This window comes from Oncorhynchus clarkii, chromosome 17 (genome assembly GCF_045791955.1).
Source record: "Oncorhynchus clarkii lewisi isolate Uvic-CL-2024 chromosome 17, UVic_Ocla_1.0, whole genome shotgun sequence".
Lineage (NCBI taxonomy): Eukaryota > Metazoa > Chordata > Actinopteri > Salmoniformes > Salmonidae > Oncorhynchus > Oncorhynchus clarkii.
Window position 1 is genome coordinate 41,541,490 of NC_092163.1, and position 72,089 is coordinate 41,613,578.

The 72,089-nt window shown below is 40.3% G+C and overlaps 1 protein-coding gene across 3 annotated transcripts; it reads left to right on the forward strand.

Moving 5' to 3' along the window:
- The first annotated feature begins 14,696 nt into the window (after nucleotides 1-14,696).
- On the forward strand, nucleotides 14,697-57,004 carry LOC139370865 (uncharacterized). 3 transcript variants are annotated; one of them, XM_071110688.1, is made up of 10 exons: nucleotides 14,697-15,015; nucleotides 24,794-24,907; nucleotides 25,253-25,315; nucleotides 45,882-46,052; nucleotides 47,186-47,375; nucleotides 47,831-48,742; nucleotides 51,307-51,503; nucleotides 53,261-53,307; nucleotides 53,776-53,838; nucleotides 55,052-57,004. In XM_071110688.1, the coding sequence occupies exons 1-9, from the start codon at nucleotides 14,983-14,985 to the stop codon at nucleotides 53,828-53,830; spliced, it is 1,782 nt and encodes a 593-aa protein (XP_070966789.1). In that variant the 5' UTR covers nucleotides 14,697-14,982; the 3' UTR covers nucleotides 53,831-53,838; nucleotides 55,052-57,004. The 3 variants fall into 3 exon arrangements, with proteins under 3 accessions (XP_070966789.1, XP_070966790.1, XP_070966787.1); XM_071110686.1 differs by having other exon boundaries at nucleotides 14,731-15,107; XM_071110689.1 differs by lacking the exons at nucleotides 24,794-24,907; nucleotides 25,253-25,315 and having other exon boundaries at nucleotides 14,719-15,015.
- Nucleotides 57,005-72,089: the final 15,085 nt, after the last annotated feature.

Genomic DNA, 72,089 nt, shown 5'->3' on the forward strand with positions numbered 1-72,089 from the left:
GCCATGGCATATGGTTTACACTGTTTTTATGCTCATCAAACCATTCAGTGACCATTCATGCCCTGTGGATTGGGGCATTGTCATCCTATGGGGGCATAGCCATGACAGCCCAAATAAATAGCCCAATCCTTAAATTATGATCCAAACTATGGTGATATGTCAGTACATATGTACAGTGGGGCAAAAAAGTATTTAGTCAGCCACCAATTGTGCAAGATCTCCCACTTAAAAAGATGAGAGAGGCCTGTAATTTTCATCATAGGTACATTTCAACTATGACAGACAAAATGAGAAAAAAATCCAGAAAATAACATTGTAGGATTTTTTATGAATTTATTTGCAAATTATGGTGGAAAATCAGTATTTGGTCAATAACAAAAGTGTATCTCAATACTTTGTTATATACCCTTTGTTGGCAATGACAGAGGTGAAACGTTTTCTGTAAGTCTTCACAAGGTTTTCACACACTGTTGCTGGTATTTTGGCCCATTCCTGCATCCAGATCTCCTCTAGAGCAGTGATGTTTTTGGGCTGTTACTAGGCAACACTGACTTTCATCTCCCTCCAAAGATTTTCTATGGGGTTGAGATCTGGAGACTGGCTAGGCCACTCCAGGACCTTGAAATGCTTCTTACGAAGCCACTCCTTCGTTGCCCGGGCAGTGTGTTTGGGATCATTGTCATGCTGAAAGACCCAGCCACGTTTCATCTTCAATGCCCTTGCTGATGGAAGGAGGTTTTCACTCAAAATCTCATGATACATGGCCCCATTCATTCTTTCCTTTACACGGATCAGTCGTCCTGGTCCCTTTGCAGAAAAACAGCCCCAAAGAATGATGTTTCCACCCCCATGCTTCACAGTAGGTAAGAAGAAGTTACAGGTCTGTGAGAGCCAGAAATCTTGCTTGTTTGTAGGTGACCAAATACTTATTTTCCACCATAATTTGCAAATTCATTAAAAATCCTACAATGTGATTTTCTGGATTTGTTTTCTAATTTTGTCTGTCATAGTTGAAGTGTACCTATGATGAAAATTACAGGCCTCTCTCATCTTTTTAAGCGGGAGAACTTGCACAATCAGTGGCTGACTAAATACTTTTTTGCCCCACTGTACATGTATCTTCTTGCAACGTCAAGCGTAAAATATTGTATAATCATGAGCACAAATGGACAGTTTTTGTGTTATGAGAACATTTGCTGCAACCAGAACCAATTTTGGTTTGCTGGGAAGTCTTTCTCTCAGCCTTTTCCTTGATCCTCTTCTCTCCCATCCCCTTCTCTCTCTGACATGACAGTAGGAGCCCAGTCTTGGATGTTTAAGAGGAGTGAAAACTGGCAGAGACCAGTGGGCTTCCAACGGTGACAGGGAGAAATCAACACCATTCACATTCCACTGGAGAGCTGACAGGATTGGTGTTGCGCAACAGGTGAACACAATAATATCTAGCATTTATGTAGCACTTTTTAGTTTTTTTCCCTCATCAATCTACGCCCATAATGACAAAGCAAAAACAGGATTTTTGATTTTTTTTGTAAATCTATAAAAACAACAACTGAAATAACACATACAGTAAGAATTCAGACCCTTTACTTTGTACTTTGTTGAAGCACATTTGGCAGTGATTACAGCCTTGAGTCTTCCTGGGTATGATGCTACAAGCTTGGCACACCTGTATTTGGGGAGTTTCTCCAATTCTCCTCTGCATATCCTCTCAAGCTCTGTCAGATTGGATTGGGAACGTCGGTGCACAGCTATTTTCAGGATCTCCAGAGATGTACAATCGGGACTCTGGCTGGGCCACTCAAGGCCATTGAGAAACTTGTCCCGAAGCCACTCCTGCATTGTCTTGGTTGTGTGCTTATAGTTGTTGTCCTGTTGGAAGGTGAACCTTCGCCACAGTCTGAGGTCCTGAGCACTCTGGAGCAGGTTTTCATCAAGGATCTATCCATACTTTGCTCTGTTCATCTTTCCCTCAATCCTGACTAGTCTCCCAGTCTCTGCCACTGAAAAACAGCATGATCCTGCCACCACCATACTTCATCGTAAGGATGGTGGAATGTTTCCTCCAGACGTGACGCTTGTATTCATGCCAAAGGGTTCAATCTTGGTTTCATTAGACCAGAGAATATTTTACTGAGGAGTGGCTTCCGTCTGTCCACTCTACCATAAAAGCCTGATTGGTGGAGTGCTGCAGAGATGGTTGTCCATCAAGTTCTTGGTCACCTCCCTGACCAATGCCTTTCTCTGCTGGTTGCTCAGTTTGACTGGGAAGCCAGCTCTAGGAAGAGTGTTGGTGGTTCCAAACTTCTTCCATTTAAGAATGATGGAGGCCAATGTATTTTTGGAGACCTTCAATGCTGCAGACATGTTTTGGTACCCTTCCCCAGATCTGTGCCTCGACACAATCTTGTCTCAGAGCTCACAGACAATTATTTAGAACTTCGAAATGTATTGGTTTTTGCTCTGACGTTCACTGTCAACTGTGGGACGTTATATCGACAGGTGTGTGCCTTTCCAAATCATATTCAGTCAATTGAATTTACCACAGGTGGACTCCACTCAAGTTGTAGAAACAAGGATGATCAATGGATGCATCCAAGCTCAATTTAGAGTCTAATAGCAAAGGGTCTGAATACTTATGTAAATAAGGTATTTCTGTTTTTTATTTTTAAAACATTTGCCAACATTTCTTAGAACCTGTTTTCACTTTGTCATAATTGTGTTTAGATTGATGAAAAAATGAACTTAATCCATTTTAGAATAAGGCTGTAAAGTAACAAAATCTCAATACTTTCTGAATGCACTGTATATGTGAATCGTAATTATGTAGCTAACCAGCTAGTTTAACAGAAAAAAGTACCTAAAACCAAACCTATCCAAGGTAGATGTACAGGATTTGTTTCCCTATGTAAATAAGGTACTTATGTTTTTTAATTTTTAATACATTTGCTAACATTTAACATAACATGGTAACATCATTTTTTCTCTCGCTTTGTCATTTTGGGGTACTGTGTGTAGATTGATGAGGAAAATATGTTTTTAATCCGTTGTAGAATAAACTGTTACATTTTGGGGAAACAATTCTGAATGCACTGTATACAGTATGTGAATCGTAATAATGTATCTAACCAGATAGTATAACAGGAAAAAATGACCTGAAAACAATGTTATCCAAGGTAGATGTTATTCATTGGTAGCTAGCTAACAATTCTTTGCGGCTATCTAACAGTAGTAGCTCCCCAGTTAGACTTACTATGAGCTTACGACCTACGCACACTACAGTTTGTGCTGTAGGCAGGCAACCGTGCCAAAACTAACACAGTATGTATTTCTTAACATATCAAGATAAAATAAGATAAGAGATGAGGACAAGATAAAACCTAATCTACAGTGCCTTGCGAAAGTATTCGGCCCCCTTGAACTTTGCGACCTTTTGCCACATTTCAGGCTTCAAACATAAAGATATAAAAGTGTATTTTTTTGTGAAAAATCAACAACAAGTGGGACACAATCATGAAGTGGAACGACATTTATTGGATATTTCAAATTTTTTTAACAAATCAAAAACTGAAAAATTGGGCGTGCAAAATTATTCAGCCCCCTTAAGTTAATACTTTGTAGCGCCACCTTTTGCTGCGATTACAGCTGTAAGTCGCTTGGGGTATGTCTCTATCAGTTTTGCACATTGATAGACTGAAATTTTTCCCATTCCTCCTTGCAAAACAGCTCGAGCTCAGTGAGGTTGGATGGAGAGCATTTGTGAACAGCAGTTTTCAGTTCTTTCCACAGATTCTCGATTGGATTCAGGTCTGGACTTTGACTTGGTCATTCTAACACCTGGATATGTTTATTTTTGAACCATTCCATTGTAGATTTTGCTTTATGTTTTGGATCATTGTCTTGTTGGAAGACAAATCTCCGTCCCAGTCTCAGGTCTTTTGCAGACTCCATCAGGTTTTCTTCCAGAATGGTCCTGTATTTGGCTCCATCCATCTTCCCATCAATTTTAACCATCTTCCCTGTCCCTGCTGAAGAAAAGCAGGCCCAAACCATGATGCTGCCACCACCATGTTTGACAGTGGGGATGGTGTGTTCAGCTGTGTTGCTTTTACGCCAAACATAACGTTTTGCATTGTTGCAAAAAATTCAATTTTGGTTTCATCTGACCAGAGCACCTTCTTCCACATGTTTGGTGTGTCTCCCAGGTGGCTTGTGGCAAACTTTAAACAACACTTTTTATGGATATCTTTAAGAAATGGCTTTCTTCTTGCCACTCTTCCATAAAAGCCAGATTTGTGCAATATGCGACTGATTGTTGTCCTATGGACAGAGTCTCCCACCTCAGCTGTAGATCTCTGCAGTTCATCCAGAGTGATCATGGGCCTCTTGGCTGCATCTCTGATCAGTCTTCTCCTTGTATGAGCTGAAAGTTTAGAGGGACGGCCAGGTCTTGGTAGATTTGCAGTGGTCTGATACTCCTTCCATTTCAATATTATCGCTTGCACAGTGCTCCTTGGGATGTTTAAAGCTTGGGAAATCTTTTTGTATCCAAATCCGGCTTTAAACTTCTTCACAACAGTATCCCGGACCTGCCTGGTGTGTTCCTTGTTCTTCATGATGCTCTCTGCGCTTTTAACGGACCTCTGAGACTATCACAGTGCAGGTGCATTTATACGGAGACTTGATTACACACAGGTGGATTGTATTTATCATCATTAGTCATTTAGGTCAACATTGGATCATTCAGAGATCCTCACTGAACTTCTGGAGAGAGTTTGCTGCACTGAAAGTAAAGGGGCTGAATAATTTTGCACGCCCAATTTTTCAGTTTTTGATTTGTTAAAAAAGTTTGAAATATCCAATAAATGTCGTTCCACTTCATGATTGTGTCCCACTTGTTGTTGATTCTTCACAAAAAATACAGTTTTATATCTTTATGTTTGAAGCCTGAAATGTGGCAAAAGGTCGCAAAGTTCAAGGGGGCCGAATGTCAGTGTTAATCTGCTAAATTTAAATTATTTCTTAACTATGGCCTATTTTTTGCCTACCTCCTCACGCCATTTGCACACATTGTATATAGACTATTTTTTCCTATTGTGTTATTGACTGTACGTTTGTTTATTCCATGTGCAACTCTGTGTCGTTGTTTGTCGCAATGCTTTCGTTTATCTTGGCCAGGTCGCAGTTGTAAATGATAACTTGTTCTCAACTAGCCTACCTGGTTAAATAAAGGTTAAATAAATAAATAAAAAAAATTGGATGTTGTAGTCAAGCAACATACATATGAGATGTGAATAGGCAACATTTCATTCCGAAGTAGGAGTGCATTTTCTCTTGTTTCAGCTCAAATATTGGCCCCTTATTGATTTCAAGAAAATGCACTCCGTGATCAGTATCCCATACCTTGATTTGGACTCATACTCTGACCCTCCCATGCTCCAATCTGCATGCTCGTTGCACGGTAGTATGCATTTTGAGAAACACCCAATGTCTTTACTGACGGTGAACATGTAAACCATCTCACATGTAAACATTCTGTTAATATGGCAGTATTATTTTGTGCATCTGACCTGAGTAAATATGACATTCCTTTTTTGTGTTAATCTGAGAGACCACTCAGACAAGCAGCTGTAAATGTTTATGTAATGTTAATTACTTTCACAAAATAAAGCATGCACAGAATAAAACAAATTGTCTTTAAATTACAATGCTATTTTACACAGATGTAGAACACTTTGGCAAACACACACAGGAACCTGCATGAGGACAAAATGAGGTGGAACAATAGTGATACAGTTTATTTCTAATTGAACCAAACTACCTAATAATCCCCTCCATATTGCCTAACTCTCAAGCTCACATGCGCATGCACACATAATCAAACATGTTTTTTCTTGTTTACTGAGTATATTGTGTACAATTATAATTAATATACTTCAACTAATTGAACAAACCTTTTTACTTATATTTGTGGTGTGATTTTCATATTGGCCCCTTCGGGCTTCCAACCTCACCTTCACACTGTTTTTACCAGTTCATTATCGGTACTGTTTTGTTTTATACTTATTTTCTTTCACATATTCCGTCACCTCCCTATTTACAAATTACAAAAAGCACTGTCCATAAGTGACACATTGAAACAAGTATTATAAATATAACTCTGGTTGTTGCAGTCTTTTTGAAACATTTCATGGTATGTTCAGAGAAATTTCTTCAGACACAAATGCAAGTGCAGTATCCTGACCAACATTTTTCACATGTTAATATGGTTAGTGTACTTTCCCCTGCAGTTCACTATGTTTTAAAGGAATTTGTACATCCCACTCCTTCAAATAGTTTTTGTGTTATTTAGAAATAGAAATCTCTATGACCCTATGACCTCCTCCCTGCTGAGAGAGTGAGAGAAGTGAGTGCTGGAAAGCTGAGGAGTATCCGAACTGCGAAAACACTGGAACATTTCTCAATCAGTACATTCTTTGATGAATCCCCCGTTCCCTACTCCTGGGCAATCCATGAGATCTAAGCTCTTTCCCAAAGTAAGAATGTATTTCTGGTTGAAGATGTGTCGTTGAGACTTTGACCACTGACATACTCTCTGACTCTACTGACTAAGTGGTGAGTAGCTCCATGCTGTGTGGCCTGGGTGCATATTTGTCAGTCTAACTTCTTTCCACCATTCCCTTTTTCCCCCCTTTCCATTTGGGCGGCAGGGTAGCCTAGTGGTTAGAGCATTGGGCTAGGTTGCAAGTTCAAATTTGTCATTCTGCCCCTGAACAAGGCAGTTCCTAGGCTGTCATTGAAAATAAGAATTTGTTCTTAACTGACTTGCCTGCCGAGTTAAATAAAGGTAAAATAAAAATTGCCCATCATTCTTATTTTTTTTTCCTTGAAGTACTAACACAGCAAAATGGGAACATTCCCAGAACATTACCAATATTCCCATTAAGTTCTAGTTAGAGTTTATTCTAACATTAGGATGACAACAGCCCAAAAATATTAAAATAAAATAAAATTTGTTCAGAATTTTTCAACCACTCAATTTCTCATTAGGTTTCCTGGTAATGTAATAATGCAATGTACCAGTCATGTTTTTAGAGCATACAGCGGCAACAAAATGTAATAGCAATATAAATGGTTCTCAGAAATCATTATGGGAATGTTCTATTAGTGCTGATGGAGATGTAATTAAAAACACCCATAACAACACAGGGAAAATTCCCACAAAGCTCTCCTGAAGTTATATTGTGATGTTATGACATGATTATTCCATTAGTTCCCTATACATTCTTCAGAGATCATGTCTGGATTCAATTAAATTGGTTCTGAGAAAACATTACTGGAACGTTCCACTTACATGAATGGATATGTCATCCGAGACAGCTACCCAGGTACAGGATCTTAATTTGACCAATTTCTCACAGCAGGAAAATAATCCTACAGCAACATGAAATGTGAATTGCTATGTGGATTATAATTCATGGCCATTTTGTATGTGTTGATACATGTTTATTAGGGCAAATCAAGTCAGAAATGTTAAAGTGGAAATTCTGAACTTTAGAAGCATTTTTAAACCCTGAATAGAATACACGTTTTCATTTCCTGCGATGCAGGAACATTTCTCCTGCAACAGGGTGGTCAAATTAATATCCTGTATAGGCCTAACAACCAATGATGTGTATTGATAAAAACAAACAGCCCAGCAAACCGGGAACATTCCCAGAACATGATCTAACATTCCCATTGAGTTATAGTTATGGTTTGAGCTAACAATAGGATGATAACGTCCCACAAATGTTGTTTTTTTGATGACCATATTTTTTTTCTAAGAAATGAAATAAAGTTAACAAAAATGTTGTTCACAGCATTTGTAAAAACTACCACAGAACATTCTCCTAAGGTTCTCATTAGGTTGCCAGGGAATGTAGTAACACAATGTTCTGTTAATGTTCTTAAAACATACTGCCACAACAAAATGTGGGACCAATGGAAGTGGTTCTGAGGAAACATGACAGGAACGTTCTGTTGATGTTGATGGATATGTGGTTTAAAACACCCATAACAACAAGCAGGGAATATGCCTACAATGGTCACAAAGTTATAGTGTGACATTGTGACATGATGGTTTCAATAACGTTCCCTGAATATACTTCAGCAAAAAAATATTCTGCTAATGTTGATGGAGATATTACTACTAACAACTATAAGAACAAATGTACTGTAATGTAATTATATGAAGTTGTCAATCTTCATACATCATTATATTTTATCAGGGTATTGTCACGTTCTGACCTTAGTTCCTTTGTTATGTCTGTGTATTAGTTTGGTCAGGGCGTGAGTTGGGGTGGGTAGTCTATGAGGCAACATATCCCAAGGACCCCAGCTTCTGCAGCCATCGTGAGGAGGATTCAGGAGGAGGAAGTTGGTGCCCCAACCACCCGACACACAGAACCAACATCTCCAATATCGGAAGTAATTAAAGATACGGTCCCTTAAACATTTAGTTGTTTTCAGGGATTTTCTGAATGAATACAGATCTACAATATGACAAGACTGAAATGTAAATTAAAGGCACAATATGCAGATATAGCACTGCCATTGCATGGTTGCTGAAACTCTACAATGTCTGCCTCATTTCAGTTTATGTGACAAAACACATCATTGTACCATCTAAACCGCTGGGAAATATATTTTGAATAATAAAAAAATTATATACTTTTTAGCTGTTTGATGCTGATGTGAAATGAGTCAAAAACTGAAACTTTAGGACGGAAAACATAGAAATAGTGTACATGGAACGGCTCTTCCCCTTATCAGACTTGCTTTCAATGAGAATTAAAGATCTATAACTACTTTTCTATATTAATTTTGTTGGATCGCCTACAATACTATAAGTATTGTTCGTTTAAAATAACACTCAATTTTCTTTCTGGAGGGTTCTAACCATTTTGGTGGTAATTGAAGTGAGCTCACCGGGAGCTAGTTTTCTAATTACAGGTTCATGTAATTGCCCTAATCATTCACCTGTATATTTAAAAAATTATATATGTAACCTTTATTTAACAAGGCAAGTCATTTAAGAACAAATTATTATTTACAATGATGGCCTACCAAAGGGCAAAAGGCCTCCTGAGGGGACAGGGGATAAAAAATATATATATAAATATAGGACAAAACACACATCACGACAAGAGAGACACCGCAACACAAAATAAAGAGAGACATAAGACAACAGCATACAATGGCAGCAACACATGACAACACAGCATATTAGCAACACAACACAACATGACAACAACATGGTAGCAACACAACATGGCAGCAGCACACCATGGCAGCAGCGCGAAACATGGTAGAAACATTATTGGGCACAGACAAGAGCACAAAGGGCAAGAACAATACATCACGCGAAGCAGCCACAATTGTCAGTAAGAGTGTCTATGATTGAGTCTTTGAATGAAGGGATGGAGATAAAACATTCCAGTTTGAGTGTTTGTTGCAGCTCGTTCCAGTCGCTTGCTGCAGCGAACTGAAAAGAGGAGCGACACAGGGATATGTGTGCTTTGGGGACATTTACAGAATGTGACTGTCAGAACGGGTGTTGTGCCTTGCGAAATAAATTAGTTAAATAAAGTCCACCTCTGTGCAATCTAAGTGTCACATGATCTCAGTATATATACACTTGTTCTGAAAGTCCCCAGATTCTGCAACACCACTAAGCAAAGGGCACCATAAAGACCAAGGAGTTCTCCAAACAGGCCAGGGACAAAGTTGTGGAGAAGTGCAGATCAGGGTTGAGTTATAAAAACATATATAAAAACATATCAGAAACTTTGAACATCCCACGGAGCACCATTAAATCCATTATTAAAAAATGGAAAGAATATGGCACCACAACAAACCTGCCAAGAGAAGGCCGCCCACCAAATCTCACAGATCAGACAATGAGGGCATTAATCAGAGAGGCATTAAAGAGACCAAAGATAACCCTGAAGGAGCTGCAAAGCTCTACAGCGGAGATTGTAGTTTCCGTCCATGGGACCACTTTAAGCAGTACACTCCACAGAGCTGGGCGTTACGGAAGAGTGGGCAGAAAAAAAGCCATTGTTTAAAGAAAAAAATAAGCAAGCATGTTTGGTGTTTGCCAAAAGGCATGTGGGAGACTCATATGGAAGAGGTACTCTGGTCAGATGAGATTAAAATGTAGCTTTTTGGCCATCAAGGAAAATGCTATGTCTGGCGCAAACCCAACACCTCTCATCACCAAGAGAACACCATCCCCACAGTAAAGCATGTTGGTGGCAGCATCATGCTGTGGGGATGTTTTTCATCGTCAGGGAATGGGAAACTGGTCAGAATTGAAGGAATGATGGATGGCTCTAAATACAGGGACATTCTTGAGGGAAACCTGTTTCAGTCTTCCAGAGATTTGAGACTGTTCTTAATTCTTATTTTCTTTATGGGAGCGTGTTTGTTAACAATACCACCGAAAATATTAAAAAATAAGTACCAATCATCTTCAACAGAGGGGATCAAGCAGATTCTATAGCAATTTACAGAGGCCAAACCATGAAGGAAGGCTTTCTCATTACAGTTTTTTAGCAAGCGTCTATGACAAATCAGGACAGGTCGTTTCACTGAGCAGCCATTACAAACACAGGGGGAGACAGGCCAGGGCAGACGGTGGACAGATCGCCAGGTGGAATCCAAGCAGCAGTGCAGCAGGCAACGGGAGTATTATATTTTTCTGGGGTCAGATTCCTTGTAGAAAATGCCAGGGGATGGTCTGAAAAGCAGGAGAGAGCTTCGATTTGGGTGGGGTAGGCTGTAGGCTGTGAGACTCTCCTGCCATTGTTGGGCTCGAAAGCTTTGACACCTCTCACTTCACACCTCAGTGCTAATTGAAGTTGTATCTGTTCTGTTCTAGCAAGCTTGGTAGCCTTAACTTAGCGTTCAATTCTTATAAAGTAAAATATATCACTGGAATGTATTTTTCTTCTTGGGTTTCAAAATAGCTTCAGACTAAACATTACTCAATCAGTTCCAGGTCGGATGGTGTTTTCAGGTTTCTGTCATTTGTTTGCCAGAGCAGTAGTGGTATAGCTTGTGAATAGGAATCTTTGGTAGTAGGAATCCTTCCTGGTAAATTTGTCCAAAAGCATGTTGTAGGTTTGGAGTTTTGATTTGAAGTGAAGGTTATGTTGTGGAGGACAGTATCCTGTATATGTCCTTGCCAAAAAATGAAATTTTATCGAACTGTAAATCTATCTTTTTTTTTAAACATGCAGAAAAATGTGGAGGCTCACATGCAGCTGTGTGTCTCTCCCTCTCCCCCCTGGTGCATTAACTGAGGTTAATCTATTATATATACAGTGCATTCGGAAGTATTCAGACCCCTTGACTTTTTTCACATTCTGTTACATTACAGACTTATTCTAAAATTGATTAAATTGTTTATTTCCTCCTAATCAATCTACACACGATACCTCATAATGACAAAGCAAAAAATGATTTTTAGACATTTTTGAAATATAACATTTACATAAGTATTCAGACCCTTTACTCAGCACTTTGTTGAAGCACCTTTGGCAGTGATTACAGCCTCAAGTCTTCTTTGGTATTACGCTACAAGCTTGGCTCACCTGTATTGGGAGAGTTTCTCCCATTCTTCTCTGTAGATCATCTCAAGCTCTGTTAGGCTGGATGGGGAGCGTCGCTGCACAGCTATTTTCAGGTCTCTCCAGAGATGTTCGATCGGTTTCAAGTCCGAGCTCTGGCTGGGCCACTCAAGGACATTCATAGACTTGTCCCGAAGTCACTCCTAAATTGTCTTAGCTGTGGGCTTAGGGTTGTTGTCCTGTTGGAAGGTGAACCTTCATCCCAGTCTGAGGTACCGAGAACTCAGGAGCAGATTTTCATCAAGCATCTCTTTGCATCTCTTTGTACTTTGCTCTGCTCACCCTGAGAAAAACATCCCAAAAGCATGATGCTGCCACCACCATGCTTCACCTTAGGGATGGTGTCAGGTTTCCTGCAGATGTCACGCTTGGCATTCAGTCCAAAGAGTTCAATCTTTGTTTCATCAAACCAGGGAATTTTGTTTCTTATGTTCTGAGAGTCTTTAGGTGCCGTTTGGCAAACTCCAAGAGGGCTGTCATGTGCCTTTTATTGATGAGTGTCTTCCATCTGTCCACTCTACCATAAAGGTCTGATTGGTGGAGTGCTGTTGAGATGTTTGTCCTTCTGGAAGATCCTCCCATCTCCACAGAAGAACTCTGGAGCTCTATCAGAGTGACCATTGGATTCTTGGTCGCCTCCCTGACCAAGGCCCTTCTCTCCCGATTGATCAGTTTGGCCGGGCAGCCAGCTCTAGGAAGATCCGTGGTGGTTCCAAACGTCTTCCATCTAAGAATGATGGAGGCCACTGTGTTCTTGGGGACCTTCAATGCTGCAGGCATTTTTTGGTACACTTCCCTAGATCTGTGCCTCGACACAATCCTTTCCCGGAGCTCTACGGACAATTCCTTCGACTTCATGGCCTGGTTTTTGATCTGACATGCACTGTCAACTGTGGGACATTATATAGACAGGTACAGTATGTGCTTTTCCACATGTCCAATAATTGAATTTACCGCAGGTGGACTCCAATCAATTTGTTGAAACATCTCAAGGATGATCAATGGAAACAGGATGCACCTGAGCTCAATTCCAAGTCTCATAGAAAAAGGTCTGATTACTTATGTAATAATGTATTTCTGTTTTTATCTTTATAAATTTGCAAAAATTCTAAAACCCTGTTTCTGCTTTGTCAATCAACACAATAGTGATGCCATACTGTATGAGTACCTTTTTTAGACAAATGATCAGGTCCCATCATAGCCTATATAAAGCCATTTTTTACATCTGATTTATTATGTCATATGCTACAACTTGGGTCCGGAATTGGTTAGGTTGGCCAACTACAAGATCAGGGAAAACTCTGCCCCAGCACCCTCGTCTCATGATTTCGTGGCCATGTATTGACATGTTGAAAGTCAATATGTAATGAAAAAGGCATGGAACCATTTTTCTTGTCTAGGACATGTGTATAGATTCATTGGCTGACCCAAAGCCTAGGGCTAGTATTCATAATTTCTGGTCCTGAGTTTTCACCATAGCTCTGGGAAGGGTTAGGTTAAGGAGTGCTCACCCCCTGCGCCTATTCAAAACATCTTCCCGGAGCGAATGGTGGAAACACATGACCAGCACTGAAGAATTCTCCTTAGAAATAAAGCACATGCAACTATCGTTGCATTTGCAGACAAACATTAAAATACATTTCCTAATATGATGGGTAGGCCTAGGCCTAGATTGGATACCAGTAGCCTAGTCACTGCAGGTTAGAAAGTTATTTAACTCACAACTCTTTTCAAAAAGTCTGTTATGTGCAGAGCGTACATTTGGGTCAGCCCAAGGGGTCAAAATGGTGTCCTTTTATGAATGCATTTCATGCAACTATACAGTACTTCGTTTTACAGACTGGTGACATTAGCAGAATATGTTTTAATACTACAGAAAAAATACTGAAATGACAGGCTACTTTGATACCGACCAAATGAGATCAATCAAAAGAACATTGTCTTGAATGTAACCAAAATCTCCGGTTTACAAAAGATGGCAGACGAACATATTGTAGAATATGACATCAATCAAGTCTAAGTTATATAATTTTGGCAATTTTAATAACATTTACCAGGAGGTGCTGCAGCATCTCCAACACCCCTACTTCCTGTCGCCATGAATTGCAGGCTTTGGTTTCAGCCTAGAACAAACAAAAAACATACTCTTGGTATTACAAGCAGAAGGATAAGATAATTATATGACCCTGTGTTACTAGTCTTTGACCTCTGTGACCTCTAGGTATAAGGTAATTTCCTTTACATTTTAATTAATTCCCCTGATTGAATTAAATGATTGTCTGAACTGAGGGCAAGGGCAATTAAATATGAACCAATCTTTTTCAGATCCTCAGTATTTGAAATTGAATTCATTGAGGGAAATAATTTTGACATGTAAAAATACACTGATTTCAAAGATTTTACATTCTAGGGTTCCTAGAGTGATTTGCTTCCATTTCCACCCCTGCATACCACCACCATGTTCACCATGGTCAACTGTTGCTATGAAGATTCACCCTGATCATGTGAGACTTCATGAGAAATGTTTTTTTTTTTTTGTCTCTGCAAAAGTTGAATGATAAAAGACCCTTCGTGTTTCCAGAGCTGCTCGAAGTTGCTTCACATACAGTGTCTTGAAAAGATTATAGGCAAGTTACAAGACAAATAATACGAGGTCATACTGTGTTAAGGAGCTAGACTAACATAAACATCTAATAGGACTGCATTGGGTTTCATGAGTGGTCAACAGGGGTATTGTTCCATGTCGCGAGGAATGTATGAGGACTAGAGAGATTGAGAAAGAGATTGATGGGCATTTAAAGTAGTTCAAGTGAGAGATGGAGAGTGAGGATGATAATGAGAGGGGAAAAGAGTGAGTCAGAAAATGAAAGAGCAAGTCAGAGGAACAAGAGAGAGAGAGAAAGAGAGAGAGAGAGAGAGAGAGAGAGAGAGAGAGAGGGGGGGGGGGGTGGGGGAGGGAGAACGAAAGAAAGAGAGAAAGAGGAGGGGTTTTAAGACTCTGCCTCTCAATGAGGTACCAGTGAGGATAGGCGGTCACTCACACACACCACCACCCACATTCGCTCAGTCAGTCATTGAAGACAGAGATGGCTAAGCAAAGTTGACCATTGGACACTAGACTTCTTGTAAGTCAACATCCGGACGTTGATCATTCCCTCATTCGGATTGTCTGTCCTTTCCTTCTCTTTGCTCTTCATCATTATGCACATCAAGTGGGAAATAATCTCATCTTCACCAAAGACAGGAACTCTGCTCCAATGACTCTAAAAGTGGACTCTACTCTGTTCTACTTGCCTAGGTCAGCCAGATGAACACACACAAACCAGCCCACAAAGCCAAGGTATGTCCCCTACTCTGGAACCTGGGCATTTTGGGTTACAGGTATCATTCCAAGATTTTTTGTTAGCGGTAACAACTGATGGGCTGCTAATAGTAAGTACCTACTATAACAATTGTATTTTATTAAGCCATTGACTCGTGTGTGAATTTGACAAGACAGTTATTGAATTGTATTCATCTGAGTAATTTACTGCAGTAGCCCAGGCAATGCACAGAGTGGTTACTGTTACTGTGAAGTATTTAGTCTGTAATGTGATACCCAGATGTCTAGCCAGTAGATTTTAGGGGAGTGACAATAAATAGCATTTTTTTTGTTCATGTAATGAGCCCGGGACACGTCACAGGTTTATGAAACAACTTCTGTGGCGCAGCTAGAACACACTCAAAACATCTAAGAAGACATAAGTATCTTTTAAAATGTAAATTCTTCACTCAATAACTTTGAGCTGCTAGTTTGTGTATTTTAACGCCAGAAAGTCACACCTTTAGTTGTTTTATAGTTGTACGTGTGGGGCCGTACGGGGGGGGGGGGCAAGTAAAATCACAGTTGGGGAGCCCGGTTTTAGGACATAGTAGGTAACAAGTTGTGGTGTCCCTAAACACTGCTCCACTATCCAGAACTCAAGATGTCATTGTATATAGGTGATTTAAAATCAAATGTTTCTTAAAAAATACTTTTATCACAATAAATATCTTCCTCATTTTATCAGGAGCCATAACCTGGTATTGACTGTGACCATTTTATTCAACAATAGATGGAATTTACATCATAAAACCTTCAATTTTAGTTTACAACTAAATCACAAACAACATGTGGTTTGGGATTATTTGGTTTATCTGTCAATAGGATTTGGCACTTGCACATTTAGAAATAATTATTTGAATTCCTTATTGGCTGTTTATATGTCTGTTTGCTGCCTGTGTCTGTTTGCTGCCTGTGCTTGTACAGTACCATAAACAATGCAATTACATGTCGAAATTGTTATGTGCTTACTCATTTTTAAGTTGATCTATTGCGAACAAGTGCTTTACACTTGATGAAGAGAGGAGTGGGATATTTAATGTGTCCATATTTTTTTTATTCAGAAATATTTGTTGATTATGGTGGTAAAGACTGTGTGGCAATAACGACAGGATAATGTTGTTAAAAATGACTTTGTGGAAATTAGTATTTACAATATGATCGATTGTTATAAAAACAGTAAAATATTATGTGATAAGCAATATTGAGCAGGGGTTTACCCATTTTATACAAAAGTTATACAAAACGTCATTATTTTCTGATGGCAATAACCTGGAAAATGTCAATACCGACCCTATTTGTGCTGGTAATGACAATGTTTTAATGACAATTTGCTAATATTTGGGATTACACTACCAGGTTTACTTTGTTAATATGATCAGTTTCCATTTGATAAACTCCAACCATAATAGAATGAGATGTATCCTTCCAAATAGAGGAGAGTCTAGATAACTTATGACCGTTTGACACATTCCAAGTTGCTTTACTTGGAGGTGGATATATAATATATTATACGTTATATCCTTGTTCTTCACCGTCTCTTCCCAGTTCTTGTGTGACTTGATATGTACAATTTTGAAAAAGCGCAGCGTGGTGGTAATGATGCAATACTGTGGGACAAATTTGGGACAACTGTATTTCGTGGAATACAATAGATTCAGTGCTTATGCACTATGAACATTCATTATTTTTTTTTAAATCATGTTGAAATACATTGAAGAAGTTCAAAAGTCATGTTCTGGGCCAAGTGCCTTGTCAATGCAAAACAGTCAAATGGATTGTTATGTTAGGGTCCACTTACTATATATACACCAGTCAAAAGTTAGGACACACCTACTCATTCGAGGGTTTTTCTTTATTTTACGATGATCTACATTGTAGAATAATAATGAAGACATCAAAACTATGAAGTAACACATGGAATCATGTATAACCAACAAGCCAACCATTACCTTGATGACAGCTTTGAACACCCTTGGCATTATCTCAACCAGCTTCACCTGGAACACTTTTCGAACAGTCTTGAAGGAGTTCAAGCATATGCTGAGCACTTGTTGGCTGCTTTTCCTTCACTCTGCAGTCCAACTCATCCCAAACCATCTGAATTGAGTTGAGGTCGGGTGGTTGTGGAGGCCAGGTCTTCTGATGCAACACTCCATCACTCACCTTCTTAGTAAAACCCTAAGTTCCTAGGCTGTCATTGAAAATAAGAATTTGTTCTTATTAACTGACTTGCCTAGTTAAATAAAGGTAAAATAAAAAATACATAAATTACACAGCCTGGAGGTGTGTTGGGTCATTGTCCTGTTGATAAAAATTATAGTCCCAATAAGCACAAACCAGATGGGATTGTGTAATGTTGCAGAATGCTGTGGTAGCCTTGCTGATAAAGTGTGCCTTGAATTCTAAATAAATCACAGTGTCCCAGCAAAGCACTCCCACACAATCACACCTCTTCCTCCATGCTTCACGGTGGGAACCACACACGCAGAGATCATTCGTTCACCTATTCTGCGTCTCATAAAGACACTGCGGTTGGAACCAAAAATCTCAAATTTGGACTCATTTACACCTGTCAAATGTCCATTGCTTCTGTTTTTTTATCCCAAGGAAGTCTCTTCATCTTACTGGTGTCCTTTAGTAGCGATTTCTTTGCAGCAATTCAACCATGAATGCCTGTATCATGCAGTCTCCTCTGAACAGTTGATGTTGATATGTGTCTGTAACTTGAACTCTGATGCATTTATTTGGGATTCAATTTCTGATTTCTGAGGATGGTAACTCTAATGAACTTATCCTCTGCAGCAGAGGTAACTCTGGGTCTTCCTTTCCTGTGGCGGTCCTCATGAGAGCCAGTTTCATCATAGTGCTTGATGGGTTTGGCGACTGCACTTGAAGAAACTTTCAAAGTTCTTGAAATTTTCCAGATTGACTGGCCTTCATAACATGGACTTATTATACCAAATAGGGCTATCTTCTTTATACCACCCCTACCTTGATTGTATCAAATGCATTAAGAAGGAAAGAAATTCCACAAATTAACTTTCAACAAGGCACACCTGTTAATTGAAATGCATTCCAGGTGACTACCTCATGAAGCTGGTTGAGAGAATGCCAAGATTGTGAAAACCTGTCATCAAGGCAAAGGATGGCTACTTTGAAGAATCTCAAATATAAAATATACTTTGATTGGCTTACCACTTTTTTGGTTACTACATGATTTCATGTGTTAATTCATAGTATTGAGGTTGTCGTGTAGAGTAGTCCAGAAGGCTACACTGAAAAACCTACAGTAACCTCTATCAAATAAAAAGATAGCGGAGCCACAAAAGTACTGAATCCGGAAGAGAAACAACAATACTGCCACCAAAATAATACATTATGTGACAGCTATAATCAATGCTGCCCCATCAACAACTCAATCCAAAATGGTCCACCCTTGAACTGAAAGAGAGGCTCGTTTTGTAGGGGAAGCCCCTCCCATCAGAACATACCAAACACTAACTAATAAAGCAATTACCATCAAAGCCTACATTTTCCACTCAGCTAAACATCATGATGGCACTGTGAAAGACAGCATCCAATTGGTTGAGTAGAGTGTTGGAGGCTATTTTGTAAATGACCGCCAAAGTCGAGGATTGTTAGGACAGTCCGTTTTACAGGGTATGTTTGGCAGCATGAGTGAAGGATGTTTTGTTGTGAAATAGGAAGCTGATTCTAGAGTTAATTTTGGATTGGAGATACTTAATGTGAGTCTTGAAGGAGAGTTTACAGTCTAACCAGACACCTAGAATATGTGGACAACTACAAATAGCTAAGTCAGAACCGTCCAGAGCAGTGATGCTGGACGGGCGGGCAAGTGCGGGCAGCGATCGGTTGAAGAGCATGCATTTAGTTTTACTTGCATTTTAGAGCAATTGGAGGCAACGGAAGGAGAGTTGTATGGCATTGAAGCTTGTCTGGAGGTTTGTTAACACAGTGTCCAAAGAAGGGCCAGAAGTATACAGAGGTGATTGAGTCCTGGTGAATCCAATAATCACTTATGCGCGTGATGGGGGGAAGGCAGGTGTGCGAAATGATGATGGCAGGAGTGCGCAATGCTGAGGAGCCTGGCGCCCTCGATGGCGAGGGGGGAAGAGAGGGAGCCGGCGTGACAACAATGGAAGGTTTGATTGACGGATTGAACCTTCATTTTTTGCAATCAGGATGAAGAGAAGATTTTGGATGATGCTGTGTTGAAAATGTTATCCATACTTTTCTGAATCTGGTCGAAATAATTATCTTTGTATTTTTGGCAAGTTTAGAATTCCTTCCATAATAATGGAAGCTACTAATAAAATTATTCAACATTTTTGATATGAGGCATTTTTCTCAGAAAGGCAATTTCAAGTCTAGGAATTCCTCTTTCAGGAAATAGCTTTAACATTTAATAAGTAGATTATATTACTATAAATGTTTTCATGAAAATACATAATTTATTCATTTTAAAGTTAAAAAAAACCTTGGAATTTAGTTGGACTTTTTTCAACAAAAGTCCTGTTTGATAAAGTAGCTCACAAATGGTCTTTATATTTTTATTTAATTTTCTGCTCTTTTGCACACCCCATAAAAAATATTAAACAAGTAAATGCTGTACTCATATTGTAGGGATATTGGAAGCAGGGTGTTTACATGAGTTGAGTTACTTGAATAAGCAACTCTTTAAATATACTTATATTCAGACTCGATTTCTTCAGTGCTGTTGGAATCTTTCATTAGAACAACAGCCACCATGTACCATATCAAGAACATTGCACAGGAAGTGGCGAGAGGGTGCTAATTTGCTGATGTAGAGGGACATTTGGATGCTGCACTTGTTCTTTGGCCTCCACCGTGCTAGCCAATGTGTACATTATGACATGAAGTTTATGTAGATTATATATTATATTTTCTATGTCGAAGATGGGATGAAAGTGACCAGTGCCTGATGTCTGAGTTGGTCTTTGAAAGAAGTGTATGGGATGGGCCACGTTACAATCATGCAAAACATTTTAAATATTATTTCAGATAAAACCCTTTTATTTAGGATCAAATGTTTAATCATTTAAATGTTTTATTGTTCGGGGGGTGGGGGGTGGGGTTGTAGTCACAAACGTGATGTAGTAATTTGTGTGCTGTGAATATGGGACAAAATACTTTTAAGTACCTAACATACAGTGAATTTGTCCCAATACTTTTGGTCCCTTAAAATGGGGGGACTGTGTAAATAAGGGGTGTAATTTAGTTCACCCAATATGGATGACAATACTCTCAAATTAAAGCTGACAGCCTGCACTTTAACCTCAATGTCCCAAAACATTTGGAGTTCACTGTGTATATATATATACAAATAAAATTGAGATTTGTGTCACTGATCTACACACAATACCCCATAATGTCAAAGTAGAATTATTATTTTCGAAATTTTTACAAATTAAATAAACATGAAAAGCTGAAATGTCTTGAGTCAGTAAGAATTCAAACCTTTTATTATGGCAAGCCTAAATAAGTTCAGGAGTGAAAATGTCCCTCTCAAGTCACATAATAAGTTGCATGGTCTCTCTCTGTGTGCAATTAATGTTTAACGTGATTTTTAAATGACTACCCCATTTCTATACCCCAGATATACAATTATCTGTAAGGTCCTTCAGTCGAGCAGTGAATTTCAAGCACAGATTCAAACACAAAGACCAGGGAGTTTTTCCAATGGTTTGCAAAGAAGGGCACTTATTGGTAGATGGGTAAAAAAAACTGACATTGAGTATATCTTTGGGTCAATACACCCATTCACTACAAAGATACAGGCGCCCTTCCTAACTCAGTTGCTGGAGAGGAAGGAAACCGCTCAGGGATTTTACCATGAGGCCAATGGTGATTTTAAAATGGTTACAGAAGATTAATGGCTGTGATAGGAGATAACTGAGGATGGATCAGCAACATTATAGTTACTCCAAAATACTAACCTAAATTACAGAGTGAAAAGAAGGAAGACTATACGCATCCTGCTTTCAATAAGGCACTAAAGTAAAACTGCAAATAATATTGCAATGATATTAACCACATGTCTTGAATACAAAGCGTTCAACACAACAACACATCACTGAGTACCACTCTTCATATTTTCAAGGTATCGGCTACATCATGTTGTGTGTATGCTTGTCATCAGTAAGGACAAGGGAGTTGTTTAAGATTAAAAAAAATATAAATAAATGGAAGAGAGCTAAGCACAGACAAAATCCTAGCAGAAAACCTTGTTCCTGAGTGGCATAGTTACAGTTTTGACTTAAATAGGCTTAAAATTATATTGCAAGACATGAAAATGGCTGTCTAGCAATGATCATCAACCAACTTGATAGAGCTTGAAGAATAAAAAGTCAATAAAATGTGTGTAAATATTGTACAATCCAGATGTGCAAAGATCTTAGAGACTTACCCAGAAAGACTCACAGCTGTCATCGCTGCCAAATGTGATTCTAACGCGTATTGACTCAGGGGTGTGAATATTTATGCAAACAACAGATTTCTGTATTTTAATACATTTGCTAAAATGTCAAAATACATGTTTTCACTTTGTCATTATGCGGAATGGGTGAGAGGGAAAAAAATGTATTCAATCAATGTTGCATTCGATCTATTTAAAAAAAAAATCTAAATGTGGAATAAGTCAAGGGTTATGAGTACTTTCTGAAGGCACAAACTATACAGACTGAGTAACATTTCAACTAACTATCTACTAACCGTAGCTCTAACCCTAACCTTAACCTTTATCCTAACCCTTATTATAAACCTAACCTTAGCAAGCAGTTGCTTATCAACAGATAGTTTGTTGATGGTATGACCATCTCTAGAGCATTTACAGATGAAGAATTTGCACTATCCAAATAAAGTGTGACTGTCGCCCCTCTCTCACATTGGCCGATCTCTCCAAACTTTCCACTTCAGTTTAGTAGGTATCCACTTTAGAAGTGAGCAGTGCAAGATAATAATTTACCGGTCTTAATTGCAAGTCGAGGGCAGAGGTAATTTCCTCACAAACAATCTCTCAGATAGTAGTGGCCAACTCTTTCTGTTGTCGGGTGTTGAGTGCTGCCATGTTCCCAGAGGTGAATTGTGAACAGACAGAATATGCCTGATGCTGGAGCGAAATAGACCTGCTATTGATTCTTGCAATACAGTGAACGTCCCACACCATATTAACATGTTACATGTTGACAATTCTTTTTAAATAAGTCTGTTAATTCATAGTTATTTTGCAAAGGAGAAACCCACACATTTCAATGCCACCGGAACCATAAGTAACAAACTCTTATGATAAACTATTAGGAATCCAAATACCACCTTATACCATTGCAAAACATACTTAATCAATTAGATACAATATGCAGTTTTTTGCCTTGAAAGAAAGGAAAGGAAATAAGCCCATATATTCCATCTGGACATGATTATGTGGAGAACCATCTCCATAAAGTATGTGAATGTGCCAAAGTTTTCCCTGAAACAGTGCCGGATCCCTGCTGGGGAGGACTATTACTGCTATTACCTTGAAGTACACTCCAGCCAGAAAAGGAGCCCCCAGGAACCTTTTGGGGGTCAAAACGATTGCCACTGTGGGGAACCTTTTCATTTTCATTTCAATAGTATTTTGTTATTTCAAGTTAGGGTTAGGGTTCCATTTTGAACCTTTTAAATAATATATTGTTACTGGTATTTACATGATTATCATTGTTATTGTTAATATTAATATATAATCAATGTTATTAATCAATATTTAAATATTATCAATATTGTATTGTAACAAAATGCTGACTTGTAGCAATGGAAGGCTACTTGGTTCTTTAAAATCACATACACTTACAGATATAGGATTTTCATTTGACCAGTATTGTCATAGCAAAATAATCCTGTAGCCACAGGTTTTTAACGTTTAGTCTATAATGTTGTTTGATTGGTGGTTAGGCTATTAGCTGTACATAAGTAGGCTACATGAAAAGTGAAATACTATTTATATAACCATGTTAGTACAGGTTTTCATTGAATTTATATAAATCACAAAGCTAGTCTGTATTTTCAGCGGAGAATGAAATTTTTCTCAGTTACAAAAGTGTGATCAAATTAAGATCCTACACTTGTATGTCAGCTTTTAACAAGGCTGCAGAACTGGTCGTGTTCAATCTTAACCTTTAATGACTTTAAAAGAGAACACAGGAATGATAACTACTCTCACAGGTGGCCAAAAAGAACATTATGAAAGCTACGTCTCCAATCTTCTGACAGAATACCACCACTAGAATACATATAGTTTAATATAAATAAAATGTATCTACTGATAATAAACTAGGAAAACATTTTTTATTCAGTGATAGAAAAACCTGTGATTACAAACTCAATTTGCTTCATTTGGAAGGCCAGCTAGAGGACTAAAAAGGCACTACACCTCACTCAAAGTTTAATTGAGGCACAATTCCCAATCCATCCTGCTTGCGGGATACTGCAACATGGATGGGGAGGGCTAAGTGGAAGCATTGAGATTGAGCCTTAGACTAGCTACATTTCTTTACTTCAGTGGGGCAGCAGGTAGCATAGTGGTTAGCGCTTTGGGCCAGTAACCAGAAAGTTGCTGGATCGAATCCTTGAGCTGACAAGGTCAAAATCTGTTGTTCTGAGCAAGGCCACTGCTCCCTGTTAATGTTGATTAAGGCAACAACAAAAAAACACACCTCTCTGATTCAGAGGGGTTGGGTTAAATGGGAAGACACATTTCAGCAGAACACATTGAGTTGAACAACTGACTAGGTACCCTCCTTTCCTTGACTTGGTTGCTGAGCCTGTCAGGCAAATCCACTAGTAAAAAATACATTTTAAATTCTCCGCACGTGCCAGCAACAAGTGTCCTCCAAGAACCCCTCAACTAACCAAAGGTGCAAATAAGAATCCATTGACTAGCAAGTGAAGTGTGTGCGCACATGCCTGTGCACGTGTGTATATGTTATTTGTGTTGGGTCACCTCTGTTTACACCAAGGTAAACCGTAATATTGTAAAGTTATATTTGCCACATCAAATACTTTGTTTCTCTGTCTGGCCCTCTGTAGAGCCTCAGTTCTGTAATAAAGTGAAAAAACAGTACTATCAGCAATTTTGGGCAGTAAGCATTATGACATTTTGATCTAGTATGTATTGTTAACAGTTAGCTTTTCCAGATGTTCATAACCAGTGTTCTGCAACAGTATGGAATTGGGAGCAGATTGACTAGCTCTTTCCCAGCTCTCAACATGGCCTTCAAAAGTTTGTCATCAAAAACTCAAACATTTTCTCAAATAGACAGGCCATAAGGTGCTATGAACGAAAAATTATCAAATTTGAAAACATATTTTTAAAAATGTGTCAATCCCCATGTGACTTAGAATTGTATTCCCCTAATATGATATTAAGTTAGCAAGTGTGGACGAAAGGCACCATTGTGCCTATAATTTTGGAACTCACTATTGAACATTATTGATCAATATTCCTTTATTTTGCTCTCCTTTCACGGTGAGCAACAACACTTTGAGATGTAGATCCCTGGGCAGTAGTACTGTAGTAGTGGAAATATAAGTTGTTGTTGTGGTGCTATCGAGTAATAGTAGTAGTACTGTAGTAGTTTGTAAAAGCAGTAGTAGTAGTAGTAGTATTAGCAGAAGTAGTAGTAGTAGCAGCAGTAACAAGGGTCATAATGTAATGATAATGTTATGTCCATTGTAGGCTAGGCATCTGTGCTTCCTCTTCCTCATGTGCTTCCCTTTGGCGTGGGGTGGCGTCCCTGGTCCATGTCGGCACTCTGTGACCAAGGGTCACCTCCTCAACCTCAACTGCCTGGTGAGGACACCTCATACCACACCAAATCATGCAGTAATATCAACAGACTCTACAAACTAAATATCAAGTTGAGATACAGATAATTAAAATCACTCAAACAGTCATAAGTCATGCCTGAATGTATTGATGTTAAGGTTTCCTCCCAAGTTAGACTTATTTTATTGTTCTAAGGTCATTTATTTACCTTATGTGACCCACACACATAACTAATGAGAACTATATGTGGCAGATGGGAATTCTGTACGGCTGCATGCCTACTCCTACTTTCCTCCTGGCGAATCATAACTGCCCAATTCTACGCTTCTGTTTTAAATGTCAATGTTTGTATCTTTGTTTGCCACGTAGATTGATAATCAGTTGGAGAATGGCTGGTCAATAACCTACGTATTCACTGAGCGCCAGAGTTTGGTGAGTATTTCCTACTTCACTGCAATTACATCTTTCACAACAAAATGACTTTGATTTGTGCAGATAAAGAATGGTATACCAAAGATAAACAACATCACAATCAGTCAGTGTCAAGACAGTCCTACACTTTCAAGATGTGCCAGGCTGGCAAACTGATTGAAACTAATGCTCTCACATCTGTCAAGGAGATTCAAGTCCATTACATCTCTTGCTCCTTTCGGCCTTTACGCAATAGTCTAATTGCATTTAGAAGACAAAATGTAATCCCATGAAAGAGCCCTTGGTTGTTAATAACCTGGAAGGGAAATGGTTTGAAAATACTTATAAACTGTGTGAAGTAAACAGAGAGCGAGAGAGCTGTGTGGTAGCATGGAGTCGGGATGCCTTCCCTCATTTTAACTTGCTGGTTAACAGTTTAAAAGTTTAACAGTTTAACTTGCCCCAGTTTATGGTTTATGGGTTAACAAGGTCTCTGACAAATGGAGGTCTGATTTAAAGGTTTTCTCACCTGCGGAGAGGAACAACCACTTCAGTGTGGGCAAGTGATGTACCTTACAGACAGACCATATACTACCATATACAGTGGGGCAAAAAAGTATTTAGTCAGCCACCAATTATGATGGTGCAAATAAATTCATTAAAAATCCTACAATGTGATTTTCTGGATTTTGTTTTCTCAATTTGTCTGTCATAGTTGAAGTGTACCTATGATGAAAATTACAGGCCTCTCTCATCTTTTTAAGTGGGAGAACTTGCACAATTGGTGGCTGACTAAATACTTTTTTGCCCCACTGTATATTGTTTCCCCTGGGAGGGCAACATGCAGGGGAGGTCTTTAGGGGGATCTCAGGGGGTTAGGACGTGTTTAGACTGAGAGAAAAGCATGTAAGACATATTTAGGAAGGTGTGTTGTATCTGACAGACAGGCTATAATAGTTCAAGAGAAGCTGTTGATGTGTTGGTAATTTTTTCAGTGGGTAGATTAGCTGTAATATTGCAGATAGATTGTAGCTTCCATCAATGTAATTGTCTGCTTCACTTCCAATCCCCATATATTTTTTTGCAAATATTGTTCAAAAGTTTGGGGTCACTTTGAAATGTCCTTGTTTTTGAAAGAAAAGCTCATTTTTTGTCCATTAAAATAACATAAATTCATCAGAAATGCAGTGTAGACATAGAAAATGTATATTGTAGCTGGAAACGGCAGATTTTTTATGGAATATCTACATAGGCCTACAGAGGCCCATTATCAGCAACCATCACTTCTGTGTTGTCAAGAAATTGTCAAGAAACTGAAGATCTCGTGCAACGCTGTGTACTACACCATTCACAGAACAGCGCAAACTGGCTCTAACCAGAATAGAAAGAGGAGTGGGAGGCCCCGGTGCACAACTGAGCAAGAGGACAAGTACATTAGAGTGTCTAGTTTGGCAGTCCTCAACTGGCAGCTTCATTAAATAATACCAGCCTCAACATCAACAGTAAAGAAGCAACTCCGGGATGCTGAACTTCTTGGATTAGCTAACACAAAACTGCCATTGGAACACAGGAGTGATGGTTTCTGATAATGGGCCTCTGTACGTGTATGTAGATATTGCATAAAAAATCTGCCGTTTCCAGCTACAATAGTAATTTCCAACATTAACAATGTTTACACTGTATTTTTGTTCAATTTGATGTTATTTTAATAGATGCTTTTCTTTAAAAACAAGGACATTTCTATGTGTCCCCAAACTTTTGAATGGTAGTATATACAGTGAGGAGAACAAGTATTTGATACACTGCCGATTTTTCAGGTTTTCCTACTTACAAAGCATGTAGAGGTCTGTACATTTTATCATAGGTACACTTCAACTGCGAGAGAAGGAATCTAAAACAAAAATCCAGAAAATCACATAGTATGATTTTTAAGTATAAGTATTTGATACATCAGAAAAGCAGAACTTAATATTTGGTACAGAAACTTTTGTTTGCAATTACAGAGATCATACGTTTCCTGTAGTTCTTGACCAGGTTTGCACACACTGCAGCAGGCATTTTGGCCCACACCTCCATACAGACCTTCTCCAGATCCTTCAGGTTTTGGGGCTGTCGCTGGGCAATACGGACTTTCAGCTCCCTCCAAAGATTTTCTATTGGGTTCAGGTCTGGAGACTGGCTAGGCCACTCCAGGACCTTGAGATGCTTCTTGCGGAGCCACTCCTTAGTTGCCCTGGCTGTGTGTTTCGGGTCATTGTCATGCTGGAAGACCCAACCACTACCCATCTTCAATGCTCTCACTGAGGGAAGGAGGTTGTTGGCCAAGATCTCGCGATACATGGCCCCATCCATCCACCCCTCAATACGGTGCAGTCGTCCTGTCCCCTTTGCAGAAAAGCATCCCCAAAGAATGATGTTTCCACCTCCATGCTTCACGGTTGGGATGGTGATCTTGGGGTTGTACTCATCATTCTTCTTCCTCCAAACACGGTGAGTGGAGTTTAGACCAAAAAGCTCTATTTTTGTCTCATCAGACCACATGACCTTCTCCCATTCCTCCTCTGGATCATCCAGATGGTCACTGGCAAATTTCAGACGGGCCTGGACATGCGCTGGCTTGAGCAGGGGGACCTTGCGTGTGCTGCAGGATTTTAATCCATGACGGCGTAGTGTGTTACTAATGGTTTTCTTTGAGACTGTGGTCCCAGCTCTCTTCAAGTCATTGACCGGGCCCTGCCGTGTAGTTCTGGGCTGATCCCTCACCCTCATGATCATTGTTGCCCCACGAGGTGAGATCTTGCATGGAGCTCCAGAACGAGGGTGATTGACCGTCATCTTGAACTTCTTCCATTTTCTAATAATTGCGCCAACAGTTGTTGCCTTCTCACCAAGCTGCTTGCCTATTGTCCTGTAGCCCATCCCAGCCTTGTGCAGGTCTACCATTTTATCCCTGATGTCCTTACACAGCTCTCTGGTCTTGGCCATTGTGGAGAGGTTGGAGTCTGTTTGATTGAGTGTGTGGACAGGTGTCTTTTATACAGGTAACGAGTTCAAACAGGTTCAGTTAATACAGGTAATGAGTGGAGAACAGGAGGGCTTCTTAAAGAAAAACTAACAGGTCTGTGAGAGCCGGAATTCTTACTGGTTTGTAGGTGATCAAATACTTATGTCATGCAATAAAATGCAAATGAATTACTTAAAAATCATACAATGTGATTTTCTGGATGTAATTTTTTTTTTATTCCATCTCTCACAGTTGAAGTGTGCCTATGATATAAATTACAGACCTCTACATGCTTTGTAAGTAGGAAATCCTGCAAAATCCGCAGTGTATCAAATACTTGTTCTCCCCACTGTATATACTACCATTCAAAAGTTTGGGGACACTGCTCAAAAAAATAGAGGGAACACTTAAACAACACAATGTAACTCCAAGTCAATCACACTTCTGTGAAATCAAACTGTCCACTTAGGAAGCAACACTGATTGACAATAAATTTCACAGGCTGTTGTGCAAATGGAATAGACAACAGGTGGAAATTATCGGCATTTAGCAAGACACCCCCAATAAAGGACTGGTTCTGCAGGTGGGGACCACAGACCACTTCTCAGTTCCTATGCTTCCTGGCTGATGTTTTGGTCACTTTTGAATGCTGGCGGTGCTTTCACTCTAGTGGTAGCATGAGACGGAGTCTACAACCCACACAAGTGGCTCAGGTAGTGCAGCTCATCCAGGCTTGCACATCAATGCGAGATGTGGCAAGAAGGTTTGCTGTGTCTGTCAGCGTAGTGTCCAGAGCATGGAGGCGCTACCAGGAGACAGGCCAGTACATCAGGAGACGTGGAGGAGGCCGTAGGAGGGCAACAACCCAGCAGCAGGACCGCTACCTTCGCCTTTGTGCAAGGAGGAGCACTGCCAGAGCCCTACAAAATGACCTCCAGCAGGACACAAATGTGCATATGTGTTCAAACGGTCAGAAACAGACTCCATGAGGGTGGTATGAGGGTCCGACTTCCACAGATGGGGGTTGTGCTTACAGCCCAACACCGTGCAGGACGTTTGTCATTTGCCAGAGAACACCAAGATTGGCAAATTCGCCACTGGCACCCTGTGCTCTTCACAGATGAAAGCAGGTTCACACTGAGCACATGTGACAGACGTGACAGTCTGGAGATGCCATTGAGAACGTTCTGTTGCCTGCAACATCCTCCAGCATGACCAGTTTGGCGGTGGGTCAGTCATGGTGTGGGGTGGCATTTCTTTGGGGGGCCGCACAGCCCTCCATGTGCTCGCCAGAGGTAGCCTGACTGCCATTAGGTACCGAGATGAGATCCTCAGACCCCTTGTGAGACCATATGCAGGTGTGGTTGGCCCTGGGTTCCTCCTACTGCAAGACAATGCTAGACCTCATGTGGCTGGAGTGTGTCAGCAGTTCCTGCAAGAGGAAGGCATTGATGCTATGGACTGGCCCGCCCGTTCCCCAGACCTGAATCCAATTGAGCACATCTGGGACATCATGTCTCGCTCCATCCACCAACCAGCCACGTTGCACCACAGACTGTCCAGGAGTTGGCGGATGCTTTAGTCCAGGTCTGGGAGGAGATCCCTCAGGAGACCATCCGCCACCTCATCAGGAGCATGCCCAGGCATTGTAGGGAGGTCATACAGACATGTGGAGGCCACATACACTACTGAGCCTCATTTTGACTTGTTTTAAGGACATTACATCAAAGTTGGATCAGCCTGTAGTGTGGTTTTCCACTTTGATTTTGAGTGTGATTCCATTCAGATCTCCATGGGTTGATAAATTTGATTTCCATTGATAATTTTTGTGTGATTTTGTTGTCAGCACATTCTCAACTATGTAAAGAAATGTTTTATTTAATAAGAATATTTCATTCATTCAGATCTAGGATGTGTTATTTTAGTGTTCCCTTTATTTTTTGAGCAGTGTATATACACATACATATTTACAAATATATACTGTATATATATATATATATATATATATACATATATATACAAATACATACATATATATAAATACATACAAATATTTATATATATATTTACAAATACATACATGTATATAAATACATACAAAAACATATTAATATATATATATATAAATACATACAAATACATACGTACATACATACATACATACATACATACATACATACAAACAAATAAATACATATACTAATTGGAGTAAACTAGTGAACAAGGCCTCTAATTCCAGCTTATGCATACTGTATACATTTTATGGACACAGTCTATTTTACAATAGTTATATTTTGTTTGTTTTTACCCCTGTCCTTTCTCTACCCTCAACCTCTCACATCTATTTCCGATGTCCATCCGGTTTGATTTATATTTGCCATGTCTTTCAAACTGTGGTCTTTCGCAAAGGTTCTTAAACCATATATGTTACATGGACACAGTATGTTTTACGTTAGTTATCTTGTTATTATTTGTTGTTATTAATCCCAACCTTCAGCTCCATTCAACCCCTCCCATCTATCTCTCAACACCATCCATATTGGATTTATTTTTGCCATTGTAACGGCATTCAGAGGAAGAAGGTGAGGACAAAGGTGCAGTGTTGTACGTGTACATATTATTTATTCGAAACTGAACACTAAATAGAAAATAAAGAAAAGGAATAACCGAAACAGTTCTGACAGGTGATACAAACACTAAACAGAAAACAACTACCCACAACCTAAGGTGGCAAAACAGGCTACCTAAGTATGATTCCCAGTCAGAGACAACAAAAGACAGCTGTCCCTGACTGAGAACCATACATGGCCGAAACATAGAAATACAAAAACCTAGACATACAAACATAGAATGCCCTCCCAAATCACACCCTGACCAAACAAAAATAGAAACATACAAAGCAATCGACGGTCAGGGCGTGACAGCCATATATATTTAAACTCTGATGTGATGTTTCACAAAAGATCTGAAACTTTCTATTCTCATTGTTCCCACAGATTTTTAATTGAAAATAAACATTTTTGCTAAAAGTATTATTGTAGTGTTGATAGATTGACTATGACTTTTCAGGTCACCAAGTAGTGCTATCTGCAGGGTTAGCTCCAGGTAAATATTGCAATTCTTCAGCCATTTCTGAAACTGTTACCAAAAACAAGCTACAAATTATTCTGTCTCTTCGCCGTAAAATCTGCAGAGCTGGGAAGGTTGTATCGCCCATATAAATAACATTCTATTGGTTGCAAGAATTTTGTATAATAATTTAAATTGTAAAAAATGAAGTTTTGCATATCAGTCCATAAACCATGTGCAATGGAATCGGTACGTCAAAAATCTCTTCCAAACTATTTTGAAATTTAGATGCCACGGCTGTCAATTTTTTGGTCCTCAAATGAAACTGGTATACTTTTTATTTATCACAATTTTCTTTAACCAATTATGGTCTTTAATGCAGGGCTGACAGGCAAGTTCCTTACTTTGCCCCTTTTAAACTTTCCTCTTCCATTTTTGCGGTAATGCTGCAATTAGTTGTTTGTCATAATTTCCATATATTTTTGTTAAATGCATGTGTGAAATAATCCCACCAGGCATATTTATGATGTAATTTATGAAGATTATACTTAAAAAAAAAATGTATAATGTTTTTTCTATCAATTATTATATTTGATTTTAACCACAATATTTATTGTGTTATTTGTTATGTCTTTTCTGGTGGATTAAAATTAGATGGCTATGGCTTGTTTGTTTTAAAATAGCGATATTTGGGAGATGATTTCATTTTAAAATAACTGAAAGTGAGAGGTTGAAATCTTAAAAGAGGGGTTGAAATCTTAAAAAAGGATAAAGACCATTCATGAACATAGGGTGAGACATTCTTACTCATTTCCTAGAGAACCAGTTTGGATTTAAGTGTAACATTTGTATGACTGAAGCCTTTACTGAGAGTTCTAACTCTTTAATATTTAATCATTTCTGCCTTCTGAATACAAATTCATTATATAAATAGGCCCCTTTAATTTTGCCTCACTTGCCATTCCAAATAAAATGGAAAATATTGTTCTCAAACAATTTAAAAAACTGTTTGCTTGGTATAGGCAAGACCATGAGCAAATGGGTAAAATGACTAAAAAGTTAATCAGGCTGATTTTTCCACAAATAGACAGGTATTTATTTACCTTTCCATGTTAGCAATATCTTACCTATTTTTAACTTCCTATTAACATTTCCTGGAGTGAGATCGTTTATTTAGTTTGGGAAATGTATACTGAGTATATCCACATCACCATCAGACCATTTTATTTGCAAACTACATGGTACAATAAAAGTCATACTTTTTTTGTGATCAAATACGTAAATAGTACACTTATCATAATTTGGTTGTAATCCAATGATCCAGAGTTTGTGGAGGGATCCAAGTTGTGGATTTATAAGAAAACATGAATCATCAGCGTACAATGACACCATTGCTTTTCAACCCTGGATTTCTAATCCCTTGATATTATTGTTGGATCTGATTTCAAATCAACGTTTATTTGTCACCTTAGCCGAATGCAAATAGTCTGTGTAGCCATTTGAATAGCTGTTCAGGAGTCTTACGGCTTGGGGGTAGAAGCTATTTAGGAGCCTCTTGGACCTAGACGTGGAGCTCCGGTACCGCTTGCCATGCGGTAGCAAAGAGAACAGTCTATGACTAGGGTGGCTGGAGTCATTGGCAATTTTTAGGGCCTTCCTCTGACACCCCCTGGTATAGAGGGGGAATAGGCTTTGTTGTGCCTTCTACATGACTGTCTTGGTGTGCTTGGACCATGTTAGTTTGTTGGTGATGTGGATGCCAGGGAACTTGAAGCTCTCAACCTGCTCCACTACAGCCCAGTCGATGAGAACTGGGGCGTGCTTGGTCCTCCTTTTCCTGTCGTCCACAATCATCTCTTTTGTCTTGATCACATTGAGGGAGAGGTTGTTGTCCTTGCGCCACACGGTCAGGTCTCTGACCTCCTCCCTATAGGCTGTCTCATCGTTTTCAGTGATCAGGCCTACTGCTGTTCTGTCATCAGCAAACTTAATGATGGTGTTGGAATTGTGCCTGGCCATGCAGTCATCAGTGAACAAGGGACTACAGGACGGGGCTGAGCACGCACCCCTGAGGGGCCCCCGTGTTGAGGATCAGCGTGGAGGATGTGTTGTTACCTACCCTTACCACCTGGCGGCGGTTCTTGTGCACAGGGACTATGGTGGTCTGCTTGAAACATGTTGATATTACAGACTCAGACAGGGAGAGGTTGAAAATGTCAGTGAAGACACTTGCCAGTTGGTCAACGCATGCTCGTTGTACACGTCCTGGTAATCCTTCTGGCCCTGCGGCCTTGGGAAAGTTGACCTGTTTAAATGTCGACTCACATCGGCTGCGGAGAGCGTGATCACACAGTCATCTGGAACAGCTGCTGCTCTCATGCATTTTTCAGTGTTACTTGCCTCGAAGCGAGCATGCAACTTATTTAGCTCATCTGGTAGGCCCGTGTCACTGAGCAGCTCTCAGCTGTACTTACCTTTGTAGTCTGTAATACTTTGCAGGCCCTGTCACATCCGACGAGCATCGGAGCCGGTGTACTACGATTTGATCTTAGTCCTGAATTGATGCTTTGCCTGTTTGATGGTTTGTCGGAGGGCATAGCGAGATTTCTTATAAGCTTCCGGGTTAGAGTCCCGCTCCCTGAAATTGGTTGCTCTACCCTTTAGCTCAGTGCGAATGTTGTCTGTAATCCATGGCTTCTGGTTGGTGTATGTACCTACAGTCACTGTGGGGATGAAGTCCCCAATGAACTTATTGATTAAGCCAGTGACTGATGTGGTGTACTCCTCAATTCCATCGGAAGAATCCCAGGACATATTCCAGTCTGTGCTAGCAAAACAGTCCTGTAGTTTAGCATCTGCTTCCTCTGACCACTTTTTTATAGACCGAGTCACTGGTGCTTCCTGCTTTAGTTTTGGCTTGTAAGCAGGAATCACCTGCTATACCATAAATAGCAAATTAATTAATTAAAAATCCTACAATGTGATTTTCTGGATTTTTTTCTTCTCATTTTGTCTGTCATAGTTGAAGTGTACCTATGATGAAAATTACAGGCCTCTCTCACCTTTTTAAGTGGGAGAACTTGCACAATTGGTGGCTGACTAGATACTTTTTTGCCCAACTGTATGGTCAGATTTGCCAAATGGAGGGCGAGGGAGAGCTTTATATACGGTCTATAATTTTTTTCCTACTGATAGGCCACAGGTAATATGCTGATAGCATTTAGGTAAAACCGATTTAAGTTCCCTGCATTAAAGTCCCCGGCCACTATGAGCGCTGCCTCTGGATGAGCTTTTTATGGTTTTCTTACAACGGTGTACAGCTCATTGAGTGCGGTTTTAGTGCCAGTATCGGTCTGTGGTGGTATGTAGCTGTATGTTGTTAATGTTGTCGTTCAGCAACGACTCAGTGAAACATAAGATATTACAGTTTGTAATGTCTCGTTGTTAGAATAAATGTGCTTTCAGTTCGTCCCATTTATTTTCCAGCGATTGAACATTAGCTAGCAGGACGGAAGGCATGGGCAGATTAGCCACTCATCGCCAGATCCTCACAAGACACCCTGATCTCTTTCCGCTAAATCTGCGTTTCCTTCTCCAGCGAATAACGGGGATCTAGGCCTGGTCGGGTGTCTGTATTATATCCCTCCCATCTGACTCATTGAAGAAGAACTCTTTTTCCAGTTTGAGATGATCAATCACAGTTCTGATGTCCAGAAGCTCTTTTTGGTCATAAGAGACGGTAGCAACAACGTTATGTACAAAATAAGTTAAGAACAGCGCAGAAAAACTAACAGAACTGCATGGTTGGTTAAAAGACGATAAGACGGCAGCCTTCCCCTCCGGCGCCATTACCAACATCATAGTAACAGTGGTTATTTTAATAGCTAACATTTAAATGCCCATATTAAATAGATATGCCGATAGATGACAACCTTGTTTTACTCCTCTTGACAGTTTAAAACTTTCTGAGAAGTAGCCATTATTTACTATTTTACACCTAGAGTTACTATACATGATTTTAACCCATTTTATAAGAGATTGTCAAAAATGTAAATGTTCCAGGCATTTATATACAAACTCCAGTCGTACTTTATCAAAAGCCTTTTCAAAGTCAGCTATGAGTAGCAGGCCTGGTTTCCCAGATTTTTCATAGTGTTCTATTGTTTCCAGTACTTGCCTTATATTATCTCCACTGTATCGTCCATGTAAAAAACCTGTCTGATTAGAATTAATAATGTCCGACAATACCTTTTTAATTCTATGAGAATTTTTGCATCACAACATTGGAGTGTAAGGGGTCTCCAATTTTTTTTAGAGGACTGGATCTTTATATTTCCCACTTATATCCTGTTTCACTAATAATGACATCAGACCTTCTTGTTGAGTGTCTGATAATTTACCATTTGCAAACAGCTGGAGTGGTGAAAACATGCTAATAACGGTACTCTGAGTATATCAAAAAAGAGTTTGGTATATCTCAACTTATATACTGTACCATCCAGCCCTGGAGTTTTCTCGGACTTAAAGGCTTTAAATGCATCAAGAAGTTCCTCCTCCGTAATTTCGCCTTCACATGAGTCTTTCTTTACGGCTGTTCATTTTACAGAAATAATATTTAAAAAATCCATACAATTAGCTTCGGTTAGAGGAGATGGAGGAGACTGAAACCAAAACATATGCTTATTAAAGTACTTTGCTTCCTCTTTCAAATATAATTTGGTGTATCATGGGTGATTCCGTCATTTGCAACAAGTTTCAGAAAATTATTTTTGGTAGCATTTCTATGTTGAAGATTAAAAAATAATTTGGTGAATTTTTCCCCATATTCCATCCAGTTTGCTTTATTTGAAAAATATATATTGCACTTGATCTTTCTTGAATAAGTTCCTACATTTATTTTTGTTTTTTCTATAACTTATTCTGAGACACTATGGTACAGTTTTTATTGCTATTTATCTGTTCTGTTAGACCTTCAATTTCCTTTGTTAGTATGGACTCTTTTGAACTAAATTGCTTTTGTTTATACTGAGTACTGAATTACATGGCCTCTAAAGGCACATTTAAAAGTGTCCCGTACATTTAAGTGTCCCATACAATAAGGGGATTTGCTGTACCTACAGTATGTTATGTCTGAAAAAGTCAGTTGTAAATTCCTCTGTCCTAGTTAAAAACAAGTTATCATCCAATAGGCTTTGATTACATTTCCAATATCCTCGGCCATGTGGAAATTCAGCAAGAGTAATGTATATGCCAATTATCTGATGGTCCGACTGCATTCTGTCTCCTATCAACACTTTTTTCACTTTTGGTGCCAACTAGAATGACATAAGAAAGTAGTCAAGATGACTAGCTTGATTGTTGATAACTTTTACTACTCCTTGAGTCTAGTGTTACAGGAAGCAAAGTTGATATGGCTAAGAGGAAAGGACTATCTGTTGAGACATGAGTGTCCGGGGCTGGTTTCCCCAAAGCACCTTAAGTCTAGGATTCATGTTAGAACCTTTGTAGAAGCATTGTTAAATCTCCAAGCTATTTCCCAAAACCATCGTTAGTATCCCGTGCCTGCAGTCAAATCACCAAATTGTCCTCTGGTGGCCTCATGGATGGAATATTAATATTTTTCATAACTTCGTCATTATTTTATTTTTAACACAGAAAACGGGTGTTTCTATGTCAAACGGTTTCATTGTATTTCAGTCTTCTGTGATGCATATAAAGTGTAACATTGGGATGCTAACTCAAAATGTAATACATTTCAACTCTATGGGCCCTATTTTAACGAGCCTAATGCAATGGTAAATCTAAGCACAGGTGGTAGCGATATAGGTTCTGGGGTGTGTGAGAAATATTTAAGCTATTTTCACTATCTCAATTATCACAGCACTTGCTGGCGTTGCTGCGGAATGACTGGGTTTTGATGATGAAGTCGAGGAAGTGTCGAGGCTTGGCCAATCAGAATGTGCTCCATGGCAAAATATGTGGTTGATTCATGTTGTGTATTTCCGGACTTTTATGCATTGCCTTGGAATAAACTCCAATTTCAATGTTAGTCCATTATAGTTTGTTAAATGCCTTACAGAAGCAAAATAACAAAATGTAGACCTATCTTTGCTAAATACGTGAACTTGAACCCATTTTCAGACTACATTGCTCTAAGTAATAGGCCTAATGTATTGCATTATGGCTGAGCATGAACATGCCAAGCATTGTCAATAATCAAGATTAAATGCATTACTGATAAGCACTAAGAATGGGAATGAGAATAAATAATTTGAATAAATTCTAAACAAAACCAAACAATAACTTGTTTTAAATAGGCTACCTCACAGTTAAAGGCCCCATAATTTCTCCCCGTGGGAATATAATATTTAAACAACCCAGACTACGCACATCCAAAACGGGACCTGCATGTCTAAAATAATGTGGGCCATACAATGCATAGATATAAAGGGAACATCAGCTCACTGTTTGACCACTCTCAAACTTGATATTTCAATAAAGCTTTGGAGGCTATGCTTGGTTTTTGAATCCCCCCCAAAATGGGAAAAAACAGTAATTTTTTTTATGTTTCAAAAGCACATTACACTACTCTTGTTCCATGCGGATAACATGGCTGGATAGGCTGCGATTCTGCTGTTAAAATCGATGCCATAGCCAACTGCGTTCCCGCTTTTGGTTGGTCTTAAACATCCCTATTTTCGCTGCCTAAAATTAGCACTTCGGGATTATGTTTTTTAGGACACACGTCAAATATTTCCAACCTGCCCATCGGAGCGCATACGAGCTGATATAAAACAGATAATTTACCGAAACTGGCGTTAAGACTGGAAATGCCAGTGCGCCCGTTTTACATGAAGAAATTGCAAACTAACATCCGTTTGACACTATCGCCACCTCAAAGCCAGCCGAAGATTGAGCCCTTAATCGGACATGGTAGAAGTATAATATTTTATTAAACCCATAACCATGTGTATGAGGTGCATACTTTTGTTTCAAATTAGATTTGTTTAAGACTACCAAGAAACACTGTGTGAGCCAGATTTAGCCCACTGCAGTAAAATGCTAGAGTTGTTCTTGAAAACGCTCATTATTTACCAACTGCCTCAGACCACTTGAAGAACAGTTGTGTATACAGATCTCTGCAAAACCTTGAATCAAGATCTTTATCTGTCTCTCTGTAACCTCCAAATACTTCAAAACAAAGTTGACTACAATTACAAAGTTGCCAATGTCTTTGCAAATGTTGCAAAAAAATACACTGCTCAAAAAAATAAAGGGAACACTAAAATAACACATCCTAGATTTGAATGAATGAAATATTCTTATTAAATACATTTTTCTTTACATAGTTGAATGTGCTGACAACAAAATCACGCAAAAATTATCAATGGAAATTGATAAAAAAGTCTGGATTTGGAGTCACACTAAAAATTAAAATGGAAAACCACACTACAGACTGATGCAACTTTGATGTAATGTCCTTAAAACAAGTCAAAATGAGGCTCAGTAGTGTGTGTGGCCTCCACGTGCCTGTATGACCTCCCTACAATGCCTGGGCATGCTCCTGATGAGGTGGCGGATGGTCTCCTGAGGGATCTCCTGCCAGACCTGGACTAAAGCATCCGCCAACCCCTGGACAGTCTGTGGTGCAACGTGGCGTTGGTGGATGGAGCGAGAGATGATGTCCCAGATGTGCTCAATTGGATTCAGGTCTGGGGAACAGGCGGGCCAGTCGATAACATCAATGCCTTCCTCTTGCAGGAACTGCTGACATACTCCAGTCACATGAGGTCTAGCATTGTCTTGCAGTAGGAGGAACCCAGGGCCAACCACACCAGCATATGGTCTCACAAGGGGTCTGAAGATCTCATCTCGGTACTTAATGGCAGTCAGGCTACCTCTGGCGAGAACATGGAGGGCTGTGCGCCCCCCCAAAGAAATGCCACCCCACACCATGACTGACCCACTGCCAAACCGGTCATGCTGGGGAATGTTGCAGGCAGCAGAACGTTCTCCACGGCGTCTCCAGACTCTATCACGTTTGTCACATGCTCAGTGTGAACCTGCTTTCATCTGTGAAGATGACAGGGCACCAGTGGCGAATTTGCCAATTTTGGTGTTCTCTGGCAAATGCCAAATGTCCTGCACGGTGTTGGGATGTAAGCACAACCCCCACCTGTGGACGTTGGGCCCTCATACCACCCTCATGGAGTCTGTTTCTGACTGTTTGAGCAGACACATGCACATTTGAGGCCTGCTGGAGATCATTTTGCAGGGCTCTGGCAGTGCTCCTCCTGCTCCTCCTTGCACAAAGGCGGAGGTAGCGGTCCTGCTGCTGGGTTGTTGCCCTCCTACGGCCTCCTCCACGTCTCCTGATGTACTGGCCTGTCTCCTGGTAGCGCCTCCATGCTCTGGACACTATGCTGACAGACACAGCAAACCTTCTTGCCACATCTCGCATTGATGTGCCATCCTGGATGAGCTGCACTACCTGAGCCACTAGAGTGAAAGCACCGCCAGCATTCAAAAGTGACCAAAACATCAGCCAGGAAGCATAGAAACTGAGAAGTGGTCTGTGGTCACCATCTGCAGAACCACTCCTTTATTGGGGGTGTCTTGCTAATTGCCTATAATTTCTACCTGTTGTCTATTCCATTTGCACAACAGCATGTGAAATTTATGGTCAATCAGTGTTGCTTCCTAAGTGGACAGTTTGATTTCACAGAAGTATGATTGACTTGGAGTTACATTGTGTTGTTTAAGTGTTCCCTTTATTTTTTTGAGCAGTGTATATACAGTATCAGTCAAATTTAGACACACCTACTAATTCAAGAGTTTTTGTTAATTTTTACTATTTCTACATTGCAGAATAATTGTGAAGACATAAAAACCCAACTATGAAATAACACATATGGAATCATGTAGTAATCAAAAAAGTGTTAAACAAATCAATGTAGCCACCCCTTGCTTTGACAGCTTTGCACACTTTTGGCATTCTCTCAACCGGAGGAATGCTTTTCCAACAGTCTTGAAGGAGTTCCCACATATGCTGAGCACTTGTTGACTGCTTTTCCTTCACTCTGCGGTTAAACTCATCCCAAACCTTACAAATCGTGGAGGTTTTGGGTCATTGTCCTGTGAGAGTCCCACTAAGCGTCTTCACTGTATTTCTGATGAATTTGATGTTGTTTTAATGGACAAAAACTTAGCTTTTCTTTCAAAAATAAGGACATTTCTAAGTGGCCCCACATTTTTGAACGCTAATTTTAGATTAAGGTTGTAACGTAACAATATGTGGAAAAGGGAAAGGGGTCTGAATACTTTCTGAATGCACTGTATGTGGTTCGGTGACCCTCATGAACCGGCACAAATGTGAAACTTTTTTTGTTGTTGTATTGTTGGGGGGCATCTAAGGGGCAGTATATGTGAAGACCAGTTGTCTCTGAAGTTATTGGGAAAGATTGACTGTCAGAAGGACAACGTCTCGCGATGGGATGATCGACCACTGAGAGGGATGGGGGCAAACTGAGAGTAAATATTTACACCAGGGGGGTCAACGGGGTCTTGTCTTTCACACCAGAATATATATATATTTAAACATTGGAATATGCTCAACTCTTGCCTCTTTTTCAGTTATCAAAAAGGCCTTGCAGTGTATAACCCTAACACCAAATGAGTGAGGTGGCAAGCCTTTTCAAAGGGAGGAATTTCCCCCTTTTTTTTCAGATACTTGTCTACAGGGATGAAACAAGGCACATATGTTGAAACCAGGTGTTTGAGCCTTTTTCAGCCCTTTTTGGAAGACTTCAAAATTCTATCTAAGTATATACGCTAATGCATCAATTAAAAGTTAATGGTGCATTTTAAGAAACTTCAAAGTTATGGTAGCCGCAGTCCTTAATCCATTTCAGGGCTAAACTATCTCTAGAATAGTCGTCGCTAGATCTTCCTTGTTGGTCCTGTTAAACAGGTGAATTGCCTCTGGCACAAATGAGGCCATATGCCTATTAGTGGAGCACTTCAGACAGTGCAGGTGGCGTCCAAGGGGGAGCAGTTGGATCTGCGGGTTGAGGACATGGGTGCTGTCCCCCAGCATGTCATACATCTTCCTCCTGGTCTGCTGCTCAAAGAAGGAGGCCAGACTTCCGAGAGGCACCACAGTGATCTTAGAGCAGGTATTCACAATGGCTTGGAGGCGGTCCTTTTCTTGACAGAGAGGGATGTGAACCAACATTTTAAAGAGAAACACAGAACACGCTCTTAATGAAAGAACTGTAAAAGGTTTACAATATAGATTTGTGGACACTGAATGAGTTCAGAATGTGTCATCTGACAGTCATTGGTGTAGAAAAAAAAGGGGTGACAATACACACCCTTGTGGTGAACCTGTGCAATTGAATAGGGTGTCTGACATTAACATACACTCTCCGTGGCCAGTCAGTTAAAAAATCCATAATCCATTAGATAAGGCCATGGTCGAGATTGAACTGTGAGTCAAGTTTTCTGGCTAGGATGGAAGGCTGCATGGTGTAAAATGCAGATGAAAAGTCCAGAAACAAAGTCCCTCCTGCTCTCCAGATGTCTGTCGATGGTATCCATTAAAAACAGCTTGATGTCGTCCACACCTCTCTTTGTGCAATGCACGAACTGCAGGGGATCCAGAAGAGCAGGGAGTGCATTCAATTGGTATTATAGGGGCTTTTTGAAAGGGTTAAAAAGGTCTAATCTTTCCAAAATTTCATATGTATGGTTTGGCGACCCTCATTAATGTCACATATGTCAAAAGCCGGTGTTTCTGAGGTGTTCTTTTCCACTTGTTGGAAGACTTCCAAATTCAATCTAGATAAGGGTATTTACCCTTATGTAGTCTATGAAACTCTTCAAGCTTTTAGGGTTGTATGAATTGAACTTCTCCCAAAAGTATTGTTGGGTGGCATCTATGGGGCAATATACAGTACCAGTCAAAAGTTTGGACACACCTACTCATTCATGGGTTTTTCTTTATTTTTACTATTTTCAAAATTGTAGAATAATAGTGAAGACATCACAACTATGAAAAAACACATATGGAATCATGTAGTTACCAAAAAAGTGAGATTCTTCATAGTGGCCACCCTTTGCCTTGATGACAACTTTGCCCACTCTTGGCATTCTCTCAACCAGCTTCATGAGGTAGTCAAGCATTTCAATTAACAGGTGTGCCTTGTTAAAAATTAATTTGTTGAATTTCTTTCCTTTTTAATGTGTTTTAGCCAATCAGTTGTGTTGTGACAAGAAAGGGCTATCTTCTGTATGCCACCACTATTTGGTAAAAGAACAGTTCAAATAAGCAAAGAGAATTGACAGTCCATCATTACTTTAAGACATGAAGGTCAGTCAATCTGGAACATTTCAAGAACTTTGAAAACTCCTTCAAGTGCAGTCGCAAGACCATCAAGCGCTATGACGGAACTGGCTCTCATGAGGACCGCCACAGGAAAAGAAGACCCAGAGTTATCTCTGCTTCAGAGGATAAGTTCATTAGAGTTACCAGCCTCAGACATTTGATCCCAAATAAATGCATCACAGAGTTCAAGTAACAGACACATCTCAACATCAACTGTTCAGAGAAGATTGCGTGAACCAGGCCTTCATGGTCAAATTGAGGCAAAGAAACCACTACTAAAGGACACCAATAATAAAAAGAGACTTGCACGGGCCAAGAAACACAAGCAATGGACATTAGATCGGTAGAAATTGTCCTTTGGTCTGATGAGTCCAAATTTGAGATATTTGGTTCCAACCGCCTTGTCTTTGCAAGACGCAGAGTAGGTGAACGGATGATATCAACATGTGTGGTTTCCACCGTGAAGCATGAAGAAGAAGGTGTGATGTTGTAGGGGTGCTTTGCTGGAGACACTGTCTGTGATTTACTTAGAATTCAAGGCACACTTAACCAGCATGGCTACCACAGTATTCTGCAGCAATACGTCATCCCATCTGGTTTGTGCTTAGGGATTATCATGTGTTTTTCAACAGGGCAATGACACAACATACCTCCAGGCTGTGTAAGTGCTATTTGACCAAGAAGAAGAGTGATGGAGTGCCACATCAGATTACCTGGCTTCCACAATCACCTGACCTCAACCCAATTGAGATGGTTTGGTTTGAGATGGACCGCAGAGTGAAGGAAAAGCAGCCAACAAGTGCTCAGCGTAAGTGGGAACTCCTTCAAGACTGTTGGAAAAGCATTCCAGGTGAAGCTGGTTGAGAGAATGCTAAGGGTGTGCAAAGATGTCATCAAGGAAAAGGGTGGCTACTTTGAAGAATCTCAAATATAAAATATATTTTGATTTGTTTAACACTTTTTTGCTTATTACATGATTCCATGTGTTATTTCATAGTTTTGATGTCTTCACTATTATTTTACAATGTAGAAATAAAGAAAAACTCCTGAATGAGTAGGTGTCTCCAAACACTGGTACTGTATTTGAAGATCAGCTGTCTCTGAAGTTCTCGAGTCAAGATGATTTTGACTGTCAGTAGGATTGCATCTCGCAATGGGTTAATTGACTACTGAGAGGGATGGGGGGCAAACAGAGTTGATTTTATACCAGCGGGGCCAACAGGGCCCCTAGTGTCTTTCACACTAGAATATATTTTTTGAAGCATTGCAATATGCTCATCTCTTGCCTGTTTTTCAGTTGTGACAAAGGTCTTGCAGTGTATACACCTAGCACCCATTGAGTAGGGTGGCAAGACATTTCAATGGGGGAACTTCACACTTTTCTTCAGATTCTTGTCTGCAGGGATGAAAAGAGGCACATACAGTATGTTGAAACCAGGTGTTTCTGAGCCTTTTGTTCAGCCCTTTTTGGGAAGACTTCCAAACTCAATCTAGGTAAGGGTATGTATCCATGTGTAGTCGATAAACCCTTCGATAATCCCTGGGGGATTTTTACTCAAACGTGTCTGTGGAGATGCATATGTGAGTCTCACGCCAATCAGACCATGGATATAAGAAGGCTTGCCCCTGGACACTTGTAACTTCAGTGGGTGGCTGGGCGTGGCACTGCCAACATCAAACTTGATGTTGGGCATCAGTATATTACAAATGGCCTTAGGACCTTATCAAGTATATTAACAAGTTAGGCGTGGCCACCCCATCATCATACTTAAGGTAAAAACAGGATATCCAATTTGAAAATGGACAACTGCAGTGCATTCGGAAAGTATTCAGACACCTTGACTTTTTCCACATTTTGTTACGTTACTGCCTCATTCTAAAATGGATTAAATAAATAGTTTGGCCACCCACCCAAACTGAGCAATCGGAGGAGAAGGGCATTGGTCAGGGATGTGACCAAGAACCCGATGGTCACTCTGTCAGAGATCCAGAGTTCCTCTGTGGAGATTGGAGAACCTTCCAGAAGGACAACCATATATGAAGCACTCCACTAAATCAGGCCTTTATGGTAGAATGGTAGAGTGGCCAGACGGAAGCCACTCCTTAGTAAAAGGCACATGACTGCTCGCTTAGAGTTTGCCAAAATGCACCGAAAGGACTCTGACCATGAGAAACAAGATTATCCGGACTGATGAAACCAAGATTGAACTCTTTGGCTTGATTGCCAAGTGCCATCCCTACGGTGAAGCATGGTGGTGGCAGCTTCATGATGTGGTGATTTTTTTTTTCAGTGGCAGGGACTGGGAGACTAATCAGGATCAAGGGAAAGATGAATGAAGCAAAGTACATAGATATCCTTGATGAAAACCTGCTCTAGAGCGCTCAGGACCTCAGACTGGGGGTGAAGGTTCACTTTCCAACAGGACATCAACCCTAACTACACAACCAAGACAATGCAGGCGTGGCTTTGGGACAAGTCTCTGAATGTCCTTGAGTAGCCCAGCCAGAGCCCGAACTTGAACCCAATCGAACATCTCTGGAGAGACCTGAAAAAAGCTGTGCAGCGACGCTTCCCATCCAACCTGACAGAGCTTGAAAGGATCTGCAGAGAAGAATGGGAGAAACTCCCCAAATACAGGTGTACCATTCTTATAGTGTCATGCCCAAGAAGACTCAAGACTGTAATCACTGCCAAAGATGCTTCAACAAAGTGCAGAGTAAAGGGTCTGAACACTTTAAAAAATGTAATACATTTACAAAAATGTCTAAAAATCTGTTTTTGCTTTGTCATTATAGGGTATTGTGTGTAGATTGATGAGGGAAAATACAGATTTAACCAGTTTTAGAATAAGGCTTTAACATAACAAAATGTGTATAAAGTCAAGGGGTCTGAATACTTTCCAAATACACTGCATATTCTCGGTCCAAGACTACAAGTACAGGCCTGGATGTGACATCCAAAAGCCCATTTTGTCACCTATTTCCACATCTATATAATGTAAAAACAAATATATATATATTTAAAAGCCCTAACCCTGGTCTGCTTTTGGAAAGGAGATTCAAGTCTCAATACAAACCAGTGTTAAAAAATGCAGTGACGATAGGTTTCTTTTTCCTTTGAAACACAGAGTGAAGTCTGTTACATCAAAGCAGCATTTCCACAAATCCTGGAGCTTCTGAACACACACTTCAAGTATGTCAGGAAATCGGACAACGGGCGCTATGTCAAACTCCTGAAAAAGGTCATATATGACCTCTACTCCCAAAACTGCATACCTGAAATTAATGAGGAGATTGAGGTGAGTGCTACTTACTTATGAGCTTTCCTACTCTAGTCCAGGAACAGTCTCTTCCAAAGGTGTTTTGGATTGTGCCAAGGTGCATCATGCAAAATGCATCATCATTATGAGGTGGCAAGTGACACTTTGCAACTTGACAATCCTATGTCTTGAAAATTTGTCTGCTGACAGGCGAAGTGAGAGGGTTTACTCCACCTAGAATCTGTCCAAGAAAATAAACCACGAATTGAGGCATTTTTGTATGGAGGTCAATGAGTTTTGAATTTGGTTAACAACAAAATGTAATGGTTAGGTTGCAATGAATGCACTGATATAAGTGGACGTAAGTGTCATTTCGGCAACTTAAAAAAATACTACTTTATATAGGGGTTGGGCCTGTTTTTTTACATGCTTATCTGCCCTCTCATTGGATAGAATGGTCCCACCTAATCTCGCCTCCCCCCGCCTGCCATCAATGTATTTCCATTAGAGTGGTCACCCGACTATCTTGTCAATATAATGGATAATCTTTGCTGCTCACATGCAAAACATTTGGTACTGTATCAACAGTACACCAAAGGAAAAACTACCAAAATATATTTTTGGGGTTGATTTTGCCTTTATTTTATGAGAACCCCTTGTCCAACATCCTCACTGTGAAGTTTGGGCTAGCTAAATGGCTAGTCGTATCCATGATCAAATATTAAATTAACCCCAATACAAAACAAATGACTTGATCCAATCAGTGATTGATTGAAAAAAATCTTAGTTGATTTCCTGCAATCAAACAAAATATTTGGAAATAGTTTTACTTTTTGCAAAATAATTTGTTTTAGAGATCTTTACAAAACCCTTTCAAACTTTTAAATACTCTAAGACTTAAGCCAAGATTGCCAATAGCCAATGCAGTGGCTTTGAAAACAGACACTTTCATTTTGTGAGAAAACTGTATATAATGATCTACAATAGCCTGCTCCTCTGGCAACTCCCTTCACTGAGATCTGAGTTTTCATCATTAGAAACATTCATTAAGCATGATGTATTATTCAAGTGCCATTAAAAACCCCTTGAAAGTGTTTCAGGAGGTTTTTAATTGTTAGTAGGGAATGAATGTGACCCGTTCCATCTCCTCTCTCCTGCCGTCCGTGTCACAGGACACCCCATTGAAGTTTGTCAGAATGCACAGCACCTCGCCCAGAGAGGCTCTGACGAAAGCCCGGGGGGTCATTGAGATGTACATGACCCTGATGACCAAGAGCAACGGGCCCGTCGACTGGAACTGTGAGGAAGAGTATGCAGAGGATTACCAAGAATCCACCACTGCCCTCCCCACCCCCACCGCAGGTAGCCGGAGATGTAAACTAATAATTATGATAATATCTATTAATAACCATATTCTAAGAGATAGGTAGTCGTTTTGTATAGTTTTACTGGTGGTTTCAGTCTCCCATAACTACCACATACTTTATTGATTGTTATTGCCATTTGTCCCCCGTAGTGGTATATTTTATGAGCATAGGCTGGAAAGATCATCTTTCATTTGGATCTGTCAACTTGCATGTTATGAGGAGAATACCTAAATTAACACCGGAAGATCTCGAAAACACACACCTCAACAATGCCTCATGTTAAAAAGCCAGCAATGCTCCCAGAAATTATTAAGAGATTCTGTGTACATGTTTACTTTGCTGTTTCAGAAGAAAACATTTTGCCACCCATGATTACTCAAAGCTGTTTTCAGACTGTTCTCTTAGAGCTATTTACCCCAACCATTCCCATGTCCCTGTCCTCTGCCCTAGCTGAACCTGAACCTGAACGCCAGTGTACATGTCCGACAGTGGGTCCGGTAACCCCTGATGTCTCCCTGGTGTCCCACAGCGTATGGAGCAGTCCCCCACAGCCCACCCTCTCCCAACTCACCTCGATTGTGCCTCCCAGGCCGACTCATCCATCCCTGGGTACCAAGGGCGCTGAGCCCCAGGTGTTCCTGGTGAGTTCTGGTACCGTAAGACCCCCCTTCCCCAGGGAGCTGCAGCGGACTGTCCCCGATGGACGTTCACTTGGAGGGGGCAGAGAGGGGGATATACACTGGGACTTTCGTCCACCTTCACCCAATGGAACTGAGTCAGATTCGGGACTCTACCAGGCAGTTGCTAACACCCCGTCTGCCACGAATGAACCTTCCCCGTCTTCCCCTCCTAGTCTGGTTCTTCTGGGGACCGTTGGCTCCCATGACGAGACATTTTACTACCCCCAGACTGAGAGGGTAAGGGAGACTTCCACAGCCCGACCAGCAGGGAGAGGAGCAGCAGGCTCACCCCACAGTCACTTCGCTGTTGCTGGGGCCAAGCTGGTCACACCAGTCCCTTTCCTTTACAAGTTGATTGGCATCCCCCCCAGTAGTGATGAGAGCACTGCCTATGTGTTGGCCAAGAGGTCGCTGGATGCCAGAAATTATGGAATACTTCAGGATTGGGTTTCAACAGAGACCCCTCAACTAGAGGACACTAGAGAAAAATACCCAGGCACAGAGAGATATTTACATGACTGGAACCCTCCGATTGAAAGCACTACGACCGAAGCATCTCCACGTTTGAAGATGACAGTGGAGGAGCCAGACAAACTACACACCACTACAGAGGCACACGACCAAGTCACGAAGACTGAGCCAAACCATCCTAGGACATCCTATAAGGAAGTATTCACCACAGGTAAAGCAAAGCACCCTGTTTAAACTACTTTGTGAATCCAACGGATTCAAACTACACACAATCAATTTCATAGAGATTAGCAATTTATTTGACTGCACTGGTATTAACTCTCTAGAGTCTAAGCCCTGTCTAAGCATGGGGGGTCTGTCCTAAATCTGAGAGATATAAAAAGAGCAGGAAACTATATATATATATATATATATATATATATATATATATAATGGTGGTAAACCAGGGGGTTTGGTCAAGACGTTTACACAGATCAGACACGGACAGAGTAGGATTAGCTCGGTTTCAAGGGTGTGTATTTAAACAATAAATGAAAAGAAAATGTTAGGTCTCCTCCATGAGACCTTCTCTGGGATACTGTCTTCGGGCTACGGGTCTTGCTCAGTACCTTGGTCTGTCAGGATCTCGTTCGGGATGCCCACCTGGCTAAAGAGGTGGAACAGCTCCCGGGTGATTCCCTTGGATACCACCGGCCGTAGGGGAATGGCCTCGGGATACCGGGTGGCATAATCTACCACCACCAGGATGTACCGCTGTCCTCGTGCTGTTTTTACCAGGGGTCCCACTATGTCCATGCTTTCAAAGGGTACCCCGATGATCGGTAGGGGGACCAGTGGGTTTCGGACGTGTGCTTTTGGGGCAGTGAGTTGACATACATGGCAGCTGCGACAGTAGTCTTCCACGACCCTCCTCATCCTGGGCCAGTGAAACTGGGAGGCGATCCGTTCCCGGGTCTTCTCCATTCCCAGGTGCATCCCCAACAGGTGGGTGTGGGCCAGCTGAAGAACGGTTCCCACGTACCGTTGGGGCAGCAACAATGTAGCTGTCCATCCACCGCTATCACTTGGGCTGCGGCGGCTTTCACGTTCGGATCCTCCCACTGGCCCGTCCCGAATTGTCCCATCAGTTGGCCCCCAGCGGGTGTCTTGACTGGCCCCTCGAAATCGAGGAGGGGAGGCTGGGCTCCTCCTCCCGTGGTTCCCCGGTGAGGGGGGCGGGTTCTGGCGCCCCCTCCGACTCCGGACCCGTAGATACAGGTTGGTCAACTCCGGGCCACACAGGCGATGGGTCGTCCCTCTCTTCTTCGGCCGGCTCGTATCTTTTTCTTCAGCTCGTGCCCCATAGGGTCGCGAACAGCGGACAATCCCGTCCCACTAGGACAGGTACCGGCAACTCTGGTACTGCACCCACCATCATCTAGCAGCTCCCTTGTGGCGTCACGATGTTGGTCCATACGGTTGGATACCACTTTGTGTCTCCCTACCACATTTGGTCTCCAGGTTCAGCAGGCTCGTGGTTACGAGCGTAACCATACGTAACCATAGAGCTTCCGTGTCGTGTCCGTCAACCATGAATCACCGGGACCATGGGTGCAGTTGATTCATGGTGCACCCAACAGGAGGTGACATAGTTCACTGCGTGACCCACCTCACCTCGGGGACTAGATAACTAATAACAAGTGAGTTGCAAAAAAAAAACAACTGTGCCACACTAGATGAAGATCATTTGCAAATTTTGATTGAAAGAGTGCGAAAGTTAATCTTGAAAAGGGTGTTGCTAGCAAATGAGTAACATCCACCTTGAAGTTGATAACAGCTGCTGCAGCTGCTGTCGCCATTGTCACTCTACTACAACACAAGCTAACTAACGTTACTAGTATTAGCATGAGAAAACTACTGCTTGCGCCACTGATTGTTTTTTCTTGCGCTCTCAGTAGTGACCTGTCTAAGCCTTTAAGAAGGCCTAGACACGTCTCTTTTTTTGAACTGTCCCACCCATTGCAAGTCAAAATGTGATTGGTTCACTCCACTGTCACTCCAAGATTCACCTCTAATACAGTTGAATCAAAGACAGTACAGTATGAAGCTAAAACTGCTTCTACAATAGAATCTCACACTTGTAGACAATGTTATGGCGATGTTGGCTAGCAAAGCGAATGCGTACTAGAAACACTTCTACTAAGGTTGTCTCTCACCAAACTGCCATGTGCAAAGGCACTCCTTCGATATGAAGTTGTTTTGCATAAAAATTAAAACGTGTCAGTTTGTTGCTTTCATGAGGTTGGAGTAATAACATGTTTAACTACTTAAGACATTGGCTCGAATCTAGGTTGTGCCTTTAGATTGATAAAATGTAAAGCTAAGGAGTCATTTTTCACATCCATCATTGACTTCTCAAAGCCCAAACCCCGCCCTTTGGTTGGTTTCGCTCGCAAAGGCCTTCTGTCCAGCTTCTGAAGGCCTAGCCAATGGCTAGCTGAGCTAGCTATATATTTCTACGCAGAGACCACCAAAGAAAATCGTGATTGGATATTTTTTCTCTTCAGTATTAACCCTTCTATTTCCAAGACAAACTGAAGAGATGAATCAGAAGATCATTAAAAGCATTGTAAAGATGATATATAAATGACAACATTTTAGTTTGAATTGAATAAATGCCTAGATGGCACTCATGGTTCCCCACTGCACTTTGTACCATCAAATAAATGCCCTTGAGCTTTGAATAAAGATTCAGTCTCCAAACAATGGCTCATGTTCTTCCTCATTCTCCCTCAGATATCCTGTCAGAGAGGACAGCTGCAGACAATGCTCCTATTTCAGAAAGGTCCAGTGAAGGCTCAGTGAAGGAATTCCGGCACGGGAAAACTGGTCATTCCGATTTAAGCATCTCCTACCAGACAGCCTTTATCATTGCAGCAGTGTGCAGCGGACCAATCCTGATCATTACCCTATTCTGTCTCAGTGAGAAGAAGGTAAGATGGATCACACACTGAACAAAATATGCATTTGTTGGTCACAGATACTTTAAAAAAAGTCAGTCAGTATCTGGTGTGACCACCATTGGCATCATGCAACGCGACACATATCCTTCGCATAAAGTTGATTGTGGCCTGTGGAATGTTGTCCCACTCCTCTTCAATAGCTGTGCGAAATTGCTGGATATTGGCGGGAACTGGAACACTGTCGTACACGTCAATCCAGAGCATCCCAAACATGCTCAATGGGTGACGTGTCTGGTGAGTATGCAGGCCATGGACTGAGGAATTTTCAGCTTCCAGGAATTGTGTTCAGACCTTTGCAACATGGGGCCATGCATTATCATGCAGAAACATGAGGTGTTGTCGGCGGGACAATGGGCCTCAGGATCTCATCACGCTATCTTTGTGCATACAAATTTGGCATCGATAAAATGTAATTGTGTTCATTGTCCATAGTTTATGCCTACCCATACCATTACCCCAACGTCGTTGGCAGTACATCCAATCAACCTCACAACCGCAGACCACATGTAACCATGCCAGCCCAGGACCTGTACATCCTGCTTCTTAAGGGTGGGCTTATTTCAGGCAAAGTGAGGGCTGCTCTTGGAGCCAACTACCTTGGTGCCAATGTGGCGCCGATGAGCAAAGGTGCATTGGCAAAATATGGGCAGTTTACATGGGTCTAATGTTTTAACCCTCATTGGGCCCACATTGTGCCAATGTGGGAATTGTGTGCTGGGAAAAGAGTTGATTATTTCAAGCAAAGTGAGCGCTGCTCTCACAAGATATGGGCTATCCACACTGGGACACACTGGGGCAATGAGTTGATGAGGAAAGGCACATGGGCCCAATGTGGGCAGTCTGCTTGAGGCCAATATTTTAGACCGCATTGTGTTAATCTGGACATCTTTGCTGGGTTAGTGCTTAATCCAAAGTTAATGAAACACTGAAAACAGCCTGAAGTGATTTCAGTAGCACTTCATTCTGTAATGCTGTGTCAGACAGTATTTTTTTGGTATTTCAAAATGACGGGGTACACGTTTTGTACTGTCTTCAAAGAATTCCCTGCCATTGATAACATACAATTGTGTTTGTTGTCCGTACCTTATGCCTGCTCATACCATAACCCCACTGCCACCATGGGGCTCTCTGTTTACCATGTTGACATCAGCAAACCTATCGCCCACACTTCACCATACACCTGGTCTGCAATTGTGAGGCTAGTTGTACGTACTGCCAAATTCTCTAAAACGGCGTTGGAGGCAGCTTATGGTAGAGAAATTAACATTCAATTATCTGGCAACAGCTCTAGCGGACATTCCAGCAGTCAGCGTGCCAATTGCACGCTCCCTCAAAACTTGAGACATCTGTTGCATTGTGTTGTGTGACAAAACTGCACAATTTAGAGTGGCCTTTTTTTGTCCCCAGCACAAGGTGCAGAATCATATTCTTGATATGCCACACCTATCAGGTGGATGGATTATCTTCGCAAAGGAGAAATGCTCAATAAAAGGAATATAAACAAATTTGTGCCACAAAATGTGAGAGAAATAAGCTTTTTGTGCATATGGAACATTTCTGGGATCTTTTATTTCAGCTCATGAAACATGGGACCAACAATTTACATGTTGCGTTTATATTTTTGTTCAGTGGTAGTTTACATCTACCTCTAACAGTGGGAAAAACCATGCTAACTCTTCCCTCTCTGATTCCTAAATGAAAATTGAATTACATTTTTTTTCTTCCAGAGACTCCAAGCCCTTCTCCACAGTACCAGCATAATTGAAAACCAGAGGTACATTTATTTAATTATATCCTTAAATGTCATGGTGGTAAAAATAGAAAACATAATGAACAGTGGAGTCCTTTGAAGGCTATTTACACTAAGCTAGTATACTAAGCTATACTATATATACTATATATATAGTATACTAAGCTAGTAAATGTGATCATTTGCAACTTATAATGAACTCCAACTCATATCGATTTTTCCTGTAAAGATATCTGGAAACCTACATTATAGGCTATATAAATGTTAGACAGCAGCATTTATTGGTATGTTCAGTGTTATCCTAGTGATCCTGGTGTCCATCCCTATGTCCAGATCAATTAATGTATTGTTTCAGATAATTGATTAGGATAAAACTGCAGAAATGGTCTGTTCTGTTGCAACTTATTTTTACATAATGAATATGATACCTCACCCTCACAATGCCATTGTCTAGTCTGCACTGAAACCTAACCCGTGTAACATGTTCCACAGGGCATGCAGCAGCATTGAGGACATTGAGCTACAATATTGTAAAGCCAAGGATTGAGAGAGCTGGTAAGAGCCACTACCCTTCCTTCCCACTTCTGATGATTTTTGGATGTCATTAGAGAAGATCTGAAGAGTTTCACTCCAAAACGCTATATATCAATTTTCATAAACATCGGTAAATTAGGTTTTATTGTTTGATGGTTTCATTTCAGAGAGACAAATAATGTTTTTTGCTAAATGCTATCCATCAAAATTAACAAAAAATATATTTTTTTGATACATCCACAAATGATACTTAAAAAGGGTGGAAAAAAAGATTCAATACAGAAATATGAGATCTGTATGTAAAACATTTACATTTGACATTTTGAGAGTTTGGGACGATAAGTTCTGAAGCCATATTGGTTTGAATGGTGCTAGAAATGTTTATGTTGTATTCTTTTGAACAACATGAATTGGCGTATTTAGAGTACTATATACATAGAGAACATTGAAGGAAATGTACATTTGGATACAAATGCAGAGTGACTACAGTAAGTGCAATGATCTTAAGATAGATAGGTGAGACCACCACTATCACCGTCAAATATACAGGATACAAATTCTATGAATAAAAACATTGAGAACAGTTATATTTTACACACACATGGAGGTACGTACACATAGGCAATTATTTCTGACGAAAATGCACAAATGTGAAAATATGTGGAAATAACATCTTGAACCCTTATTCCGCTTCAAGCTCTTAAAATGGCCAGGGTCTGGTTTTGCTTTGAGTCTTTCATTTCAAATGGTATTTATGTGTCTCAATTACTCAAGAAGGGTATCTGGGATTGCGGCCCCATATTTGGGATTGACTGGACCCCTATTGAGATCGGAGAGAAACAGTGCAATACTATTCCTAGGGACCTGTGTTTAGGACAATGATGTCACATGACCTGGATTCTAACTTTTATTTGTATTTCTTTGCGTCAATTGGTCAAGCATCAACCCCAGACAATTAATGTCATTTTTGGTGTAATTCTCTTTCCTACACAATGCTTATAATAAAAGGTTAAAATCTAGGTCATGTCACATGATAGCCCATAACCGGAGGTGTAAAGTAACTAATTACAACTACTCTCGTTGCTGTAATTGAGTAGCTTTTCCGAGAACTTGTACTTTTGAGTGTTTTTCAGTAATTGTATTTCTACTTGAGTGTTTGTATTTAAACTCATTTACCTTTACTCTGAGTAACATCTCTCACTCTCTCTCTCTCTCTCTCTCTCTCTCTCTGTAGGATTGGTTTAACCTGGCAGTAAGAGATAAACAACCACGTAATTCATCAAACAAGAGAAGACATGGAAATTTGGCAACTATTTACCTCTTGTGAAAGTTTTCAATTTTTGTATATAAATATATAAAAAATGTCTAAAGGTACCTATTTTTATACAAATTAAGTTTATATTGCTTGAAAGATTTAACAGAGAATCATATGCTCTCCAAAATTACACAATATCTGCATGCTTCCCTTTTGCTGTCAAAAAGGTTTGAGTGAATTTATCTGTTACACACAGCGTTAACTTGACTCTCAAAGACTGTTTGGACAGTTTCATGCCCACCACACACACAGCTTTGATCTTCCATGAAATAGAATGGACCAAACAATCCTCCAGGTTTTGACCTAGTAGCCATCAGCGCAACTGTGCAAGTCAACATTAAACTAAAGGAAGTCTTTCCATGTGACTGAAAGAGTCTCATGACATTGTTCAATGGAGTTGGGCCCATGAGCCAAAGCAATACAAGGTGTCATCACCCCAAGAGGACAGAGGATGTATTTTTGGAGATCAATAGATTAAATACAAACAGATTAAATACAAACAGAACACCCATAGTTATTTGTTTTGAGTGTACTCCCTACATGCCATGCAGCATACTATATTCATTTGACTTCTGATATTCTCTTGTTTTATCCCTACCAAATGAAGAAGAGGATTTCAATCTGTCTCTCATGCCATGATGCCAATGAAATTGTGTTATAAAACGGGTAATTTGGATACTGGATGCTGATTGGTTGATAAGAGTTAGTTATTCACAATAATCCAAGACAAATGCCAGTTCCATTTTGATTATCATTGTGCATCCGCTGTCCCACAGCTGAGCCAGGCAATTCATAAACTTTATATCACAGTAAAAAAGCATATACACATTATTTCCCTTTACTTCTAGCCTATCATTTGATTTTCAACAGCAGAGATTTAAACATGCTTGTTTATTATTGCCTGAAATGTTTTAGACTATAGAATACCTAATTTTACGCTATCAAAGTTAGACAATATCGGCCTACTTCCCTTTTTATTGTGAAAAAGGTTTGAGGGAATTCGTTAGTAATTATTGTATACCAGTGGTCACCAACCTTTTGAGTCAAGATCACTTTGAGTCAAAATGCAAGCACAGATCTACTGCTTGGATTATTTTCAACATAGCTTAAACAACGTCAGCCTATGCAACATTAACCTATTAAAAACAGTACTGTCGCAGTAAGGTTTGTGTAGTAGGCTATAGGGCCAATACATTATCACTGCATATTGGCTTTGCTTGAATTGCCTTGCCAATTAATTGTTGTTCAGACCATTTAAAAAAAGTATATTTCAATTTTTGAGGTAGGCTCCATGATCACACCAGGTAATAAATATGTTTATTTTACCGGGCTGATGGTGCCTGCATCTGATGGTCAGTCTCAGCGGAGGGAGAGCTGCAGACTGAGGGTCCGCCTCTCAACGTCCCTTCGCTCTCCCTTTCTTCCACTGACCAAAATGGAACACTGTCTTCCAGCTGATGGCAAAACTCGAGTCACACTGCATTATTCCTGCGTCATGCAAAAATGTATGTTGTTACTCCTATGAACAGAGAAAGTGAAATGTTCCTTGATATTAAAAAAAGACCAAAGCCGCTAATAATAACAAAACAAGCTTATCAATACACTTCCCTACTCATTCATTAGAGCTCCAGTATTTGTTGTAGTGCAAGTGTTAAATTCCCCAGCAAGAAAATCAAAAAATGGTCTCTCAAACAGAAAGGGGAACTTACAAAAAGTCACTGACAACAACCAAACAAAACAAGTGAGGTTTTAGGAAGGGTTCGGAAAGACACTCATGAGGTTGTCCACAGAAAGTTGACTACTGTGACCTAAAATAAACCCACAATGAGAACCCACTAAATTAGCCCAAGAAGAAGCAAAAACCAAAGAAAATCCACAGCAAACGTAAAAAGGAACCAACCCAAAAAGCAGAGCAAAACTAAAACGGGGACGATCAGATCAAGGCTTGTTTTTCTAGAAATCAGATTAGGGAGCGCCAACGAAAGGTGTTGAGCCTCCGTCTCTCTCAAGAACTTTAACATGAACTCGCTCATAAGAACAGCAGCTCCTTACAGTATTCATTGACAGTGTCTCTCTAGTCATGGTTTTAAAAGTTTGGAAATCTCACAGTATAAACTTCGCTGTAGCTTTTTTTAATGCCTGCTACATTACTGCAGAGAAATCGGAGCAATCCGATTGGCCAGCGGTAGGCCTATAGTGCACTTGATTTGCTCTCCGGCCCGCCAGGAGGGCGGAGTTGTACCTTCAGACACATGAAATGGTTCCACATGTAAATCAGAACACTGCCTACATAAACGTTTGGTGACCGACTAGAAAAGCCTTAGAAATCAATCAATTGCAATCGCCCGGTTGGTGACCACTGTTACACACAGTGTTAACTTGACTCTCAAAGACTGTTTGGATGGTGTCATGTACACCACATAACTTTGATCTTCCATGAAATAGAGGATTCTCTGTCACGGAGAAAATATTATAGCCTCCAAGAAAGCCAGTCAGTTGATTATTGACAAGTTTTTACAACACAGTTAGGATCAGCTTGATATCTCCCTTTAAATATAGGACACACCGTGGCTGCCTTTGAAGCAATACGAACCTCCCCAGAGAGGGGAAACAGGTTAAAAAGGTCAGCGATAGGCTTGGCGATGAAAGGGGTAGCAATGTTAAATAAGAAAGGGTCTAAACCATCTGACCCAGATGGTTTCTTGGGGTTTCTTGGGGTTTAATGAGCTCATGTATCACCTCGGACTCAGTGACTGCCTGCAGGTAGAAAATTTGTAGCAGGGCAGGGGGAAAAGAGGGAGGAGCATCGGGGCTAGTCACATTAGAAGGGGCGGGAGATGAGGAATGTTGGACGGGCAAGGATGCATGGCTAAGTCAAATTGGAATCCTGACTAATGAAGTGGTGATTAAACAGCTCAGCCATGTGCTCCTTGTCAGTAACAACCACAAAATCAACATTAAGGGACATGGGCAGCTCTGAGAAGGAGGGTTTATTCTCCAGTTCTTTAACCGTTTTCCAGAACTTCTTGGGGATAGACCCACAGAGAGAGAATTGCTCCTTAAAGTAACTAACCTGCCGGATACCCTGAGTGCACTTATTTCTCATTTGCCTAAATGAGAGCTAGTCAACCTGAGTGTGTGTGTGTTCCAAGCCTTTCGCCAAATGGAATTCTTGAGGTGGAGTAACTCTGGCGAACTAGGAGCTGAACTTGTTTTTAATTCTCATTTTCTTTATGGGGGTGTGTTTCTTAACAATACCACTGAAAAAAAAGCCAGGTCATGAAGGAAGGCTTGCTCAATAAAGTTTTTTAGCAATCTTCTATGACAAATCAGGACATGCAATTTCACTGAGCAGCCGTTACAAACACAGGCAGTAAAACAGTGATCACTAAAGTTATTACAGAAAAACAATACTGATATGTCAAGACTGATATAATTATTTGTGAGGATAACATCAGGGAGAGTAACCTTTTATTGGTGTTTGGAGTCATACCTTGTGGGATTGGTAATAATCTGAGAAAGATTTAGGGAGTCCCATTGCTTTAGGACTTGTTCAGGTGGTTTAAGCATGTCCCAGTTTAGGTCACCTAGCAGAACAAATTCAGTGTTCGTGTAAGGGGCCATGAGAGAGGTTAGGGCATTTGGGATACGGGCCTGTGCTGATGGTGAACAATAACTTCCAGCAAAAGTCAACAAAGAGCTACTTGAAAGGTTAATGCTTAAAACCAGCTAATCAAATGTTTGGGGGACAGAGTTGCTGGAGACGACCAAGCACTGAAGGTGTTCCTTGGTAATGATTGCCACTCTACCACCTTTGGAAGATCTGTCTTGCCGAAAAAGGTTATAACCAGAACGATTAACGTCAGTGTTCAAAACACTATTTTTTAACCATGTCTCAGTAATGACCAACACATCTGAATTGGAGCTGTGAGCCCACACTTTCAATTGATCCATTTTAGGTAATAAGCTTCTAGTGTTAACGTGCAGAAAACCCAGGTTTTTACGAGAGCAGAAATCAGTAAATCAGATATCAGAGCACAAGTGAGAATAGGGGCCAGCAACAGTAGATGGGCCAGGGTGTACATGCACATTTCCAGATATCATCAGCAGTAATACAATCAGGGCATGGCAGAGGATAGGGAGAGTTCGGGGTGTTGATTTATGACATTTGAATGTGCATTAGATGGCAACAAGACCATGTTCTACAGCAATTTCATCAGGTAAGATGAATACAAAGCTGGCGAGAGGTGGTTAGAACAGGATAGGGGGCCAAGAGTCTGTGTAAGTGTCCTGAGTGTGGAAACAAACATATTCTGTCCCACGGTCGGGTAACCAAGCAAGTTCATAGCCAACAAAGCATACAGGAGTCATGAGGCAAACAACATAAAGCACAATAAGATAAAATAAATCGGTGTGCTGGAGGTGAGCGAAAGCTTGGGCGAGAGGGGGGAGAGGGGGGAGTGTGGCGAGGGTTCCTGTACCAGACAGGGGGAGACAGGCCAGGGCAGATGGTGAATAGATCACCAGGTGGAATCCAAGCTGCGGTGCAGCAGGCAATGGGAGTAGGTGTCACACCCACCTGTAAAAATATTTTTCCGGGAGGCAGATTCCTTGTAGAAAGTCCAAGCTAGCTAGCTAACGTAGCTAGCAGGTCTTGGTCCACCATTTTTTTCCACGTTGAAAAGGAAGTCATTACCTAGCTATAGCTTTTCAGTTTCAGTACATCTCTTCACTTAACCCTTGTGTGGAGTTCATGTTTTTGTTATTCACCCAATGTTCGGAGGTCTGATGGACCCATGACATTATTGGGTTTTTAAAACAATACAGCCATAACAATTTACGTAAAAATACCTAATACTTTGATGTTGACTAATATCAATGGTTAATATTTTCATTTACATCTGATATTTTGGTATTTTTTATAAAATTTGATTTTTGTAAACAACAGTCAATTATAATCAAGACATTGGTGGAATAAATCATGTTTATATTGAACAAATATAAATGAAACAAGGTTTTCATCACTATTGATGTTTATTGCTTCGATCTGAACAAATTGAAAGGAGTAATTTAACAAACAGTATTTTATGGAAATTATAAATTATCCCCATTGAACACAAATTATGGACGGTCTACACACCACATGAGGGACAGAGTTTTACTGTGTGTGTTGCAAATGTATTTCTTACACGTGATGCATGTGTACTGTGTCTTCCTGTCCTTCTTGGGTCCACACACATTGCAGCGCTTCTTCTTGTTGCTACAGGCTGCAATCTAGAATGATGAAAACACTTAGTTCAGGAATTTTACTAACATCTCACTCACATATATAGTTACATCAGGCCAAGGTAGGAGAGTCAGACACACACAAATGCAACATCACTCACACATACTTCCGGTATTGGAGTTGTTTGTTCTGTGGGTCGGGCGGATTGGGCACCAGCATCCTCCTCCTGAATCCTCGTCACGATGGCTGCAGAAGCTGGGGTCCTTGGGATGTGTTGCCTCCTCTGGATTTCTGGTCTTACCAATACCTTGCCCAGCTCCTCGAGAAAGAGCCGTCTCCACCGGAGCTTCCCTCTGTTAAAATCTGGGCTCAACGCGTTGACAAACACGTTGTAGTGCGAGATGGCCGAGATGTTGAAGAATATGACAAGTGGCCAGCGTACGGTTCTTCTTTTGCAGCTGTAGCCAGTCACCAGCTTGTATAAGTTGTCCTCCCCTCCATTTGTAGCTTTGAAATCAATTATGATTTATGTTTTTTAATGTTCCTGGTCTCAGATTCTCCCATCCCTATGCAGCGTACTCATGAGGACCACATTTTTGCCTTTCTTTGGCACGTGGGACACTTGGGACGTGTTGGTCATGAACACAAACTTAGAGGAATTGACAGGCCTGTTCCATGTATTCAGCAGCTGAAGTGGGAACTCTGGCTTGTTTCTTTTATACTGTTCCTACCATCATCAGCTTCCTCTTGAGGAGCTCCTGCCCCGGTTGTGTGAAGTAAAAGTTATTTCATGTGATGTTGTGGCCATGGAGTCCCTGTCTCATGTCGAGGAAATCCCTTGGTTTTTCTCAGGGGCTCCTCCTTCTGGCTTCCCCGTATACACTTGCAAGATCCGAGCTGATGAAGCAGCATCACAGGCAACCCAGATCTTGATTCCATATTTGTGGGTTTAGACGGTATGTACTGCCTGAAGGTCCAACATTGAGCCCAGGGTGGTGAAACAGGGGAGGCTGGTCCACCAACTCGTCCCACACTGATCTGATTGCAGCTAGCTTGTCTCTCTGTCGCCGAGCGGGTCTGGTGTCTCGGTTATCGAAGCAGATGATCCTGGAAATAATGTGGAAGTTTTCCAGAGACATTGTTGCACTGAAAAGTTCTCTGCCAGTTTCTGCATCCCACAGGAATCTGTGGATTCCCCATTGGATCTGAACACACCAGCAAGGATAAGAATCCCACAGTATGCATTTAAATGAGTTTGGTCAATCTCCTTCCATCTCTCTCCAAAAACACGCCTTCCCTCCAAATTAGTGCAGTCCAGAATGATTTTCTGGATGGTGTCTGGGATGAACAGTTCAAAATTAGACTTTATGTCCTGCGCATGAGTAACCGCCATCAGCGTCGGCCCTGGTATCATTCTTATCACATTGGCAGCCATGTCGGGTGGCTCATTCCATGGGCAAGAAGACTATTCAATATCACAATTTTTGGACATCCATATTTCTCCTCCTGCAGGCTGCTGATGAGCTGGTTGCTGATGGACTGGTCCTGGGGCTGGCTAAGGGTCAATCTTGTCCTCCTGATCCCCATATTCGGGAAAATTCTTCATCTTCCAAAGTGGAAGATGCTCCTTTCACACTAGCTTCTCTCTCTTTCTAAGGCCCTCTGAGCAGATATTATTTTTGTCAAATTGATTGATTGTGGTAAGGAGCCACACATGCAAAGCTATTTTTTTATGTTTTTTTAAACAATGTATCGAAATAACATTGTGCAGGTTCGCGCAAGACATTGTGTAGTTTTACACACTACAACGGGTAAAGAGTGTGAGAAAAGCAGGAGACAGGCAGGTTATTGGTGCATGTTGAAACAGAAGGCCCAGGGAGGAGGAAGACAGAGTGAAGGCACACAGCAAACATTTTTGTTTCATTTTTACTTGTTTTCAGCTATACACACACTTTTCCACACTTTTATTACCCTTGGGTCCAGTGGACACGAACACCACGTGTAATAAAAAGGTGTAAAGAAGGTGCACAGTGTGCACTCAATTAAAATGTGTTATATTACATGTTCTTCACAGAAAATGAGTCAAGGCCAATGAGTCTCAAGTTGAAAAAATAATTAATTGTATAATTTTTCTGTTTGTAAACAGGAAAATGGGTCCCTCAGACCCAAACACCACACAAGGGTTAAGTATATTTACTTTTGATACTTAAGTATATTTAAAACCAAATACTCTTAGACTCTTTTAATCAAGTTGTATTTTACTGGGTGACTTTTACTTGAGTCATTTACTATTAAGGTATCTTTACTTTTTCTCTAGTATGAAAATTGGGTACTTTTTCCACCACTGCAGTGCATTAATACAGTTCACACTCAAAAACATTAGTCTACTGGAGTTAGTTTCTTGTATTTACCTAAGTGAGCATGCAGCTAGCTACACCTATGGGCTTTTAAATTGTTCTGTTGTGTGTAATGTGCAGTAGCCTAGATCATATATAGATCATGTATTGGATAACGCCACAATCTTTTGGGCTTGGGCTCATTAAATGTCTTTATTGTAGGGCTCATAAAATTTATTTCATGTATGGCTCATCAGCCTCAGGTAGCATCCGGCTTTTTGATCAAAGCTCTAATCAAATCCAGACACAGGCCTATTTATACACGTTATAATTCTTTTGAATGACCCTTCGGGTTTTGGTGGGAAATACTGTGTTGTCCGGAAGAAAATACATGTATTCTCTGGATGGAACATTTGTAAAATGTTTAACCCTAGCGCTGATGCCAATGAAAGTATACGCTATAAAATGGGTAATTTGGATATTGGATGCTGATTGGTTGATATGCGTTATTCACGGATTATCCATTTGAATTATTAAGCATTTTAATTATCACTGTGCATCCACTGTCCCACAGCCCAGTCAGGCAATTCATACATTTTATCTCCACTAATAAACATTTCCTATTACTTCTAGCCTTTCATTTGATTTTCAAAAGCGGGGGTTTGTATAAGCCTTGCTGTCTGCCTCTCCAATCTGTGCAACAATGTTGCAATAGAAATCAAATCAACGTTTATTGCCATAGTTGAAGTTGTTTGTAGAGACGTCAAAATGAGGGGTGTTGTACAAAACAATACCATCACTGATTGGATCATCTCTAACCAATCAGAGTATCAAATGCTGCTTTACCCAAGTGTTCTGGCTCTGGCCCAACCCATCCGTTTCTGGGACCAATCAGAACGGTTAGAATGTGTTGCATTCTAGAAATTGTCAGGGAGGTACTCAGATCTAGCCTCATTGCAGAGAAGAAACATATTGTCCGTGGGTGTGGCATAGCGTTCGGCCAGAGCAAGGAGTTTGGGTAGCAAGCCAACCTTAGCCATGGTTTATTCACAATAATCCACTGGTTCTCATGCATTATTGCTTAAATAACCTTCTCTGTCAGTTTGTATACTTCTGTTTGTGAAGTAAGGGAATACATTTTAAGTTCTGATAATTGATGACTGTGTTGAGAAACTTTTACTAGCATTAGGCTTACACACTTAAATAGAAACTGCAATTCGATTTTCAGCATGTTACCTAAATTCTGAAATGTTTCAATATAACCTGTGACCTGTAATAAGTTCAATTGAACACCATTGCAGTAATAACCCATGTGTTTCACCATCGGATTATGCTTTATTTCTGAAAAATGTGATCATTACACAATGTATTAGATAATGGTAATCCACACTATCATGTATGTATAAGATAATGGTAAATCCCAAGATCATGTATGTATTAGTATTATATAATGGTAAGCCCCAGGATCATATATGTACTACTTTAATTCTGTATAAAATCATAGTAATAATAATAAAAAATGATTGTTAAGAATGACATGGACCTGTTAAATATTTTGACTCTTATGTACAATTGCAGTAAATTGAAGTTTGAGGGGTGGTCCATTTATATTGGTCCATTTTTCCTTGCTTTATTGTTTTAGGCCGAAATTCAATCTGATCCGCATTAGATCTGCGTTATAGCTCGCTTGAGTCGACATTTAAAGGTCATATCCGATTGATCCGGCATCTGCAGCATTTATTGTGAATGCAATCTCTGCACAAGTGGGAACATTGTCTTTAAAAGCGACATTATCTACATGAGCAATCAGATTGAATCCCGGTCTTAGTGTCTTAATGCAGAAAGACCATTCAATTAAAAGAATCCTCAATACAATTGGACTGATTAAACTCTCTGGGATATGTGGGATGCTAGCGTCCCACCTTGCCAAAAGCCAGGGAAAAGGCAGAGCTCCAAATTCAAATAAATTACTATAAAAATCAAACTTTCATTAAATCACACATGCAAGATAGCAAATTAAAGCTACACTTGTTGTGAATCCAGCCAACATGTCAGATTTCAAAAAGGTTTTTCAGTGAAAGCAAACAATGCTATTATCTGAGGATAGTACATCCGTAAACAAAGATAGAAACCACATTTCGACCCTGCAGGCGCGACACAAAACGCAGAAATAAAAATATAATTCATGCCTTACCTTTGATGAGCTTCGTTTGTTGGCACTGCAATATTTTCTATAAACATCACAAATGGTCCTTTTGTTCGATTAATTCCACCCATATATAACCAAAATGTCAATTTATTTGGCGCGTTTGATCCAGGAAACACTGGTTACAACTTGCTCAATGTGACTACAAAATATCTCAAAGGTTACCTGTAAACTTTGCCAAAACATTTCAAACTACTTTTGTAATACAACTTTAGGTATTTTTAAACGTAAATAGTCAATAAAATTGAAGACGGGATGATCTGCGTTCAATACAGGAAGAAAACAAACTGAAGCATGCTTTCTGGTCACTCACCTCTATCTAACAGTACACTTCAAGTGTCCCTCCTTCAAGATGGCGGTACTTCTTTATTACACAAAGGAATAACCTCAACCAATTTCTAAAGACTGTTGACATCCAGTGGAAGCGATAGAAACTGCAAGAAGGTCCCTTAGAAATCTGGATTCCCAATTAAATCCCATTGAAAAGAGAGTGACCTCAAAAAAGAAAATCTGAATGGTTTGTCCTTGGGGTTTTGCCTGCTAAATAAGTTCTGTGATACTCACAGACATGATTCAAACAGTTTTAGAAACTTCAAAGTGTTGTCTATCCAAATAATACTAATAATATGCATATCTTATCTTCTGGGGATGAGTATCAGTTGAATTTGGGCATGCATTTCATCCGGATGTGAAAATACTGCCCCCTGTCACCAAGAAGTTAATGGTTTTGCCATTTATTGTGATGATTCTGCTCAGATCGTTATTGCTTTGATGTCTTGTATCCTATGCAAATGTCATCAAGGTGTAAGTTGACTTCAATAATACAAAATAATGGAAATATAGCAAGTACCCTTTTTGGAGCAGACCTCACAAAACATGTATTATGCAAAAACTTAAGAAGCTTCTTAAAGGAAAGGTTAACTCATTATGAATGTTTTCTCGTGTATTTGAATAATTGGCGGTCAAGCACACAGAAAACCGGCAGGCTGTGATCAAGTTGCTCTCACTACATTGGACGTTTTTTCAAATTGAACCTTTATTTACAGTAAGGGAATACCCCCCTGAATTGGACAAAAATGAATGGCAAGATATTGGCATTGGACAAACCATATACACGATGTCCAATACCACCCAAAGCGGCGTTGATTCGTGCAAAGTATATGGCAAATGCCATATGGCAATTGCCAATTGTAACACTTCAAAAATCCAACAGGGGGCGAGTGCGCTCCACCTGGGTTTTTCATATTGGAAATGCAACCCAAGTCAACATCCAAAAGCAACATTTTGAAAAAGTGCTTTCTGGGCCTTTTTTTGAAATTCTTTCGATTTTTTTGTCAATTACACATGTGTAAGAGCTGTATGAATATACTTTTGTCCAATTTTTTTATCCTGTTTTTATTTTTTTTATTACATGCGCATAAGGCATATGTTTTGTCCATTTGCAATATGATTTCATAGGAAGTCAAAAGTCAAAAGTCAAAAATTTCAAAATTTGGTAAAAAACTTCACACATCCTTAAAAAAGTGCTTTCTGGACCGTTTTTCAAAATTCTTTCAATTTTTGTGTCAATTACACATGTATAAGAACTTTATCAACATACTTTAGTCATACTTTATTATCATTTTTTATTTTTTTTTACTTGTGCATAAGGCATATGTTTTCTCCATTTGGAATATGATTTCATAGGAAGTCAAAAGTCAAAAGTCAAAAATGTCAAAATTTTATAAAAAAACTTCACACACCCTTAAAAAAGTGCTTTCTGGACCGTTTTTCAAAATTCTTTCGAATTTTGTGTCAATTACACACGTATAAGAACTGTATCAACATACTTTATTCGTATTTTATTATCATAATTTTTTATATATTTTTTTACTTGTGCATAAGGCATATGTTTTGTCCATTTGCAATATGATTTAATAGGATGTCAAAAGTCAAAAATTTGATTTTTATTTAAACTTTAAAAACTAAAAAAAGTGCTTTCTGGACCGTTTTTTGAAATTGTTTCGATTTTAAGACAATTAATCATGTGTAAGAAGTGTATGAATATACTTTTGTAAAATGTTATTATTATAATTTTTTTTTTACTTGTGCATAAGGAATATGATTTGTCCATTTGCAATATGATTTCATAGGAAGTCAAAAGTCAAAGTCAAAAGTAAATTTTTTTGGGGCCAAAATTGACTGAACTGATGAACTCGGGAAGGCCGGGCAGTGATAGTTGTTCATTTCCATCACTCGTTGTGTTGATTTCATCATGTCCATTTGGTGATGTTTTTTCACTATAGAATCATATTGCAAATGCGCGTGCAACTGGTAACCGAAAAAAAAAAAATGATGATTTCATTATGTCCATTTGTTTATGTTTCCTTACTTTTTCAAAGTCACTGTGCATTTGCAATATGTTTTAATGGGCAGGTACCATCACGAATTTGTCATGCTCAAAATTCAAACTATACTTTGCTCAAACTATACCTTTGTCAACTTGTATTATCATAATTCTTTTTTGTTTTACTTGTGCATAAGGCATATGTTTTGTCCATTTGCAATATGATGTCATAGAAAGTCAAAAGTCAAAGTCAAAAGTAACGATTTTCCTCCGTGCAACTGGTGATCTGAAATGTGCAACTGGTGATCTGAAATGTGCAACTGGTGATCTGAAATGTGCAACTGGTAACCCCCCCAAAAAAATTGATTCTATGTTTCCTTACTTTTTCAAAGTCACTGTGCATTTGCAATATGTTTCAATGGGCAGGTACCATCACGAATTGGTCATGCTATAAAAATCCTGCAGGAATGTGAAATTGACTGGCCCGATGAACTCGGGATGGCTTTGCAGTGATTCTGGGTCATCTCAATCGCTCGTTTGGGTTGATTTCAGAATGTCGCTTTTGGTGATGTTTTTTCACTATAGAATCATATTGCAAATGCACGTGCAACTGGTCACCCAAAAATAAAAAAACATTTGATTTTATTATGTCCATTTGTTTATGTTTCCTTACTTTTTCAAAGTCACTGTGCATTTGCAATATGTTTCAATGGGCAGGTACCATCACGAATTGGTCATGCTATAAAAATCCTGCAGGAATGTGAAATTGACTGGCCCGATGAACTCGGGATGGCTTTGCAGTGATTCTGGGTCATCTCAATCGCTCGTTTGGGTTGATTTCAGAATGTCGCTTTTGGTGATGTTTTTTCACTATAGAATCATATTGCAAATGCACGTGCAACTGGTCACCCAAAAATTAAAAAAATGTTGATTTCATTATGTCCATTTGTTTATGTTTCCTTACTTTTTCAAAGTCACTGTGCATTTGCAATATGTTTCAATGGGCAGGTACCATCACGAATTGGTCATGCTATAAAAATCCTGCAGGAATGTGAAATTGACTGGCCCGATGAACTCGGGATGGCTTTGCAGTGATTCTGGGTCATCTCAATCGCTCGTTTGGGTTGATTTCAGAATGTCGCTTTTGGTGATGGTACCTCACTGTTTAAACATATTGCAAATGTACAAGAGTCAAGTGGACAAGAGTCCATCAGTCAATTAGATATCATTCTGACACCAAACTGATACAAACTGACACCAAACCCACTTTTTCCAACTCGTTTAGTAGCCAACTATTACATACTTCAGAGCTGGCCCAAAATTCACAACGCCTTCGGTTCAAACCATAAAAAAACCATAAAACACGTAGTTACGTTCTAGCTGCGGGTCCATTTCTGATGTTATTTGTTGGCCTAGCTGAGGCGACCCCGAATCCCAAGTTTCGGCTCGATAGGTCATTTGGTGTCCGAGAAAAACCCTAATTGGTGCTGAAAATCCACTATTTTCCATGACTTGCTACGGGGTCCTTGAATGAGCTATCGGACAGAAACGTTGGGGTCTGTCTATATGGGCCGAGACGTTCGCAATGCACCTAGTCTTGCGACTCTGGGACATTTCTAAATGTTGTCATTTTCGTGATGCAAAAATGAATTGAAAGTATTGCAAATGTACGAGGCTGTTTCTCGGTCCGAGAACCTTCTAGAACCACCTAACTCACCACGCACTATCGACATGAGGTCTAGAACAGGATTGTAAAGATTCGGAACTCTAGGTCTGACGGTTCTTTTTTAGCTCGAACAAAGCTAACTATTGCAGCCACTGTCTGTCTCTACGCACCCCAATACGTCCCTCAATCCAAGTTGTGTTTTAGTGTGATTTTTTTTTCCTTTGATTTTTTTTGGGAAAAATTACTGATTTACAGTTCATGGGGGTTGCCTAATCACACATATGAAGTTTTGGAAAGATCAGACCTTTTTAACCCCTCGAAACAGCCCCGGAGACACCAATTATGGCACTTCCGGTTGGCACAGGAAGCTATAAATCAACACATACCCTCATTGGGGTATGCTTTTACAGAATCCTGAGTTTTAAGTCCTTACGTTAAGAATTGACTGATTTACACAGGGTTGAATGCACTATGTCTATCAAACTGCAGGCAGGGTATGGGTAAACACTTTTAGGGTGATTTTAACCACTTCCGGTTGGTCCAGGAAGCTTAGAATCAACACAGGTAGACCTCATAGTGGCCTGATGGACTGGTACCGAAGACAGGTTCATACGGCATTCATAACCCATATAGACTTCAGGTTGAAATTAGGGGTGCAGGCAATGTATTCCTATGGGGAGAGATGACACTGTAATCTGTGAGATCAAAAAACACTGTTTTACTGTTAAGGGTTAATGCCTCACGGTCAAGGTTAGGCTTGCACGGATCGGGAGGACCTTAGGAACATTCATGTGGTGGAATTTTTCTTATCACCTTAACGGTTCTCTCAGTCTCACCCAAAATCAAATGACATTGTGGGGCAGGCTTCATTTTGGGCCTACTATTCTAATGGTCGCTGCGCCTAGACCGAGCGAGCTACGGTCAAGCGGGATATCTCGTTGAACTCGGCACGGCCTAGGGATTATGGCAATGCCATTTCCTGCTCTCTGTGTCTTTAAGCACCGCACTTTATCACTCCATCCTTCCTGTGCGTGTGTGAGGGAGCTTTTATTTGACATCTGTTGGGAGAAATGACTGATTTACAGTTCAGAAGGGTTACCTAGTTACACATATGAAATTTTGGAGAGATCAGACTTTTTAACCCCTCGAAACAGCCCCTGAGACACCAATTATGGCACTTCCGGTTGGCACAGGAAGCTATAAGTCACCACATATCCTCATTGGGGTATGCTTTTACAGAATCCTGAGTTTTAAGTCTTTACGTTAAGAACTGAGTTATTTACGGAGGGTTTAGTATGTGTGTGTTATTTCAGAAAATCATAGAAAATCACAGAAATCTCGCAGAGCTCCGCAGCACACTTTAAAAAGATTCGTATGAACACCCTGCAACTGGATCTGTAACCGTTGAAAAAAAAAACGCCTATTTGTGAACATCACAGATTTGTCATTGTTCCGTTTCTCTTAAATGACGATAGATAAATGGCTGGTTCTTTTTTTATTGACACCGGAGGCTCCTTGACTTTGACCTGAAGTGGAAAAATAATTTCTCTATTTCCATTTTGGACCTTTAATCCCAGAAAAATGGCCATAACTCAAAAACCGTCGAGGCCTAGACGCCATCTTGTTCGGGGCCAACTGCCCATTATGCCAAACCTACGCCCACCAAGTTTCGGCTTCGAAATATTTTCGGTTTTCGAGATAAGGCCCCGTCGTGATTCGTGATGTTTTGCCAAATTGCCATATGATTCCGTATGCCCTCTTGTGGGAATTTCCGGGATAGCGGAAAAACGGTCAAAAACTTGTTTATTTTATAAAACGGAAACCGAATGTCCGACAAAGTTCATTTGATGACTTCCCGGTAGGTCCGGCCCTACCGCACGGCCCGACGCCGACCGCGAATTTTACAAACGATTTCGGACATCTAGTAAGGGACCGTACATTTGCAATATGGACTTTTTCACTAATCATACACGAAATGCCGAAATGTTCCCCAGAAGTTACCATACACCTTAGCAAAATACATTTAAACTCAGTTTTCACAATTCCTGACATTTAATCCTAGTACAAATTCCCTGTCTTAGGTCAGTTAGGATCACCACTTTATTTTAAGAATGTGAAATGTCAGAATAATAGTAGAGAGAATTGTTTATTTCAGCTTTTATTTTGTAAATCACATTCCCAGTGGGTCAGAAGATTACATACACTCGATTAGTATTTGGTAGCATTGCCTTTATATTGTTAACTTGGGTCAAACGTTTCAGGTAGCTTTCCACAAGATTCCCACAATACGTGAGGGCATTTTGGCCCAATCGTCCTGAAAGAGCTGTTGCAACAGAGTCAGGTTTGAAGGCCTCCTTGCTCGCACACGCTTTTTCAGTTCTGCCCACAAATTGTCTATAGGATTGAGGTCAGGGCTTTGTGATGGCCACTCCAATACCTTGACTTTGTTGTCCTTAAGCCATTTTTCCACAACTTTGGAAGTATGATTGGGGTCATTGTCCATTTTGAAGACCCATTTGCAACCAAGCTTTAACTTCCTGACTGATGTCTTGAGGTGTTCCTTCAATATATCCACATACATTTACCTCCTCATGATGCCATCTATTTTGTGAAGTGCAGCAGTTCCTCCTGCAGCAAAGCACCCCCACAACATGATGTTGCCACACCTGTGCTTCACGGTTGGGATGGTGTTCTTCAGCTTGCAAGCCTCCCCCTTGTTCCTCCAAACATAACAATGGTCATTATGGCCAAACAGTTCTATTTTTGTTTCCTCAGACCAGAGGATATTTCTCCAAAAAGTATGATCTTTGTCTCCATGTGCAGTTGCAAACCGTAGTCTGGCTTTTTTATGGCAGTTTTGGAGCAGTGTCTTCTTCCTTGCTGAGCGGCCTTTGAGGTTATGTCGATATTAGACTTGTTTTACTGTGGATATAGATACTTTCGTACGTGTTTTATCCAGCATATTCACAAGGTCCTTGCTGTTGTTCTGTGATTGATTTGCACTTTTTGCACCAAAGTACGTTCATCTCTAATAGACAGAACGCATCTCCTTCCTGAGCGGTATGACGGCTGCTTGACCAATGGTGTTTATACTTGCGTACAATTGTCTGTACAGATGAACTTGGTACCTTCAGGCGTTTGGAAATTGCTCCCAAGGGTGAACCAGACTTGTGGAGGTCTACAAAACATTTTATGA

Excerpts from the sequence above, each read along its gene's own strand:
- LOC139370865 (XM_071110686.1), top strand. The coding sequence starts at position 15,018 with ATGTCCCCTACTCTGGAACCTGGGCATTTTGGGTTACAGGTATCATTC. Across the intron at positions 24,908-25,252 it reads TCCTCAACCTCAACTGCCTG|ATTGATAATCAGTTGGAGAA; the intron begins GTGAGGACACCT and ends TTTGCCACGTAG. Across the intron at positions 25,316-45,881 it reads TCACTGAGCGCCAGAGTTTG|AGTGAAGTCTGTTACATCAA; the intron begins GTGAGTATTTCC and ends TTTGAAACACAG.